The sequence below is a fragment of the Rhipicephalus sanguineus genome, chromosome 4, assembly GCF_013339695.2.
Source record: "Rhipicephalus sanguineus isolate Rsan-2018 chromosome 4, BIME_Rsan_1.4, whole genome shotgun sequence".
NCBI lineage: Eukaryota > Metazoa > Arthropoda > Arachnida > Ixodida > Ixodidae > Rhipicephalus > Rhipicephalus sanguineus.
The window spans coordinates 15,754,316-15,825,397 of record NC_051179.1 but is presented as its reverse complement, the minus strand read 5'-3'; the positions used below and the strand labels follow the sequence as shown (position 1 = coordinate 15,825,397).

Sequence of the window (71,082 nt, the reverse complement as noted above, 5' to 3'; positions counted from 1 at the left end):
CGTCTCTCATAATCATATCGTGGTTTTGGGACATTAAACTCCATCAATTGTTATTATAGGCTGGGTAGTCATGCCCTCCATAAAAGGACATCAAAGATGTTATGTAAGTATTTGCAAGGTTTAACCAGGTACAATACCATTAATCTAATTTTAGTAAATTCTATTGGAGAGACAGGTTATTAATTGCATCCATAATTGGATGATAAATGAAACAGTTGCCTTCGAACAGGTTTATTCTTGGGTAGATATTAACGAGAAGGTTAGTATTGAAAATAGAAAAAGTTCATTCTATGGCTATTGCATAATTTGAAAATGCTGTGTTACACCACATTTTACTGTTGATCTACAGTGAGCTACAGTTGTATATGCTAAGTTCACAGGCTGTGCTTGTTCCAAGCACCTCCATGTGACATAGGATTGAGCCAACCCGACTTCTGAAGAGATCACTATCTTTCTGCTGAAACACACATGCACCTTATAATACGTTGAACAATAGCTAATATTTGACCCCTGTAAAGTAGTAAAATGAATCATGGCAAATCAAAGCCACAGTCTGGCCGTGACACATGCCCTATTGTTGGACACTGCATTATTCCTGACCATAGGTTGGCAGAAAATGTGGAGCTCACTCAGACCCACTCACGAAATGTATCTTGCCCTTAGGGCTCACTCGGACTCAGACTCACCAAACTTTTCGTCAACTGGACTCACTCGGACTCAGCCTCACTATAATTTTTCTCAACCGGACTCACTCGGACTCAGACTCACCAAAATATAATTCACTCGGACTCACTCAGACTCAGACTCACGGCTCGATTTGAGTCTGAGTGAGTCTGAGTGAGTCGACCCATGAGTGTGTTCGCCTATAATTAGCTTTTTCTACCATAGTGTCAATGCTCTTTAACACCAGTATCTTGCATAATCGGTGGTCCACCTTGCGCATTTTGATCTCGTACCTTCAAATGCGACTTATGAGAGGTTGTAATTCAGTAAGGACATTTTCATTAAAAGAGATGACTCACACGAGATATTTTTATCAACAACTTCACATGAAAGAATCTGCGGGGGGAGATCAAGGCACCTCCTGTCCTTCACGCCTCTGATCAATTAGTATCGAGCTGACGTATGAACGGTAGTGCGTAGAAGTATGTGTGAATAGACGTGGGTAGACGTGAGTGTAAACGTGAGCCGACATAAGGCTGATAGTAATGCTGAAGTGTAGGTGATAGGACCATAGGTCGGCAAAAAATGTGGAGCTCACTCAGACTCACTCATGAAATATATCTTGCCCCTAGGGCTCACACGGACTCAGACTCACAAACATTTTCCTCAACCGGACTCACTCGGACTCAGACTCACTATAATTTTTCTCAACCGAACTCACTCGGACTCAGACTCACAAAACATTACTCCCTCGGACTCACTCAGACTCAGACTCACGTCTCGATCTGAGTCTGAGTGAGTCGACTCATGAGTGAGTTTGCCGACCTATGTTCCTGACCAACCGGAGATTCTTTGGTGCACGTTGAACGCTTGCCACATATACTCGGAGACAACTTGTCTTGACTGTGGAGTGAAGGCTACGTAGCAGGGCTTCCGCACATTCGTGTTGCTCCACAAGTAGTACGGCAGCTTGTGGCTAATTTCGGTTTTGCTCGCTTGCATCGTTAACGCATTTAGAAAATTATATACACGAAAAATGGGAATGGGAGAAACATTTCGATTGTTCAGTGTACATTTTAGTGTCATATTATGAGTATATATTTCTTGGAGAAATAAACAGCGTGTTTGCAGCCGCACACTGACCCACTGCGTCATGGAGGCCATGTTTACCTTGGAAAATGGGCGTGCTGAAAAAGTGGTGCTGTCTAAGAAACGGAAAGGAAAGGGAGGCATTCTTGCAAAGTGGGAACAATAACTGTATTGCACCTATGACATTTCGCAACTATTTGAGTTTCAGAATAAATAAAGCAGTATTTACTTCAGCAAGGCAAATGAGAAAATGATCAGTGAACTTCAGTACTACTTTTTGGCATGGTAGCAGGCATGCATTTCGGTTCTGTAGCTTCCACAGTACTGCCAAGCAATGTTGTTGCCGAGGATAGTTTTTCTAGCATTCTGCGTTCATAAGAGTGTGGCCATTGCTGGTAGGAGCTTAACATACATCATGTTCAAGGCAGAGCACCGCAGCTACTGACCTACGATGGAATGTACTGTTTGGATAGCATGATGGTTCTGTATGCTATACACTTGTTCTTTGAGAATCTCCAAGCCTGTTGAGGTTCCTTTTACTGCTCTGCCAGCAGTGAGCACAGGATTAACAAGATCTATCAAAAGGTTCGCACGTACCTATTACATTTCGGCATGATGTAAGAAGGATTGGGCTCTAATAACGGTTGCAATCGACAGACACCCAGGTACAGGTTGCTGCCTTGACTGTGCTGGGTGCAGTGGTGAATGTGACTCCGTGGCCGAAGGAAGTTGCTGTAGCATTGGAGCAGAGCAGCCCCCCTGGTCTGAGAAACAACGGCACAGAGAACACGAATGGCAGCGACAAGACTCCCGGCTCCTGTTGGCTTGTTGCAGCTTGTGCTGACAAGCTGCTCGTGGACATGACCGAGTCTGCTCGGATAGCTACAACAGCTGTACGAGTTGAAGCACTCCAAGTCATGACCAACATGTGCCAGGGATACTTTGCACAACTCATGTAAGTTCTTATAGCAGAGCTCATACTTGTAAGGGGCTAACACATAGGATCTGTCATGTTAGCTTGGTGCACTGTAATAATGAAGTAAAAGGTGCTTTATTCCATTGAGAGCCTAGGTCTTTTGTTGAGAAGGTAATGGTTTCCTTCCTTTGTAAAATGTACAAGCTGATTATGCACGAAGTGATCCCCAAATGTTTATTGCTAGGCTAATTGATCAGAAGATTTCAGTATACTTATTTCAAGCACTTGGCCAGTTTAACAAAGGCTATTTGCAAGTTGTACTGGTGCTGTGGCCTCTGCGTGCATTTGTCACCTATGGTCAGTGTAGAAATGCGATGGCAGGGATTGTTACTATGAAAAAATTATTAATGATATTTAGGCTTGTGCGAATTGTAAATTTTAGGTGCAAAGCAAATTCGAAGCGAATAGTGATTTGGTCAAATAATTTCAAATAGAATTCAAAGAGTACACATCACATATTATAAAGAAAAATGAGCATATTTGTCATGACCCAACTAACCTGCACAATATTTTTTTTTAATTGAAACAAGGTATGTGCAAATGTCATTCTTTTTGGTTGAAAGGGAGTGGAAGCAACTTTGAATAGTAGCAGGTTTTGATTTTCGGTAGAATGCAAGTGATAATCTGTAAAATATGTTAGGTTTTAAAATTTGCTATACTTAGAGCATATAAGCCGATATAAGAAGCTTTTAAACTTAAAAAATGATGCATCGATGTGAGGGTAATATGTTCATTTAACCTTGAACTGGGGCTTTGCGGCAGTGCGGATTTTTTCTGGAAAGGTGTATTCACGGCATAGCACCCCTCCACGTCAGTGAAACCACCTTTACAGCGAGGTTACATGCAGATTAATATACACCTATTCGATCATTTCGAATACTTCGAAATTTCATATAATTTAAATTCTAATCGAAGCGAATTTAAATACTGTAATATTCGTTCGAATATTCGAAGTGCTCGAATGTTTGCACAAGCTTAATGATATTGTATAGTGTGCAAAGCAGTAGAAAAGGTCGCACACTTGTAACTCGTCACCTGCCACGATGGCATAGTGGTTATGGTGCTCAACAGCTGACCCGCAGGTCGTGGGATCGAATCCCGGCCGTTGGAGGCGAAAGTGCGTGTGGCCTGTGAGCTTAGATTTATGTGCATGTTAAAGAACCCTAGTTGGTAGAAATTTCCGGAGCCCTCCACTACGCCCTCTCTCATAATCATATCTTGGTTTTGGGATGTTAAACCCCTGCATTTATTATTATTGTAAGTCGTGTAACTTGTCAGAGAAACTATGTCTGTGCCACTGCTCATTAACGAAACGCATCTTCTTTTCTAGGAGGTCATCAGGCTTTGTGGTGTCAGCAGTAGAAGCATGCCTTCAGGACACCAATTCAACCATCAAAATGCACACGTTGAAAGTGAGTCTGCTAGTAAATTAGGCCATAAAATTGCTATAGTGGTCTGGTTTTCTTTTGCATGAATTTTACGTGAAACAGCATTTGGTCTTAGAAATATTCTTCGAGGCTTCCTTAATTGCTTGCGACATGTATACACAATGCGCATTATTCGTTCATTCAAAAACTGATGTGCACATTCTGAAGTTCAGTTTTAGAAAACTGCATTTTGAATTTAATACGAGTTTCTGTTTTGACTTGTGTCTTTATTTGTTCCATGAAATTAAGTTTTTTAGTGTACTTTAATTTTGTTGTTACTGCATTATGTTTCACAGAATGCCTGCAAGGGCTATACTCGCGGACAACTTTTCTTGGCAACGAAGGAAAGGCTACAGGGGCGGAGCTACTGCATATGTACTGCTCCGTGAAGTGGTCTAGTTCAGCGCGCATTTTGAATTTAGTTTTGCTTTGTGAACCTTCCGTATCTCCTGTGATGGCCGTTTGATTATTCGAGCGGCCGTCACAAGCTTAGACAGTAGGCTTGTGCGAATATTCGAGCACTTCGAATATTCGAACGAATAATACAGTATACGAATTCGCTTCGATTCGAATTTAAATTATTGAAAATTTCGAAGTATTCGAAATGAACGAATAGGTGTATATTAGTCCGCTTGTAACCCCCTGTAAAGGTGGTTTCACTGCAATGAAGGGGTGCTATACCGTGAATACACCTTTCCAAAGAAAATCCGCACTGCCGCGAAGCCCCACTTTAAGGTTAAATGAACACATTACCCTCACATCGATTCATCATTTTTTAAAGTTTAAAAACTTGTTATACCGGCTTCTATGCTTCTATGCTTCGCGAGTAGCTTATATGACTAAAGTAATGAAACCTTGCATCTTTCTTCATACAGCCACTTCAGGCTAATTACAGTGTCCACAGGGAGACACTGTGTTGAAGCTTTGACTACAGTGTGCAATTTGTCGTTGCTTGCAGCTTCTTGGTGCATTCAGTAAGAAACTGACTGAGGCCATCTGCATGAAGCAAGATGAAGATAAAGCTGATGCACAGCGTTTCCTAGATTTGGTAAGTCTCAGTGTTTAACCATGTTCAAACATTACTCATCTTGTAGTATGTGTCTGCAACCTCACTGGACTGGCAGCAGCAGTAAATAACAGTCATGGCTTTAGTTATTTTATGCCTGAGTTGATTCTTGCATTATTACAGCGATCTCCAGAAGATACATACTGTACAACATGCAAAAATAATACTGGGACACCCTGCTGCTCTTTTTGTTTGTTTCACAAGCTTCAAGGTTTCTATGCCGGAACTGCAGTACAAGAGATTTTTAGTATTTCTACTGAATGTTAATATGGTTAGGTTCACGTAACTATGCTAGAAAGGCTGTCAAAGTGAATGCATTGTCTAGCTATAGTGGCAGGTTGTTGATGAGAGTACAGCCACCAAGAATTAGGGCTTAATTTCTTACGTGAGCAACAGTTTTTCAGGCTGTTGCCATAGAAACTGTATTTTGACATCACTCTGATGAGAAGCCAGGTTCACTTAAGATACTTGGTGATAAAGTGGACCAAAAAAATTTGTTTGCAATGTTTGACAGGCACTAAACTCAGTTATTTCTATTCCCTCGAAAAAAACAGCTGCTTCATATTCCTCCATTAAGCCTGCTGTAGCAACCCTGGTGGCTTGGAACAACACTTTAAGAAACGGTTGTGATAATTCAACCATTAATTTAAAATACTAGAAAGCTTATTGTTAGTGCTGGAGGCTGCATAAAGAAAACATGAGTAGATTTTCATCTTTTGCACTGTGATCCAGCCATGTTGTCGTTTATTAAACTGTGAGTGTACATGTCATATACAGTTACAACTGCAATGATATCTAAGCTTTCTTTCGTGTCAGTTTATAAATGTGTGTACAGTCGAACCCGGGTATATCGAACTCGCCAAAAAACGTTTATTAGTTCGATATATGGCATAATTCGATATAGGCCCGCTGTAGGATTTTGACACAAAGGCACATGTAAGAAAAGTACTTTATTAATATGGTGGCTTACTTGCGTGCCCTACTTTGGAACAAAATAGTCCTGGATTTTCTTCTGTGTCAACGACTTCGCTGCCTGCGACAGCACACACGCCTCCACGTTGTCCAACGAGTCGGAGCAGCTGAGGCTGCAACCTTCCACATTCACGCAATAGCGCCGGACCAACGCAAGTGCACTAATCACTTCGGAGGATGTAGGCAATGGGCCATCGTCAATTTCCTTATTGTTGTCGCTTTGGCTCGTGGTCGGCACGACGTCTGCAACGTAGTCCTCATCTTGTAGCTCACCCATGATGGCGACATCATCGTCCGCACTGACGAACTCATCGAATGTCGATCCGTCGATAGCTCCCGGGAACTCTGCCAGCTCGCTCCAAACTTCGGCGGAAACACCTGCGGTGTTTTCAGTGCTGTCATCGGAAATTGGGGTGTCATCACCAGGCATGCGGAAGCCGGCACGCCTAAAGCAGTTCTGGATCGTCTCCTTCGTGACATCTGCCCACAATCTACTCAACATAGAAAGAGCTCCGAGCAAGTCGATCTTAAGCTCCCTGCCGACACGAAGGTTCACAGAGCACCAACAGGCAACACCACCAGCACGGACCACGCTGAATGAGGACTCGAGGAAAACAGGCAGCAGCAGGCACCAGTGGCGGATCCAGGGGGGGGGGCGATTGGGCGATCGCCCCCCCCCAAAGCTATAAGCCAACCCAACCCCCCCCCCCCCGCTTTTCACCTCACCGAAGGCCATTTTTCAGAACGTAGAATTTTTTCAGGTGGTCGCTGTGTCCATCCCAATCCGAGACTAGGGAAGCACCCTTCACACAGCCCAGCGCTTTTGTTAAGAGCGAAACAGGCTTTCTAGAAAAGATTTCTTCTGCGTCCTGCATCTTTCAAATAGGCACCGACGAGCACAAGCCTCAACTATTTTGCTAAAGCAACTGCTGCCTTTATGGAAGCGAGCTAAAGTTTCCTCCCCACTCCCAGGGCCATCAGCTCTTCAGCAAAGCGAGGGGTCTTCAAATTCTCCCATCTTTTTCTCAGAGACAGGAGTCTGTTCTGTGTCATTCAAACTGGCATCTTTCGTCCCACCACGGCCGGGCTAGACTGCACGTGCGCGCTTGAGCGCGCACGTGCAGTCTAGCCCGGCCGTGGTCCCACAAAGCGTGCAGAACAAGTTACCTTTTAGTCAACCTTCAGCGGCTGGTCCAAAAAAAAAAAAAAGAAGGAAGGCAGGCAGTGGTGCTGTGAATTATATTCGCCGAAGTACCGAGCAAGCCTCCGAGAGCACGTGCGCGGGGTATAATCGAGCGCGACTCCGAAAGCTCCGTTTGATCGTCCTTAGGCTGCGGAGATAGAAAGGGCATTTTCTGGCAACACGACCGGCCAGAAAAAAAGGCAATGGGGAGGAGGGGGCGGGGTAACAAAGGGAGGCTTACTCCGAAACTACGTTCAAGGAATACTAGAGCTCGCCGTTGTGGGAATACTCATTTATCGAGCAGGTGGCCTGCCCTTCCCTCTTTCACCCTCCTCTTACCAACAACACTGATACGTGTTCCCCAATGTTTAGCGGAAATATGCGAAATTTTAGATAATGAAATGGCACTGAGCAATGCAACTGAGAACAAAAATAATGAGCATTTGGTTACTAACGTGAAGTTTTAAAGTTGGGCAACGCCCCCCTCCCCCCTCTCCCCCCCCCCCCCAACAACCAACCGCCCCCCCCAAAGCAAGCGCCTGGATCCGCCCCTGGCAGGCACACAAGCATAAAGAAAGAAAAAATGGCGCTCACTTCTACCGCCTCTGTACCTCGGAGAAAGCACGACGGCCTCTGATTGGCTGTAAGCGCTGCGAGCGGGCCAGGATCATTTCTTGCAGGGGGGTGTTCGCCCGTGCGCCCGTGCACAACCGGGTCTAAACCACTTTTTCTAGGGTGGCGCCGGCAGTTTTCCCCGCCACCGCGAGGGAAAGCCAACTTGCTGGGGCACTTTTGAGGCACATGGAGTTTGATGTATCGGTTGTCGTTGCTATTTTCGTTCGATGTAACAGTAACTTTTGCTATATATTCTCAATGTAAATTTACCATGTTTACAAATTGTTCGATATACGGGATAATTTTATATAAACGGGTTCGATATAGTCGGGCTCGACTGTAGTACTTCAGCAAATGTTGTGAACGTTATAGTTTTTTGCACAACTAAGTTTTTTGAGGGAGCTATAATTTGTTCAGGTTAAGATACCATAAGACATTTTTAATGTCATAGCATTACAGGCGAACTTCACCCACATTGAAGGTATCTAACGGAACATTCCAAATGTGGTGCAGTCTAGCACAGCATCTGAAAGTGCCACTTGATGCAAGGGAAGAATGTGAGCAACTGGTGCATCACATACACACCAGCCATTTCAAAGAGCTACATTACTTTAACACGAGAGAAGGGTGCATGATAGTGTCCTAACCGATAGTTAGTCTAATGTATGACAGTTAGGTTGGAGCATTGAGCGGCGTTGTTGGAAGACAGAAGTTTAATCCCACCATTGGTTACTCATTTTTTAAAGCATTGCAGGCTAACTTTGCCAGCAATAAAAGTAATTAACATAAAATGAGCATGTTACTGTCTGCACAAAATCACATGTTTGTGAGAGATGCACAGTTCAGGAATATCATCGTGACAGATGAGAGTGTGCAAGATCACTCATGATGTACTGTCGGCCGCAAAAGCTTGTGGGATCTGCAGCGCATAGCAGAAACCAGAAACGGCATTGCTACACCACCTACTGTCACACGGCGTGGTGTTAAGTCTACCGGCCGTGGCCTCCGCGATTAGCTCCACCAACGCACCACTGTCGGAACTTATCGCGGATGGCATGGCCGATAGCCTCGACGATGTTGTGGAATGGACAGAAGATGCCTTTGTTCATAATGCTGGCATCAGGTGCCTCAACCAACTTTTGCGGCCGACAGTGCATGCACACAGCTGTGGGCATGTCACAATCCTCCCGTTCTATGCATGCATACCTTAAGGATTAGCAGTGCTAAGTTCTTGCCTTGTTTTTTTTATACCTCTGCGATCAACCTTTCTGAAAACTTGGAAGACGCTTGAGCTTCACTTTCAAGAGTAGAACGTGATAGCGTAATCGGATCGTGTTTGTATCGCTTGCCCAATCGCTAGCCTGGCTTCGCTTCTCAGTGGACACCTAAATCGTGCTGTGAGGAAATCCAAAGTGTGGATGCCCTCTGGCTCCTATATTCATGCATGCGGCGCGACGAAACATGGCAGAGCGATGCCACTTAAAAACGCGCCCATGGGTCTTTGCGCCATCTCGTGGGTGATAGTCAAGCCTCTGCCATGCTGAAGAACCTCCAACATGTGCCTACCACCAATGGTAAATGGCGTATGTATATAAATAGCTCGCCGTTACTATGATGTATGTGTGGGGGCTGAGCGGCTAAACACATTGTGCCACAGAGCAAGGGGTCGCAGGTTCGAATCCCCGGTCCCACTCGAACTGAAGATTTTTTATTACTTCTGTATTTGCATCTACTGGGAATTTTCGCTCATGGACAATACTGATTTTTTGCTTACAACCAAAGACGCCATCGCCGACGCCAACACCAGAGTTTCTGCGAAATGAGCTCTTTAATGCTATCACGTTAATATTGCCTCATGCAAGTGCTTAGCATAATGGGTACTTGGTACAGTAACTTCCCACCCTGAATATATGTACATGTGTGTTTTCTTTTTTTTTTTTTCAGGGACGTCATCTTTGGTTGGACTGTCTACTTAATGGAACACTACAGTCTTTTCTTCAAGATCTTTCTGAACCAATGCTACAGACAGAGAGTTGCAATTGCCTCTCCACAATTGGGTCGGTTATGTGGGATTCCTTGCCTGTAAGTGCACTTATTAAAAAGCCTCACAAACATGAAATCTTAAGTGAACTGTGTTGCAGTGTTCTTGTGCCTGTAGAGAAGGAATGGCGAAAAAAACTGAGTAGGTCAAAGCATAGAGTTTCCTACAATACTTACTAGAGGAACTCTGGCGCTAGTGTCTATGAGAGCTGCACCGCATGACGCTTCAGCCAGCATGGGAATGATGGGTAGTACACAAATTTGTCTGAACTTCGTTCTTTCGGCTCCGTTTGGCTCCGCGTCGCCTGCATCTGCTTTGTTGCAAAACAAAGTTCAGCAAAAGTCAGCAGTTCCACTTCACCACGTTAACTTTTTTAGGCTTACCAAATCAAACCTGGTCACGAAGTTCACAATGGTCTATTCTTTTATCCGAAACGAACGCCAAAACACAGCAATAAACAAAGCCACAAGTACGTTTGAAGCCGCAAGCACGAAGACTAGGCAAATTTGTGTACTACCCATCATTCCCATGGTAGCTGAACGAACGGAAACTCTATGGGTCAAAGTGTTAGCTCTAAACTTAGAAGCTGAGTGTCAGCACTTTGTTTTGTGCACACTCACTTTTTGTTCTGTCATTTGGGCTGTATATACATTTTTATGCCTAAGAATGCTCATGAAGCCTCCCTTGAAATGTTCCTTCTAAATTTGTCTGTGTACACTTAAAATGGAGCCTTGTTGTGCGGGGAGCACACTAAACTCTGACAAACTTTAACACGGTTGTCCCTTTTAGAGCACCTTTACCATAGATGATGCAGCTGTCCAGCACATAGTAGAGTTCAGCCAGGTCCTTCAAGTGGATAGAACAGAGCCGTTACACCATCCCTCACCTTTTTGTTCACTCACTGCACTAACATTTCAAACAGACCTTGTAAAAGTGCATGTGCCAATACTTGATGTATAAGTGAATTCAATAGATTTTATCAACTACTTCTTTCTGATTACTCTAATTTTGACTTTTTGTTTCTTTATTACTAATACCTCACAAGATAGTGTAATTGGAGATCATTGGAAGGACCCTTCGTCCTGCACTGGACACAGAATATGATGATGATGATGATGATGATTAGGTGTTTCCTTTAGCAGTGGACTGCACCACTGCACTGTACATAAAAAAAGGTTAGGCTACAGACATTTCTAGCAGAACGCACCTACAATGTTGGTTCAGTGCTTGCTTCCACCAGTAACACATGCACAGATCTAAAGACAACTGCGTGCACTTGCTCTATGCCGTCTTTTATACAGCATGCCCAACAAACACTATGTGTGGCAGTACTACACTCAAACCTCATTATAACGAAGTTACATCTTACACGAAAATAACTTCGTTATATCCGAAAATTCGTTATAACGGTATATTCCTAACACTATATGTATAGCAAGACTATTTTTCATTTACTTCATTATAACTGATATTTCGTTATATCCGTGTTCGTTATATTGAGGTTTCAGTGTACTTCTTGCTGTCTGCAGTAGTGCTTGATAGTCTGCTCCCTTGCACTTTAGTTCTAACTTATGTTGCAGCTTTCTGAATGAATAGGAACAGCAACCCTTCCTTCCCCACACACACATGCATGTCTAAAGCCAATTTTTTGCCATGACTTCCCAGCAGCTGCTGGCATCCTAATTGCACTGTGTACTCCTTTTCACAGGATGACCGCAGAGTGTTGTGCATCACGGTGCTACTTGGCCTTGCGCGGTCACCTGACAGCAATGGAAACGTTGTGGAATGGACAGAAGATGCCTTTGTTCGTAATGCTGCCATCAGGTGCCTCAGCATCTTCTGTATGTACACTTCACTGCGGGAGGTGAGGAGGACACTGTTCATGTTTCACTCATTCACACCAAGCATTCTTATGACTCGGTCACACTACAATGGGCAGTGACATTGCAAATGCCTGGTTATTGGACAGGTTGTATCACTATTGCTCCGTGGTGCCAAGTGGCATCCCTGTGTTTCTGTATGTACTATTGCGCTCAGAATGAGCTACACCACGTGAGCGCGGGGCCGAGCGCTCTGCAAGGTTGTACAGTGGTGCCAATCATGGCATATTTTTCTAGTTATTGGGAGAGAGTTTGGCTGTCCCTGCGAGCGCGCATCGCCTCGGCTTGCTTTTACCCTCGCCCTCGTTTAGCCCTGCGGTGATATCAGCTGCGAAAATGATAACTTCAAGGGTGAAAGCAAGCAAGTGGGGGCGATGCACGCTCGCAGGGACAGCCAAACTCTCTCCCAATAACTCGAAAATATGCCATATTCGGCGCAGCTGTACAACCTTGCAGAGCGCTAAGCCACGCGCTCACGTGATGTAGCTCATACTGAGCTCGATAGTACATCTATCTATGTGCAGCTATTTTAAATAGCACAAGAGAGAATAGTTTGTATTCTGTAGAGCAGGGGTCGGCAACCTTTTGAGGCAGAGGGCCGAGTTACATGAAGCCGACACGGCGGGGGCTGTAAGTAAAATCAGGGGAGGGGGGAGGGCTTGGAGACAGAGAAAAATTCGGTTTCAGAATAATAGTACACAAAACTGGATTAGATTTCATGTTTATTTTCAGTACGCATGTCACAAGGTTGCAATTTATCAACATAGGCTAGAAGCAAAGAAGAAAAAAAAACTTTCAATGCGACTTTTGGTGCTGAACATTCTTAGCCAACTCGCAAATGTCTAGATCGAGGTTGTTCACTGACAGATGCGGAAAGTCCTGGAGGTGTTCATCACTTAGTCGGCAGACCTTCATCGCCTAGCTAAGGGGAGGGTATGATGTTGTGCCAGGGGCCGTAGATTGCCGACCCCTGCTGTAGAGCATGGTGGGGTCTTATCTTCAGCTACCTCTAGCAGTGCTGCTCTCCGGCTTGCCATATCTTCCAGCTTACAAAGTTTCAGTTATTCTTAAATAAAAGTAAAGATCTCTTCAAAGAGGTAACAAAAGGCAATGTCTTCAGCAGTGTATTCATGAGATTCTTGCTAGAGCATAGTTACATCTAAGCTCCGAGCAGCCCATGCAGCCTTATGCAGACCCCTTATGTTAAACCCATAGTTTTTTTTTTAGCGAAATAAAATACAAATAGCTACATATTCTCACTGGCCTTATCCCATTGCCAACTATGTGTGAAACAGAGTTATACAACACACGTGTTTTGCCTTTTTTGCATATTTTGTCTCATGCTCATAGGATCTTTTGTTCCTGATGGACGTTGGTGAGATTGCTGTGGAAGCACTTGAAGATACTAGTGTTCGTATGAATGCATCATGGGCTCTCAGCAATGTGGCTGAAATGCTTTCTCAATTAAGGTAAGCTACACTGCGTGTTCCTGTGTTCATACAGTAGGATGATAGTGTGGGAAAGACACCTTCACAGTATTGTTAGCACTACTGTAAAATGGTTGTGTAAGTATGCTTCAGCAAAGTGACGTTTTAGTATTATGTTTGATATCTAAATATTCCAAATTGCCAGGTAATATTTCTCTGCTATTCATAAATCCGTTCCTTGCCTCGCTGCGTAACATTGCTTGACGTATTGTTTTCCAAGTGCTTGTGCAGCAATTGAGGCATCACGGTACCGGGGATGAAGCTTCAATTTTCTTCGTGAATAGTGATTTCTATTGGCGTAGCTGCTGCTTATTGTTTGTCACTATTTGTCATGAACTTATCAATGATTGCTGTGAAAACTCTCTTTGGATGCTTCTAATCTGTTTGTTTGCTTGCTTGCTTGTTCAAATAGCTGAACCGTCCTATTTTGTTGGGCCTTACTTGAGGTGTGGACAAAAAGGAGATTATGATGAAGTACAGATGTTACATGAAACATATGGCACATACCAGTGAAACATTGGTTATTCATAATTAAAATATTAAGGTACATGATAACAATATGCACAGGATATTGACACATAAAATAATGGGGCATGCATCAAAAGCACGAAGGCTTGTGTTTCCACAAATGTGCAATAAAGTAATGGAGTCAAAGTATATAAACATGTGATCTGCATGCACTGACACTTACAACTCATCCAACTTCTTCCTTCTTACCTTGACCCCCCCCCCCTCGCGTTAGCTTCAACTGCAGTCACAATGGTCACATTTCACTTTGGCCAAATACAAAGACCCTCCATTACAAAACCTCAGAGGGTCTTCCCACTATGGCATGCCTCATAATCAAATCACAGTTTTGGCATATAATACCTTGAAATTTATTTAATTCAATGAATTTTCTTAAGTACCATCTTGACTGACTGTATCATGTGCATCCTGTTGCAGGAAGAGTGGGTCAGAGGTTGCATCCGAAGTGCCAGATACTTTCATCTGTCTTCTTGGGAATGCAGCCATTCGTGTCCGGCCAGATAAAAACCAAATGCAAGCAAACGCAGTGAGGGCACTTGGATGCCTACTACAGTTTATTTCAGCTAAGAATCTAGGTAATTGTTTTTGTCTAAATAGTTTTAATTTCCGCTGTGTAGTGGATTCTCCCGCTATATTATTTCCATCCCTGTTGCACTCTTGGAAGGGAATTTTCAGCTATCTGCAAGTGCCGCATAGAATTTATTTCTTGCAGACTTTTTTTATTTATGTTTCTTGACTTAGTTTGATTGAAATGACTACAGCATCAAAAAGGAAGGGGAGATGGGAGACCTTTCTACAGCTGCAATAAATCTAAAAACTAGAGGCAGAAATGTATAGAAGGACACTGGGTAACACATTTTTAAAAGAGACAGCACAATTCAATGTTTTGTTTATGTTGCTCTAAAAGTAAAGGCCGTTATCCCATCTGTGTGTTTGTGCGGTTGCAAGAACAAACACTTCTCGGTTGGCTCAGTGTGGTGATTTGCTGGGTGCATTCACACTGCTGTTTACACTTTTCTCTCTCCAAAACCTTCCAATTCAGAAAATGAGAACATCAGAAAGCTTGTCATCAGTTCGACGTCATGTTTGATCCAGAGCCTCAGTGCGGGACTGATGAAAGTGCGCTGGAATGCCTGCTACTCTTTGGGCTGTCTATTGGGAAGCACGGATGTTGTGTCTGCAGACTACGTTGACGTGGTACGTAGTGTTGGGAGTTAAACATCCTCAAACAAACTTTCATCTAGGAGAGTGCAGTGGAGAGTTATAACCCATAAAGTTTGATCACTCTTGAGTTATTGTCTACAAAAAATCTCATTGCTTTGGCATTATACCTTATTTACTCAATTGTTACGTACACTTGCTGTAAAAGCAGCACAGCTGGGATGTTAACACAGGCAGAGAAGTACACTGGACAGGTGCTCAGTGTACCCTCGACTGTAAAGCACACCCAATCTTTGTATCAAGAAATAAGAACGCAAGGCCCCTAGTTGTAACGTGCAGCCAGATCTAAATGCATAAAAAAAAATTACACCCAAATACAGTTACTGAAGGTCACGGGATCAGATACTGGCTGCGGTGGCCGCATTTCGCACCTAAATCTAAGCATAACTGCTTAGATTTAGGTGCACGTTAAAAGAGCACTAGATGATAGAAATTTCCGGAGCCCTCCACTACCGCGTCCCTCGTAATCATATCGTGGTTTTGGCACGTAAAACCCTAGCAATTACAGTAGACGCTCGATAATTCAAACTCGAGGGACCGCAGGATTTTGTTTGAATTATCAGTTCTCATAAATATGACTAGGGGCAACATACCAACTAGTTGTGGTGGTTATTGTTTCTCAGTGCTGGAGCGGCATCATAGACAGCTCTGCAAGATTGCCAGTAAAGTTTTAAGCATTAGCGATCATACTGGTACTCGTTGATATACAACGCATGCATTGTGTGTAATCCAAGGGCAAAATGTGTTGTGTCCCGTGACAGCTCGCAGCCCCTTCCCATTAGTAGGATGCTTTCCCGCATGGCACCAGTGTACAGCGGCGAAAGTGACTTTAAGAAGCGTTGGGTACACAATAGACCAAGGCCAGACTGTCTCAGGGTTGTTTTTTTTTTTCTTCCTCAGTCAGCATACGATTGCCGGTGCCCGTGGTTTGGCAAGTTTGGCCGTTTTTCAGGCCTGCAGTCGGCTTTATCTGTGATTTTTAGTGACATAAAAATGCGAATGTGCGGCTAAAAGCAGCAAAGGCAGCAGATATTACGAGGCTTGGTCAAGCAAAAAGTTTGAATTAACCAAATTTGTGCTGTGGGGCAGTTTCAATTAAGCGGCTTTAAAATGCATTGAAAGCATAGTGGGCCAACCAAAAAATTTAAAATTTGTTTGAATTAACTGAAAGTTTAAATTATTGAGAGTCTACTGTATTATTAGCCACATACAGTTTTCTTGTTCATTTGTTATGCAGTTTCTTTCAGTGATAGAGATAGTAATGGTGTATTGTTCTCACTTGGAAAAGGAAAATTTATTGCATCTGAACTACAATAGACTGACGTCAATCATATTCACTTTTGGGCACTTAGCACTAGTGGCTTCAGTACCCTATGAAGTTCAAGATGACGGGTATTATTGCTAGTTGAAGCCTTTTTTTGTTGCTGTATATATCATTTGAAATATACCGCATTTATTTCATGACTGGTACACCACAGCAGCAACTACTGTTAAAACCATGTTAACCAAGGTGAAGTGGGTGCCAAAATTACAATGTTATATAGTATTTATTCACTATGTCCCTTATTACCCTCTACTACTGTATATGGACAGTGAGGAGCACAACAGAAATGCAAACAACACAATGGTTATGCACCCCATTGAACCGATGGAATATTCAAGGAAGTGTGGTTCGAGTGTACATTGGGTTATTTTTGACATTTTTGAGTTCACACTGCGCCATACTTAACTGAAGTAATATGTCTGAATGAGAGCTTGATGGTCAAGCAACATATTTCAAGTTAACAGCACAGAGGAATGGGCCAGTGAGCATCTGTGTTTGCCATTTAATTGTGTTTTATTTTCTTCAAAGATGTGTAAAGTAACACTTGGCACATTTCGAACACTACTGCTTTCAAATTCCTTCAATGACAGTTGCACAGACATTTGGGATGGTCATTAGTTTCTAAATGTCATAATCAAATTCTTGTACAATAGCTGACCAATAATCTTTATTAACCCGATGAGGAATTTCACTAACTCTTTTTATTTGGTTTATAGTAAAGAAACAGTAGTTCAAGCTTGGAATATTTTCCGCCCCACACATCATGTGTCTTCACATGTGGATCACAAACTTAAGGTTTGGCATCGCAGCTCCAGCACAGGTCTTTTTAAATATTCATTTATTTTTCAAAAACCGTGGTCTAGTGGTTATGGCGCTCGGCTGCTGACCCGAAGGTCGCGGGATCAAATCCCGGCCGCGGCGGCTGCATTTTCGATGGAGGCGAAAATGTCTGAGGCCCGTGTACTTAGATTTAGGTGCACGTTAAAGAACCCCAGGTGGTCAAAATTTCCGGAGCCCTCCACTACGGCGTCTCTCATAACCATATCGTGGTTTTGGGATGTTAAACCCCAAATATTATACTATTTTTCAAAAACCATCATGAGTAGAAAAAATTTCCAGCAGGTGTGATGGGCTGCAGGACTGCCGGCTCACCTTACCATGCTTCGTGCCCTGCCTCCCCACTATAACGCCAAGAACGGCAGTGCAGGTAATGTACAAATAAAGAAATAAATAAATAAATAAATAAATAAATAAATAAATAAATAAGCCTCGTAGAATGGAAATTTTTTGTAGCATTTACTGTTTCACTGGGTTCCAAGATGCTGCCTCGGGCTGTTGGCAAATAATGCTGAATCTGTGCACTAGTGTGGAACCCTTTTGTGAGGTAAGAAGAAAAAGTGCATGGTATTTTGCTGCTTGCGTGTTTTTCAGGTGTCTGTCTTTAGTGCTCTACTTTCAAGCCTGAACAGCTGTAGCAACTTCAAGGTACGCATACAAGCGGCAGCTGCCCTGGCAGTGCCGAAAGTACGCAGCACTTATGGGGACCAAATGCAGACTGTGTGGTGCGGCACCCTGACTGCTGTTGAAGGCACAAAGCAGTCGGTCGACTATCGAGAACTGCAGCACCAGGAACAGCTCAGGGAGCAGGTGGGTTCACCTTCACTTTTTGGGGCATAGGTCGCTGATTTGATTTTCAACAGCAGAGCTGCATAAAGTCGAGGTTAATCCCTGTGGAGCATAACGCCACAGAAATTTTGCGAGCCCCACTACTCACCTCTGGTCCACTAAAAAATGAAGAAGCTGACTGTAACTGACTGTAACTAGCCTAGCAGGTATGTTCCACAGAAATTGGGCTAGCTCCACTACTCACCTCCAGTCCACTAAACGTTATAAATGTGAAATTTGAAGTAGCTTCACTGATGTCACGTCGTGAAGACTGGTGAAACGGAGCAGATGATGGCAAAACTACTACATAGCAAAGCTGAGCAATGAAATAGCAGCAATACGATGCCACCAGCTCCGCTGTTTAACCAATCTTTGCGACTTTAGCAGTCAAGCTACTTTAACTTTTTGAACACGCAATTGCTCATACGTCTGGGATCTGACAGCACAATATTTATATAAGTCATGGCGAAAACGCTGTTGACTGGCTTTTTTGGGCATGCCTGACCATTCGGATGCCTTCTTGGCACCACCATGTACCCCATGAAGCCGATGTATAAGAATGTCTGAAATTTCGGATGATGAAACTTTCTGCTGTTCAATTTTTCGAGCTTTCTATTGTGGTTGCAGGTCCAAAAGAGCATTATTTGAAGCCACCACCTCCATCATGTTTGTTAGGTCACAGTTTTGAACCTTGTTCGTTTAGGCACCTAAAAATGTAATCTCTAGTTATAAGCACATATTCACTATATGCTGATTTCTGAAAGAAATATGTTTACTTTGTCGTATGCACTAGTTTGTTATTTGTTGTGTTCAGGTTTGGTCAGCGAGAAATTTTGGTGAAGAGTTTAGAGCGGTCTAAAAGTTAAGACACACTAGAGAGTTTCTGCATAGCCAAAGCAGCAAGCACAAAGATTTTGTTTTAGCACTGCGTCATCTGCACTGTGCGTTCCCACTTATGTAAGTGACGGGGGCTGTTGTGAGCGCAAACCATTTTCGGGATCCGGCATTTAGTGTACGCAAAGGGAGCCTTTCATTGACTGATGTGTCAGCAATCCTCAAAGTAGATGCTGTCTGCTTCAGATCCATCAAGCTGTCATTATGCACTAGTGACTAGTATTTAGGTAGCTAACTTCCCAACTCATTCTAGTATTTTCCTTAAAGGGGTCATGAACCACTTTTCCAAGTAATGATCTAATGACCTCAGATCGGAGTTTACTGCCTCCCAAATCGATTGCCGCAAAAATTTCTCGAATCCGTCAAGAATGAGCGGAGTTACGGGGGTTTGGCGCATGCTCTCAGCGCTTTCTCTCTTTTCTTGTGCCAACAAGCGCACTGGAAGCTAGACAGGGAGGGATGGCACGGGGGTAACAAGTTACGTCAGTGCGCGTCATGAAACGCGATCGCTCTCCCGCTGTGATTCGCGTGCGCGAGTGCGGCTACCGTGTAAAGTTAGCAGACTGAGGAGTGCGGCGCGGACAAGTGGCGGTACCCCGTGGCAAGAAGCGCATCTCATCCGGCTATCGGCCAATAAGCATGCTATGTCTCTTGCGACGTAAACTGGCAGATCCGCAACGTCAACGTGCAGACGCCCCGCCCACCGACGAGAGTGAGAACCGGCCTCTGTTTGAAAAGAGGTCGCCTGAGGAAACGGCAACTTCGCGCTCCGCTTGTGGCCTTTACGTGGCGCGCGTGACTGTAATATTTTGCAGAGCAGTTCATAGCCGTGTCAGCTTTCCGCAGGATGTGTTTTGTCGACAACAAAGTATTACTTTTGTCCTTGATTTTTTTTGCACCTAGACTTAATTGGAGAAGTTGTACATACTTGCTGCAGAGCTTCGAGATTTTGACATTCCAATTAATCAGACTACATTTTTAAAAAGTTTCACAACTCGTCATGTTTGCTGCAGTCTTACTAGCCCTGGATTTTAACGCACATTTTAAATTTATGTTTTTAAAAAAGGGAACTTGATTCATACACTTCCTCTATAGCGTTAACACACAGGCTGTTACAGATGCCCTCTTTTCTGTGTGTCTCTCTCTCTTATTTTATTTATTCTGTCTGGAGCTTTTCAGTGTTTTTTTTTTTAAGGCAAGCATTAGATGATTGTAATTACTTGGTCATTATCATGTGCATGCCTTCACCGATGTCTCATTACTTTGTCCTTTCCAGTTGTGTGCCACAATATGTCATCTCCTGTCACTGGCAAAACCTGAAGACTTGCCCGGCATGGCACGAGCTGCATTGGAACACGAGTGCAATATATCTGGTGCCTTTAAGAGGACTCAAGGAAAGCTATCACTTATAGGTATGCTTCTTGTGACTGCACTAATACTACACGCAGGTCAAAGGCAGTCACAGTTAAGGTGGAACACCAACACTCCTCAAAGCAGTCATGATGTCTGTTGGACTGTATTGCCTCGCGAGTCTGCTGCCACAAAAGTACAATAATAGTTGGCTCATTTGTTCTTTGGAGCCATGACTAGTGACTACTGATCAGCAATATTTTCTTACTATGTTCAAAAAGTGTTGCAGGATGTTTTTTAAAGAAATACCTACTTTAGCCTCTTGGGCTGCTTTGTGTATTTTCCTGGAGGAAGTGGCTTCATCAGCAAAGAAAACTTCATTTGAAATCTAAACTTTTCGTTCATTATTTCTCTCTCTGACAAACCATAGCACAAATGAAGTCAGTGTGATTTCACAGATCTTGTCCTTGTTTTTATTGTGCTCAGGTATTTATGCTTGAAAAGACTGCATAGGTCGTGAGACCGAAATGTATTTGTTTTCAATTGCAGTGATAACTACTTCTTTGACAGTTGTCTATTCTCACTAGGTAACTGTTCCAGCGTATTTTTCATCGTTTTTTTAAATCACTCAAGTGCCTGTACTTTGTAAAAATGACAAATGCACTGTTAAGTGTAATCTGCTAAACCAGCTTGACTAAGTGTTCATCTAGTGCCCTATAAAAGAGCCTTTGAAGGAATTCTGATTAATCTATGAAATGGCTTCGATATATTACGATATAATCTGTGTCGCTTTAAAAAATGTATGCATTTTTATTGAAAACTGATCAAAGTAATAGTTCATTAGATCGGCATGAATTATATGGAACAAGGTGATATTGTGGTAAGCACTTCTACTTTCCTTAATGGTGTTTAGCAGTTACTACAGCTGAACATATCTTGCAAACAGCTGTACCTCGTCCAATCATTAGGTTCCATCTCATTTGTTGCTCTTTTTTTTTTCCAGAACTGTTAAACAAATCTCGAGAGAACGTTAGAAGAATATACCAGGAGTCCTCAGATAGCTCAACTGCCAAAGTGCTAAAGCTGCTGGACAGCCTGCTCAAGGACAAAGAATTTACTGATCTGTTGTCACTGAAGGGGCTAGACATTCATTAGCTCTTTATTGTTGATATTTTATGCTAGCATTTTTTCCCAGTTAGAGAATATTTTTTAGTGGATTCTTGATGCATTTTTACTTCAAGGAACCAAGAGCAGATTCACCGAGTTGGCCATATTGGTCAGGACTCTCGATAACAGCTAGCTAAGTTTGTTGTATAAAATCATGCGCCACAATTGTTGAGTGAGCAGAGGCTTCTTTTGGGGCCATTTTTTTCTACATTTAAGTGCTCTATTGCACATCTTGCAATGCATGAATAAACCATTTTCATATGTACATACTTTTCTTGATATCTATGTGCTCTTCTCTTTTGATAAGCAAGCCAGCATCTATTGCGACGGCTTGTGTGGACTGCATGAATTTTTAGCAGGGGACAGCAACTAATTAGCCCACAGGATAGATACATAACTAATTTGATGATGACCACCATGCTGTGATAGCAGGTTTTGACATCACAAACAGCAGCGTATCATCAACAATGCGCAGATCAACTGCTGATGTGACACAGACACCAATGATCAGTCATTTTATGGACACACATTGATGCAGAAGTGCGAGCAGAAATTTCAGTTTCAGTTTCAGTAGGGGAGACTAACTGCCTTAGCATTTTTGTGCGCACGAACATTTGGTCATTCTGGTCAGGAGCCATTTCAGACATTTTGGATGTCCAGCAGGAAAACACTTGAATGAACAAACATCAAAATTGCTTGTCTGTGCCTTAGTGGCAGCTTCTTTGTGCAGCATGGCTACAAGCGTCATTGCTAAGCATATGGTAGCATGTGGAAAACACATGTGCAACTCTGGCTTCCTCTGAGAGCTACCCTCAACTGGAGACATAATAAAGTTGACGAAGCTTCTAAGAGGTGATGGCTGCAACCTAATTAACTAGTGAATGTGAGCATGCGCACATGTTGAGCATGTCCCAGCAGCTGCCCTGAAAGAATATTTTTGTTGTGGCAGGAGGAGCCTAGCACGTGACCCCAAAGGGTTGAGCCATCACATGCGGCTGATGATATTGTTCTGGAAACTCTCAAATCTCGCCATCTTGCCTCTAATTGAATTACAGATAGAATGTGTCAGATTTCAGCAGAATCCTGGGCAAAACATAGAGTTCTACAAGTTTTAACAGTAATGTAAAAGAAACAGAATGTTGCACTTCAGCTGCCCTGAGCATCAGTTAAAACCTCAGCCTACTTATAATATGCATAGTACAGAGCTTAAGCGTTAAAATGAAAGCCTTGTGCTAGTATCAACCCTGCCGCCTCCACCAAATAAAATGGGAGTCTACTTTAACATTAAGATGCCTCAGACTTTGCTGCAACTGGCACCCAAGATGCAGCTTCACTAGCTTTTGCCAGGTGCGAGATGAGGTGGTGAATGAATACTCACACACATGTATATATAAAGTTCACTTTCCTTGGATCTGGTGATTAATAAGTAATGTGATGTACAGGCACACATAGAAAAACAAAAAAGTTACATTTATTAGACGGTTCGACCGGAGACCCAATCTTTTTCAAGAGTGGAGTTGACAGGTACAGTCTTTGAATTTATACACATTCACTCATAGAGAGTTGTGAGGAAAGAGTTCTGTTACAATGGCAAGAAAATGGCCACGGCACCCACAGTAAAAAACATGCTCACTTGCAACAAGGGGTGGGGCAAGCACTTGTGCAATAGCAAGAAAAGAAGTCACAGTTTCGCCGCAAAGGCGAAGCAATGGATGCGATAGCAAGAAAAGCGAGCAGACAGCGGAAGGGCAAGGTTCTCCCTGCGCAAATATTAGAAGATGCGAGCGAGCTGGCCAACGACTTTTAAATGCGCCCGTTGCGCTTCTCGCGCCATCTCGCTGGTATTGAAGAAACATTTACAAGTGGCCTGCAGTCTCCGAGTCCTGCCAGCGGTAAAGGGTGTGTATATAACGCTCGACATTATCTACCTGAAAGATCTGCGCTTTGTGGTGTAGTGGTTAGCGCCATGCATTGTGGACCGAGAGGTCGCTGGTTCGATTCCGCGCCTCGGAAGCAGTTTTCTGGTTTATTTTAGATGCGAAGCATCACTTGCTCGGGGGTATATCCCGCAGCCTGGTAGTCCGCACTCACACAACGCACGCGCAACTCTCCTCCTTCCCTCTCTCCAACAGCTGCGCGTTACTCTCTCCACTTCTCTACCAGCGCCTGCTTGCACTTCTCCTGCGTTCTCGCTTCTGCTCTCGCGGCGCATGCGCTACTCTCCTCCCTGTCTCCTTTCCTTCAAGTGGTAGAGCGCTGCGCGCGTTCAGTCCAGTGCTTGCTTCGGTTGACTCCTCTGAAATGCGGGCTCGACATGCCAAAATTCTCTCCTGCGCAGCGCCGCAATGAGCGCATGCGCGTTCCCTCCCCCTCTCTCTCCTCTCCTACACTGCCTCCCTCTCGCGCGCCTGTCGACCGCGTTCGAAATTCTCTCCTGCGCAGCGCCACGATGAGCGCCAGCGCATGCGCGTCCCCTCCCCCTCTCTCCTCTCCTGCGCTGCCTCCCTCTCGCGCGCCTGTCGACCGCGTTCCCCGCTCGCCCTGTGAGAATTTACGGCCAGGCTAGAGCAAAGACACGACGCGCGTAGTGTTCCTCTTCACGTTCCACGACGCGAGGTTGGTAGCATGCCCGAGGTCGGTAGTATGCCCAACGAACGCCAACGGAACGCGATCGTGCAAGTGCTCCGGCTTCGCATCGCCTCATGGTCCCCTTTAGTGGGAGATAGTGTAATTTTTTTCTTTGGAACGTTTATATATATATATACACATATACGGTGCATGACGGCGGCGGCAAAAACCAGCTGAGACTGTCCATATAATTGCTATCGCAATAAGAACGAAAAACAACGGCAGTAAAAAGACAGTGCATAGTATTATTGATTCTTTGCTAATTTTTTACTGTATTTTTGCAGTCAATAATGTGGTTTGTCAGTACCCCCAAAACCACCCTGATCAGGCCGCTCTGTCTTATAGTGTGAAAAATGTCCAAAATCCTGAGACATCAGGGAAAAGCGATATTCGCTGGCTGCCTTCATAATTGCTTTTTCTGTAGCGGCAGACACGTCTTATGAAAAAGGTATATATCACTTGTGGCAGTAATTAAAGATATTAATTTATAATTTAATTAGCTGGGACAGGTGGTAGGGTCAAATGGGAGAATTAAAGCCCTTCCTGCAAAGAGCCTATTGCCGCTTTCAGATTTCCAAAAGAATGGCCGCTGGTAATTTCTGCAGAGTAATGAAATCCGACCGATTTCGCTGGCAAACCCGAAACCACACGCGGAAGAGCGCGAGTGCCACTCTTCTGAGACTTCCAGAATGAGTGAGCGTCGCTATATAAACCGTCGATTTACTTCGTTTCGTGGATGTGAGGGTTGCGTTTGCCATTTTGGTACGCATCGTGCACATAGATTAGCAAGTGCAGAACTAACACCACTGTAATCGCTGTCTGAAACAATGACGTCATCGCAGTCGTCTGCTAGTTGCGCTCATCGGCGCTTCGGTTTCGGTTTCGCCGGTGAATTTCATCAAACTTCATTCATTCCGCAATAATTACCAGACGCTGCTTTTTGGGAATGTCAAAGTGGCAATCGGCTCTTCGTAGAAAGGACTGCAATTCTCTCGTTTGACCCGACCGAGTGTCTCATCTCAATAAATGGTTAATTAACGTTGTAAGTATTTTCTCTCGTCAGCTTAGCCAGTACAGAAAATGTAATTATGAAAGCACCGAGCGAATATCGCATTTCCCTTGTTTTTGAGGATTTTCGGACACATTTCTTGACACACTCTGCATATGTGAATGTTACCCTTCCCCCCACCCCCCGCATGCCTAACGCAAATGAAATCATGAGTGCTCCTCTGTGACGGAACATCGAATTCGTGTTTAATCAGAGATTATTTGTAATGTACCGATGTGAATGTGACGTTCATGATGGTGAAGCGCTAAAAAGAGAGACTTGAAGAACACATTCCGAATGCCTTTCCGTTTGAGCATTTATAGTGCCAATGGCACTATAAATGCTCAAACGGAAAGGCATTCGCGCTTGCAAAATGTAATTTCAGTGTTCTCTCTCATACTGTTGACGACTGTACATGTATTAGCGCAACGTATTTAACTTGTTGCGAAATGTGGATGTCACGTGTATCTGTTTGACCTTTATTTTAATTTTTTTTTCAGTTCTTCCTCCCCTTCCCCAGAGAGTTTCACCCCGATCCCTTTATTCCTTGTTTTATTTTCCTGCTCTTATCGTTTACACAGTTACAGAAATAATAACTATAATTTTCCTTGTGATTTTCTTGCCACCATTTCTGTTTTAAAAAACAAAAGATCGACCCCCCCCCCCGCGGGCAGTGGGCATCACCCAACACATATGCGTTGTTCCTGCGGCCATCGTATTCAACCTGTCGCAATCGCTTGAATACAAGGCGCGGGTAAGGATATATATTTTGCAGCGCGTTATCCTTTGCGAAAGCTTACTCTCCCAGCAGTGTAATGATCACCGTGACTAAGGGCGTGTACTAAATATGTATACAGTGCATGTACACAGTTCGCATGACTCCGCGCTAACAAGCGGGGAAGCAGAGCTAATTAAGTGAACTGAATTCTGTAAGAGTCCACTTCAGCGCGCGCTGATTGGTTGGAACTAGCCTATCGAATATCGGCGGTGGTGTGATTGGCGCCTGATGGCCGCGCGCTGAATTAGTCCCTGTATAAGGGGTGCCTTATTGTGACATCGACACTCAAATACTGCCCCTGCGAAAGAGTGGCCGTTGTTACGAAGTGTTATTTGTCTTACTGTGTCTGTAAAGTAGTTTTGATAGCCTAGCTACCTAGTACCCGCACAACTTTTCAAATCATCCCGCCTTAGCTCATGCATGGTGTCCGATATGAAATGTGTGGGTGCTTGGTGCAAAGATTTTCTACCATATCATTTGGGGCCCAGTGGTTTGAGCAAAGGTAGAAAGGGAAATAAGGAGGGAGAGACAAATAGCTTCTGACAGCTTGCGCGTTATATACACATCATTATGTGCAAACGGGCAAAATTATTTCTGGAGCTTTTTTTTTTTTTTTTTTTTTTGCTCAGTTTATGACGTAGACCTGAAACAAGCAATCCCGTGTTCTGCGAGGGTGCTTGGCGGTATCTGACGTAAAAGAAGAGCACAGTTAAACGATAAGCGTCGGCACTTCTAACGTGTGCATATTCTATGAGAAATCGTGACATCTATGACAAAGGTTAAAGTTTCTGAACAGTCTCGGCGGTATGGTGTGACGCAGACTTTCGCGTGATTATTCATGTGCGAGGATAATACGTGCAGGGCCCCAATTTAAAGGTTTTCAGATTATGCTTACGCAGGCAATCTCAGCGACAATCTCAGTAGCGCGAGACACATCGGGCAGGCTTATAAATCATCAATCCATGACGCACATGGCTGCCTGGCCTGTACATTTTGCATTTGCAGTTTACATTTTGCCAACACACAAGCCTATTCTAGAAGGGGGAGGGGGGGGGGGGGGCTCTCAGGCCCCTTTTCAATATTGGTGGGGGCTCTGAGACCCCCCTCTCCCCCTCTCCAAGACCCCACTGAAGCACCCCGCGGGCTTGGTGAACAAAGAAAACATATTCTACGAACAGCAAACCCTAACAGCCAAATTTCGTAGTCTCAATTGCGGCACGTAGAGTGAACAAGCGGAGCGTTGCCGCTTTCTCGAGTGCCTTCTCTTCATACAGAGGCCCCGTCGTCACTCACGCTGGTGGGCGGTACGCTAGCGGTATGTCGTCAAACAGCAGATTTCTGCACTGGCTGATAGTTGACATAAACCAGGAGCGGCGTTTGGATCAGATGCACTTCTTGCCACGTGCCGGCGCCGCGTTCTATAGTGCGCCAGAAATGCAGTAGCAACACTAGCGCGCACAGAAATCAACGGGAGAGAGCGAGCTCGTTTCATGACGGACGACGCGCGCTGACGTACTTCTTTCACCCGTGTCATCACTCCCTGTGTAGCTTCCAGCGCGCTCGTCGAGACGGGAGAAGTGTAAAAAAACAAAAACAAAAAAAAGAACCTGCAACAAATTACTCCGCACGTTTTGACGGATTCTAGATATTTTTGAGACAGTCGATCGATTCGACTCCGATACTGAGGTCGTTCTAGGATTACTTAGAAAAGTGGTCTCTGGCAAAAGGTTCCTCATATTGAGAGCCAGGGGTGTAGCTAGGGTTCTGTTTAAAAGGGAGAGAGTTTTTCGACACCTTCGTGTTCACACAATAATTAAAAAAAAAAAATCTGTACCCCAACCCCCCCTCTCCTACTAATACGTGCGGTCTCCTTGGCCTACTGAGGTATAACCCATGCATTTTTGCGTTCTAATGCTGGCCGTCAATTTCCGAACTTTATTAGCATCGCAACACACTACCACTTATAAGAAAAAAAAAGCGCTGAACGCACTATGAAAATTTTCGCGTTTTAAACCCCATGTTTACCGGCGCCCGCGTGCCGTTTTGGCACGCCGCTTATCCGGCGCCATGAACGTACGGCCACTCGATGAAAAGGAAGTCGTTTCCATCGAGCGGCCTTGGTCGTAGCCTCCGGGTGAGAGATATTCTCCGGAAGCGCAGCAGTTCCATACTAACTGTACAGCGACGAAGGAAGCAAAGAACAGGACGGCTACAACGGCAACATCAGTAACTTAATTTATATCTTGTGGACAACTGCTAAAAAATGGCAAAAATAATAATAAATAAAAAAAAGCGCTCTGGTGCACGATCATACTCTAAATTTAATTCAAATCGTCTTTATGAGCTGCGCGAACTTTTCCCGAGCTCCTGAGAGCAGTAACCAGCCAAAAGCAGCACGACACTTTGATGTCGGTGACAACCGCATGATATTCCTTTGAGTTAAAGAATTGACCTGCTGCCACAAGAAAATTCTTGGCTGCTTGGAGTATTACAGACACAGTTAGGGTGGCTAGAAGGTTAAGGGCCTTCTAGCCACCCTAACACAGTCTACTGGTATTTGCCTGTGCATCATGAAGGCAGGGCGTCGTGTCAGGCGTCACGGAGCTCATTGCCTTTCGACTTGTCGTGCATTCCGACCTCGTTTCTGCGAAAATCTCGTTTTAGCGAATCAAGTGTGAGTAAGGGTGAAATACGAATGGAGGAACGTTTATTACACTGAGATCGGGTTGGAATAACGACATGTAAAAGCAGTCGTCCTCTATTGCTCAGTTTAGACTTAATAATAAACCTTATCGTGCGAAGGCGAAACACGCGTGACTGTAGCTGCACGCACTCCTTCCGGAGCTGGCAGGTGCACGGTCGTGTCCTGGGCGGTCCCAGCGACAGCAGCAGCAGCAGCGTCGCCAGTGGCGAAGAAAATAAAGACGAAGTGGGCCGAAGCTGGTGGCTCGGCGTAGATTCCTGCGGTGGGTCTACCGTGGGCGCTCGCCGCGGGGTTACCGCCGGACGCAGCCGCCGCCGCGGCGACCACAACCCGTCGGCCTCCTCAGGTGGCGCAAGCAGCGCAATGACGTCACAGGATAAACACGGTATGGAACGATGAGCTGTAAGGAGGCCTGTGTTAGGCCCAGCGCTGTTTCTCAATTTATACTCCTATCACAGTCTTCTGTTTCTTAACACATTCTCTAAGGACGTGAACATGGATTCGGAAGACGACAACATGTACAATACGGATTCCGGGAACGAATCTAGTGGCGAGGAAGACGACGGACTGTCTATTGGTTTGGAACCAGAACCGACGACGGCCAAAGAGAAGATGGAAATTGAAGACTTTCCTTTCGAAGTTCTCACAACCGAGGATATTGTGCAGCACATGGTTAACTGTATTAGTGACGTTAACAATATTGTCGAGGTGAGTGTGTCACGGCCGTGGCAGGTGCGGGTGGTGTCTATGTGGTGTTTAAGCCTAACTGCTTGCTTCGCATCTGCCTGGGCGTCGGGAAAAACGCAACGGCGCTGTTCTTCTCTGGTCGCTCGCCAGTTCGGAGAAAGCATCGCCCAGAAGGCCAGTACCAGCAGTGCCTTTGAGATGCAGAGCATGCCTGGCGCGTTACGGACGCAGCCCTGGGCAGCATCGTTCACAACGGCGCCTGTCACACCGGACGTCCTCTATGGCACGAATTATGCATCGATGGTGCTGAGTGCATGCCTATGCGGGCGGCGGCAGTTTTGTGCTGATCGTGTGCACCGTTTCAGGAACGAGAAAAAAATGAGGAAGAAAAGTTGAGGATTTCGTTTATCTAGGCGTGTGTGTGACAGGAGTTGGCTGTGCCGGGGCTGTCGTCTGCTGCAGGTGTCGACGAGCGCGCTTGTTTAGGGGTCACGAGCCGATACGCGCAGGTGCCCGCGCGCGATGCGCGTGAGTGGTACTCATCGATGTTGCCCGCAGTGCCAACGACGCGATTCCTGTGTGGCTGTTCGACGCACAGATTTACGGAATGAGTGTGTTTCGACACTCAAGAAATTGAAGCCGAGTGGTTATAAATAGGTTTAAACGCAACCGTTGCTACGGGCAGCGGTTTGGAGTGTGAAAGTAATCTAAGTTATTTTTTTTTTTCGGTGCCAGCGTAGAGAGAGTGCGAATGGGTTGGCAAATGAGCAGCTAAACTGATAACGAGGAGCGATTCTTAATTTTCGTAAGAGACGTTTGAGAAACGTTACAATGCAATCTTGCTCGGGCTCGCATTGTTGGCGGCCATTAATGACCTTTCTGTTTATAATGCTTGTCGATTATATACATTATAGATAGCGCAGTATCAGGATCGCATCTCAATTTTTTTGTTGTTTGAACATTCATCAGTGTGACATCGCTAGGCCTTAGCTATAGTTTATTTCTAAGCAAACTCCAAACTCTGCAAAGTGCTGCATGCAGAGTTGAGCAGTGCAAAATGCTTCATGTCATCGTCAACTAACCAGCCCTTTGGTAGGACGTAATGTTGCCACTGTTGACATTACGGACACTGTTGATCGTGGTATTGGCTTCTTAGATTATTATGCAATATTTTATGAGCTTCTTGAGTTCTCAACAGGCAAATAGCATCCTGGCAGACATCCATTTTCGTTAAATATCTGTAACCATTACATCATAGCACTAAACCAAACACACAAGGGATTTTTGATATTTGCTTTTTTACGAAACAATTAGGCCCTAATAATGGGTTGAATACTTATGTCTGATGTCTCACCACACCCGACCTAACCATGCTGCCAAAGTAATTTGTTCTTGGAGTGGAATTTATTGCATTTCATTTTGGGATGGAGGGCTTCTGAATGTATCAGCAGTATTGATTGGCAGTGTGAGGGGCTGTTATTTTATGTGACTGCCGGGAGCTTCATTCCCATTCGCTTAGCAAGATTTTGCGCTATCTGCATGTACCCCATTAGGTAATCATTGTAACTGAGGAAAGCTATGAACTACGAAATGGGACAGCTTTTATTAAATGTTGGCAATAAGCAGTCTTGGTCTGGCACTGATTGAGGGAACAGTGTCGTAGCACCTGTGTTTCTGACTAGGAATATGGTTTGTGCTAGTGATTGTAAAGATGGTAAGGGTAATGAAAGTACTGGTTCAGTGCTTGTTTAACATTTAATGGTTGGTCCACATGGTAGTGGCATGCAATTCTCCATGCGTAGGGTCATAAAGTTAAATTTATGCAAGTGGTCCCCGGAATGCTCAGACACAAACGGGAAGTTTGGCATTTTCTGCTATATGGGCTTGGTTTCCAACCACGGCACCCACATTTCAATGGGGAATCGCTAAAGCACTTGTGTATCTTATCTAGGTGTAACGCAAAATAACCCCAGGTGGTACAAATATTTTGGGAGTCCCTCTAGTATGGCGTGCACTTTCATAATGTTATAGAATACTGTCATAATGTTTCATAATGTTTCATAATGCCTCATAATTGTATAATGTTGGCGTGCAAGACTCCAGAATTTTTCTGATCAAATCTGAAACTTGGCTTTTAGAAATTCAGTACATCAACACTAAACTATATGGCATAGGATAAATGAAGACAGTTGTCAAACTTTTGTGATCATAAAATGGCAAAGCATGGAAATGGTACCTATTTGACAGGAAATTTGCATCTATTTAGTATGACCAATAATATATATAACTAAATTTTGCTAATTAGTTGTATACAGTAGAACCCCTCTGTTTTTTATGGGACTGCGGGAAAAAAACACAGTGGCCGGGAAACGTATAACGGGAACATGCGGTTAAAATCAGGAAAAAGTGCTGCTAAATAATATAACAGACCCGTTGCGCACAGCTTCACCCAAGAAGAATTTATTCATCAGTTTAAGCCTTAAAGAAGTCCTTGATGGAAGTCTGGCATTTCTTTCGCACCTCTGCCGGAACCAAACTTATTTGAGCACTTGGATGGCCTTGTGGCAGTCCACATTGCCAAACTCGATGTACCTGCTCAGTACATCCATTGCAGTGTCAATTCACAATATACTGGGCAGGAATATTATGGGAATGACATGTGAAAAGGGGGATCCTAATACATAGATGTCGGTATATGCTTTGCTAGGACCAGACTCCAGAAAGGTATTACGTTGAAAAACGTATAGGTGACGAACGTATAAGCGGGGTTCTATTGTATATCGATTTAGATCCGAATGAAAATGCGCTTTTGGTTGCGTTCATAAACAGTACCAATACATTTAAGTGCATTACTCTGTATATTTCCATGTCAAACCCTAATTTCTAGATTTTATCAGTTCTATAATGCATAGGCCAGCCATTGCACATTATTCTTACAGGAAATACCCTTGCAATTGCTGTAAATGATAGTGTTAGACTAAATTGGCATATAAGAATGACGTATGCTATTTGCGAAAATGGCACAGAAAAAATGAATTGGCAAGCTTTTAGCTTCATCATTTTGTAACGTTGCCAAAAATTAAAAAAAAACTTAAAAGCTCAGTATTAAAAGGGCCATGACACCCAGTTTTCTATCATAATCTGCATTATGTGGGTTAATCATTGTGCGTTCACATACAAGCTGGCGAAATTTTAGCACATTTGATCGAGCACTTAGTTTGTAATTGAATATTTTTATGAAGATGTGAGCGGCCTGAGAGTCGGGCAACACTGGTGCACTCGCGAACTGCGACGTAACAAGCTGCTTGCTGTGCGAGTGTCTGCATTCCAGTGAACAATATTGTTCCTCGGTAAGCTGCACGTGCAGTCGAGCTGTTTCAGCCTTCTTCAGCTGGCCATTGAAATCGATCGATTTGCAGTGGCTGAAACTTTGATAGAAGACAGTGGTTCCGCTCCATGCAGCACGTGATGTAACACACGCCATGGCAAAATGGCAGTCGCCAGCGGTGGGCAGGGTTGATAGCCGGCGGCCTTTAAGGCTTATTTTGTACTCGAATATTCTTGTGCAGCCCCTTTTTTGTATATGTACACATACAATAGATCCTCTACTTCTATTTTTAGCTGAAAACCGCAAATTGTCGGGTGACCATGTCACAGCCCCCTTAAGATGAATGTTGGTAAAGGCGTGCAGCATTTTTGAAAGCTAATGTTGAATCCTTGAAATAAACATCCAAGGAGTGGGTTTTTTTTTTGTAACTGTTGCATTTTTATTGAAATGCTCTCCCTTGCTTTTCTTGCAAATGCAGCCAAGCTTGCTAAAACATTTTCTTAAATCACTGCTGCCATTGTGTTACTTTGTTGCCGATTACTTGAAAGCTGATATATATATACACACTTGCTAACAGAAAAACATCATCTGGCTCTGCTCATTGTTTTGTGAAAGAGGCACTGTGATACGCAGGCATAGGAGGATTGCATGTTTTGATGCAAGGCAGTGTAACTTAAAGGGGTCATGAAGCACCCCTTGGGCTGATTGAAAAAACACATCCTGCGGAAAGCTGGCACGGCTATGAACTGCTCTGCCAAATATTACAGTCGTGCGCGCCGCGTAATGGCCACAAGCGGAGCGCGAAGTTGCCGTTTCCCCAGGCACCCTCTTTTCAAACAGAGGCCGGTTCTCACTCTCGTCGGTGGGCGGGGCGTCTGTCCGCTGTACGTCGCAAGAGACATAGCATGCTTATTGGCCGATAGCCGACGTAAATCGAGAGCGGCGTTCGGATCAGATGCGCTTCTTGCCGCGGGGTGCCGCCACTTGCCGGCGCCGCACTCCTCAGTACACGGTAGCCGCACTCGCGCAAGCGAATCACAGCGGGAGAGCGATCGCGTTTCATGACGCGCGCTGGCATAACTTCTTTCCCCCATGCCATCCCTCCCTGTCTAGCTTCCAGTGCGCTCGCCGGCACGAGAAAAGAGAGAAAGCGCTGGGAGCGTGCGCCAAACCCCCGTAACTCCGCTGATTCTTGACGGATTCGAGAAATTTTTGCGGCAATCAATTCGGGAGGCAGTACACTCCGATACTGAGGCCATTAGATCATTACTTGGAAAAGTGGTTCATGACCCCTTTAATGCAACCTAGCTTGGCTTTTTGTCAGCTTGACTGTGTTTTTGTTTAAGCTCATTTTCTTGGGATTCTAATGCTCTTTGAGTAAGGCAACATCGGGTATGCTGTTTCATCCTGCTTATATTATATCCGTCGATAGCACTTCGTGGTTGGTTGAAATCTACAGGGTCGTGCCCACTTGACTTTTTTGTCAAGGTATGCAATGAAAGTAGCAAAAACACCCAATCGCATTAATATGCAACTTATAGCTGCAAAGTACTCCGTTCCGAATAGAAGGGGAGATGGTTGGCTGAAGATTGTTCTGGGCACTGGGTAGTTGTGGCTGACTGTGAGAGTGAATTTATTTGTATGTAATTATATTTTGCATTGCCATATAATGACTGTTGAGCAGTTTCTTTACTTTAATAACAGAATTTGCCTCTTTTCTGTAACTGAACGGGGCACTTGCTGGCTATGCCGCACATTTTCAGGTTTTTCCCGGCATAATTTGACGTAATCTCTGCGTACTTGTCTTTCGGACAGCATAGGTTTTTTTATCATTTCCAGTCTCTGCTTGCTTGACAGCCAAAATGGATGTGGCCTGAAATTTTTTGAGTGATCGGGGAGGAATAATGGTGAATTCTTAAAAAAGAAAGATGAAGTAGAGTCGTTATTACTGGATATGGCCTAGTGTGGTGTGTGTATTCCTTTCGTTCAATTCTATTCCTTCTTGACTACAACTCTTACCGTTTTGGTGATAACAAGCAATGGGCCACTTAACAGATAAAAATTGCAAAAAGTAGTAGTATTGGAATATAATTGTAACACCTTGCCGGAGCTTTTGTCTATTTAAAAATTCTTTCACGGAGTACTTCTAACTGCACTTGGTGTCTGTTGCTAAGTTGTTGTGAGGCAGCAGATTGATTTTTTACATACGTGTAGCCATAGCCCTGACATAATTAATTGGGGTGTTAGTTTGCCCACAAGATTCGCACATTCAACCTGACTCATGGCGTGTTCATTGAGGCTGTATGTTTTATGCAACATGTTGGCAACAGCATTTTGTTGCCCGTCTACCACCCCAACTACATCTGGGAGCTCCCAAATATAACAAAATAGGTTAGGCAGTTCATTTCCTTTGACAAATGGGTATCTTGTTGGTGGCAGGTATTCAAGTGAGAGGTTTTTCAATAGTTTTATTTTTGGCTGCATCTGATTAATTTCCTCAGATTTCTGGCAAGAAATCTACGGAGCACAATTCTATGGCCACTCTCCTAATTTTTTATCAGAGCCCACTTAATGGCACTATATTTGCTGCCATTTCTTTCGAATGCTCATTCTTATTTTTCGAACACATGTCGTACATGTCTTAATACAGGGCATATGGTAGGGGCCTTATATTGGATCTCATTGCTGTTATTTGGGTTTTGCTGCAGCAGTGATCTGTGCTTTCCACTTTAACATACATGGGGCCTCTCATGGTGTCAGTCGAGCTGTTGTTATCACCAACCATAACACATCAGGATGCAGCTCCTAGCATAAAACCTCTTTTGAGGGTAATGTGCTTATGTAAAATTTTGAAAATGCCAAGCTTTACTTTTGACAAGTTTTTATTTTTGTGCACAATTTTGTGTATTGAATTCTGACTGAAGCTGAGGAATAATTCATGGATGTCAAATTTGGTCTTGGCAGAAAAACACGGGTTGCAGCGTAAAAAAAATTCTATATGCGATAGATTGTCTGAGAGACCAAAGCTTCATGTAGTTAGTATGCATCAGCTGTCTAAAAATATGCTGTAGAGAGGCTCTGGGGTACGTTGAGGGCTTTTTTTTTTAATTTCGCTATCCACTCTACTACATAATGCTTACCTCGATAAAAGGGGTGACTATTAGTATGACAGCACAAAGTTTACTTTGTCTCTCCGTTCATTCTGTTTGTTGTCATGCTACTTGTATCATGATGTCACTATTATCATGTAGTGTCATTGTCATTCCACTCCGTCTATGTTTACCTTACGTAAAAAAGATATTTACCTATGACCACTGTCGCCAGGGGAAATTGGTCATGCCACTGTGGCAACATGCTGACCACAGAGTTATAGCACTGCATTGCTTGATGTGATTGTATACTGCTCACGAGGATAGCACAGCTAATTACATGCCACACTCAGAAAAATGTGTGTGTAATTTAAAGGGGACGAAAAGCTTTCATCACTTCACTGTGAAGCTTCACTTGCACACACGAAATGGGGGGTGTAAGGACAAAGTTCTTCTGCAGCTGCACTGGCCAGGGCGTGGACCATGCCATACTAAGGTTATGAGGTTAGTATGGTTTAGTTATGTGAGAAGGGTGTAATTGCACATCTACCATAGTGTGCCCATTAACAAGCTTGTCTTTGTGGTAACACTGACAAAGAACATTACGGAGAAGCAGCTCACGGGATCTGGACCGGACTTGTAGTAACAGTTTGGGGCTGTGCTGGCACGATTTGTGTGCAGATCCCGCCCACGACAACTCGGATCCTCCTGAACCATTTCAATTGGGACCAGGAAAAGTTGTATGAAAGGTGAGCAAGGTGCAGTTGTTGACTAATCACTGCATTGCATTGTTTATAGAGTTTGTTAAAGCAGCTTAATGTTTTGAGTAGTTGGGCATTCCAGCCATGGTATTTAGGATAATTGGAGAAGTTGAATAACACTAATATTGTCAGTGCTAACTGCTGGAGTTAACTGAACCTTTATTGTCACAAAAAGCCTTGTTGGCTTAAGTACAAAGGAGAAACCTCCCCAAATAGATTGCTGCATTCTGTCATTTATGTGACTCTTATTACCCATGAATATTGAAAGCAGTCAATTGCTGCCAGTAATGCACTACGCACGTGTTACAGAGGTATCTTTGAAGGATTGGAAACCTGACATTTTCTCGGTTGCTGTCTCAGATCATTTCTGCTCGCATTGGGAAGCACGAATACTGGAGTATGTCTCGTTTTTTATTGCTCAGGCAAGCTGCTGACATGTATTTGTTCCTTGAGATGTACAGCAGCAAGCTCTTCTCGGATGTGTGCAAGTTTTCTGCTTTGGCTATTTGTGCAGGTACTACGATGGTGATCAAGAGAGCCTTTTTAAAGAAGCACATGTTGTAAATCCATACAAGAAGCCTGCGAAATCACAGAAGGTGAGAGCTTGTATTTTGGAAAAGTTGTGGTGATTCATAGACATAGAAATAGAAAGCTGACAGATTTTTACATGGATTTTTGTCATTCTTGTATCTCTCCTTGCCGGCAACCATTTCTTCTTCGCAATGTTGAGTTTGGCTTCTTTTGTGAGGGATAGTTGTGGTGGGATTGGAAAATAAAGCGTATTGTTTTGTTACCATGTTTCCCCACCTGCCTCAGAAGAGACCAGTTTCTTTGGCAGCTCATGGCATGGAAGAGTGTGAAATTTGTCTACGTGACCTTCCAAGCAAGGTGAGTTGCCACGAGTACTGTTCACTCAAGAGATAGAGCTTACAACAGTAAGCACATGCTTGATGAGTTCATGCTTCACCTGTATCCTATGACATATCCAAATTAGTGATTAATGATATTGTAATACACTGTATATTGAAAGTGTTTGGAACTGGGGGTTTTTACGGGTAGAAAAAAGCTTTTGGCAGACAGCCTAGTCATCGCCCAACACACATTGTTCACTGTACAGAAATGCTGGTGTGTTGGGGTTAGTAAAGATGAAATGTCTTGTGGTCATTGCACTGTCGTAAATATTTCTGGCTTTTTTCGTCCGTGAAAGATGCAATTTAAATGTGCTGGGCTTTCCTTTTCTGGAAATAATGGCACGAAGTTGCCAGCTTGTCTGTTTTCCTTACTTTGAAAAATTGTGCTCTTGTATTGTAACATTTAGTAGTTGTTTATCGCAGTTAAAAAAGTTTTGAAGCTGCAGCTAAAGATGATAAGGGCCCCAGCTTGTACTGATATGATGTTGTCAGCAACAGCTTTTGGTACATTATTTGTGCTCAACGATGATGTAGATTTATGAATAGGAACATCAGTTCAGCTTATTTCAATGTGGGTTGTGCTGGGATAACCCAGCATGTCTGATACCGATAGTGTGGTACCTGCGGAATGTTCAGAGGGTGCTGCAGTGCGATATATGTCGTGCACAGATGATGACCGGGTTAGCCTGTGACCACCGGTTCTGCACCGAGTGTTGGAACTTCTACCTGACCACCAAGATCATGGAGGAGGGCATGGGCCAGACGATCTCTTGCGCCGCCCACGGCTGCGATATCCTCGTTGACGACGAGACGGTTATGAAGTTGCTGGCAGATCCCAAGGTGAAGCTCAAGTACCAGCACCTCATCACGAACAGCTTTGTTGAGGTAAGTTTTTAATTGCGAGGCACAGAATGACGAGCTTTAGGTGAGCATTTGTGGTTTGTTCTTCTGAAAGCAGTGCATCCTAACGGATTGCACACAGCCAACCCTGCTAGAGATTTCGCACGTATATTCTCAGTGCTTATGCTACCAGGGGAAGGTAGAATACTACCATTGCTTGGCTACGGTGCTTGTTAAATGAAGCTGGATGGTATGGTCATTATCTTTTTGTCATTTTGCAGTCGAACTGACTGCTTTGCCATTGAAAAAACGAGAAATTTGCACATTTCTCTGCAGTGCCTTAGTACGTGAGAAATGAGTGTAGCAGAGCATGAGCGATTCTTTGCTAGAACTGTCTAATAGCATTACAACGGATTGTGTTGCACCCTTTAACAATAGAAAATCGTTGCGTGCCACAAACGCAAAAGAGCACCAGTCTAAAATCTCATGAAAGTGAAACAAAAGCCTGAATTCTTCAGTTCAGTTCTGCAGAATCCGGCAAGTCACTTGACTCGCACTTGTCACTTGACACACTTTTACCATGAAAATGCTAAATCTGCTCTTGACACAAGGCATGGGCGAAGTAGACTACTGAACTACGTTGGTTGCACAGTGTGCGATGCGGTGTGCTAGTGTGCGATGCAGTGTGCTAGTGTGCTTAGCTCACGTACATGCTCATCGTCCCTTTGCTTCGGAGTCGAGAAGGAATACATCAAGGTTCTCCCTTAACCCCGATCCGCTGCTGGAAAAGGTCTTGCATTGCTTCGGTGGCTGCTCTCTGTCGTGTGGCGTGAGATTTGAAGAATGCATTGAGGAGAGAGCAGTAGGCGATTCAACCATTTGACCATTGGCAAAAGCAAAAGTTTCAATTTATTGCCTCTGTCCTGCTTTGTGGCAATGGTGAAACTTTGTTATATCGAAATTGCAGATTAACACACTTTGTTATATTAAAAGTAAAATATATTGTGTGCCATGGATGTAAAGTTACTGTGAACAAGCATAGATACTAAATGTCCAACTCTTCCTGTGCAGTGTAACCGGTTGTTGCGGTGGTGTCCTCAACCAGAGTGCAACAATGCCATCAAGGTGCAGTATGTGGATACGCAACCAGTCACATGCTCGTGTGGCCACACCTTTTGGTGAGTCGTGTCCACAACAGATCTTATCACAACGTTCTCCTTGGGGGTTGTTGTATGGCACGCCTGTTTGTGTGCTTATGGTGTGAGGCAACGCTGTACTAATTACCACGAACTGGTTGCACCTGCAACCTTCTTACAACTGCAACTCCTTATGTGTTTTCAAGCTGTGTAAGATACATTTTTCTGCGTAAAGTGGCCCTGGCTTAAACATAATGTTGGTACCAGATTCTACATCAAGCTTGCTCTTGCCAGTTGCCTCCAACTCAATTCTTAGATTGCTATTTATGTGCAGTCAGGTTGCCATGGCATATCATTGCTCTGAGGTAAAGCAGCTGCATCCACTATGGGAGGTAGATTTTTGTATTGCTTTTCCTAAAGTGCCTCAAAGAAAGCTACTATTTAAACTTTTATTGGGCTTCCACTGGGAATTGAGAAATCTGTTCATACATGCCTAACACAAAGATAAATTTGTTGAGGTTTGCAACATCACGAAGATATATTGGCACTTTTATATCTAGGGAGGATTTAGGAAAATAAGAATACATAGATGTCGATTATTCTCTTGCTACCTATCGCCACGAAATTTACCACTTTTTGAAGGCCATGGGCGTGAATAGTGTCCTTACTAACCAGGTGTGCTTCTGCAGCTTTGCATGCGGTGAGAACTGGCACGATCCTGTCAAGTGCCACCTGCTCAAGAAGTGGCAGAAGAAGTGTGATGATGACAGTGAAACATCCAACTGGATAGCAGCAAACACCAAGGCAAGTAGCTGGTCGTCACCATTGTCGTTTCCTAGTTTTCCCATAGACCACTTGGGCAGCCGGCTGCGCATTCTAATCCTGGAGAAATTGACAAGTTTGATAAAAATGTATTCTGGAGGAGATGTTTTTGTCTAAAACACATTAGTATCTCTTTTGTTAAATGTGCATGGTCAGGGCAGCAGAGCCAGCTTAGATGGCTGGCATGGCTCATCTGAACTCTTGAGCTTTTATATTACCTTGTATTTTGAGCCCATTTCTTTCGCTAGTTTCATTGGAGAATATAGTTCAAGGCTTATGTAGCTTTTTTGTGTATTTTTATCCCTTGGAGTCGGGGTTGTTAAACTGGGCTCTGCTAAGGGTGTTTTAGGGTTCCGGGCATAGTTACAATGAATGCAATTAATTCCATTTTGCCCTCATTAAAATGAAGTTCGTTGATGTAGAGAAGGATATTTGCACTGCGTTTTGGAATTGGTGAAATTATCGCTCACTGCATCCGCACACCAGAAATCAGAGCAACGAGATACCCACGTGACATCAAAGGAAAACTATTGATTTTATTTATTGTTTCTCGGGGCCACAGCAATGTCATAGACAGTGCTGATCTTTTATATGTCAGAGACCATACTGGTACTTTTCATCATACGGCACCTGCACGCGTGTGTAGTTAAAGGACAAAATGTGTTAGCTGAAAGCCCTTTCCCAGTCCTAGTATGGTTTTCCACATGATGCCAGTGTACTGTGGCATAGATGACTGAAGCGCTCCACACTTTAATAGATCAAGGCCAGACTGTCGTTTTCTTTTTTTTCTCTATTCCTCAATATGCCATTGTTGGGGTGTGTGGTTTGTCTAGTTTGACTACTTTGACGCATGTAGGCAGGCCACTGGCCTTATTTGCGACTGTTAGTGGCATAAGAATGCAAATTTTCAGCCAGAAGTGACAAAAGCAGCAGATATATTCTGGCACTAACGAGCAAAAAGGATAAATTAACCAATTTAATACAGAGTAGCAGTGTGAATTAAGTGGCTTTAAATTAAAATACATTGAAAACACAGTGGGCCAACCAAAATATTTTAGTAGAGCTGTGTGAATAGCAAAATTTTGGGTGCGAAGCGAATTTTAGTATTGAAGTGTGAGTGTGAATCGAATCGAATATTTTTCGAATACTTTTCGAATATTTTTTTAATACTTCGAAGCAAAATTGGAGAAAAAAAAAGAGAGGATTCCTAAGCATATTCTTATGAGATAGCAACATGAAAGTGTTTCTTTTCGCTAGGTTGATGAAGCACTGGCGGGGTGGTGTTTCATAGTTGTCTTATCAAGAATGAAGCAATGTAGAGGCTGAATTCTATTATGTACACGATTTGGTGCAACCAAAGTGTTGCCGACAGCTCTTTACACGTGATAGGCAAAAATGACATTTCCTCAGCCTCTCCTCCTCTTTCAACTTCTGTGGAAGCCCAACTGATGTGGCGGACAAAGGTGTGCTCCCTTCAAGTCCGAAGTTCCAAATCTGCCTCGTAGACGTTGATATATAAGAACATCTGAAATTTTGGATGCTAAAAAGCTTCAGCGTTCGATTTTTCGGACTTCCTGCCCAAATTTCAGGCCCAAAACAGCATTAATTGAGCCTCCAACTCTGCCACATCTTTCATCTCCATGTTGGAACCAGCGTTTTCTTTAGTTAATACATTTGCGGCCGTAGCGGAGCTTGAAAGGCAGCTTTGCCGCAATACGGTGGTGCGATGAGGTGAAGCACATTGAAAATCTAGGGACCACTTCCAATCGGACGTTGACTGTGTCTTGGCAAAGTTCGACCGTAACGGAGCTTGAAAGGCAGCTTTGCCGCAATACCGGGGTGTGATGGGGTGAAGCATATTGAAAATCTAGGGACCACTTCTAATCGGACGTTGACTGTGTCTTGGCAAAGTTCGACCGTAACGGAGCTTGAAAGGCAGCTTTGCCGCAATATCGGGGTGTGATGAGGTGAAGCATATTGAAAATCTGAAGGGGTCACTTTCAATCGGACGTTGACTGTATTTGTTTTTGGGAAGTTTAAATAGTAAAATTCCAGTGCAAATCGAATCGAATAGCGTACATTATTAGAAAAATATTCGGAATTTCGAATATTCGCACACCCCTATATTTTAGATGTCTTTGAATTGATGAAAAGTTTTAATTATCGCAAGGCTACTGTATGTATCAGCTGTTTAGACGGTATTTTGCGACACACATGGCAGTTGAGCATGATAACACGTTTTCCTGGAATGCAGGAGTGCCCACGGTGCAATGTGACGATCGAGAAGGACGGTGGCTGCAACCACATGGTATGCAAGAACCAAAATTGCAAGGCCGATTTCTGCTGGGTCTGTCTGGGTTCCTGGGAGCCGCACGGTTCGTCGTGGTACAACTGCAACCGCTACGACGAAGAGGAGGCACGGGCGGCGCGGGATGCACAGGAGCGGTCACGTGCGGCGCTACAGCGCTACCTCTTCTACTGCAACCGCTACCTGAACCACATGCAGAGCCTCAAGTTTGAGCACAAGCTGTACGCTGCCGTCAAGGAGAAGATGGAGGAGATGCAGCAGCACAACATGTCCTGGATCGAGGTGCAGTTCCTCAAGAAGGCCGTGGATGTGCTGTGCCAGTGCCGTCAGACACTCATGTACACCTACGTGTTCGCATACTACTTGCGCAAGAACAACCAGTCAGTCATATTTGAGGTGAGTCTGTCTTCCTCTGCAGATTTAGTGGCTCCCAAATACACTTGAACCTCATTGTAACTAAGTTGCATTTGACATGAAAATAACTTCGCTATGTCCAAAAATTCGTTATAAGCATATATTTGAACCACTGTATATATTACCAAGGCTATTCTTCATTTGCTTCGTTATAACTAGAGCTGTGCGAATAGCAAAATTTTGGGTGCGAAGCGAATTCGAATAATAAAGATTGGGTGCGAATCGAATCGAATAATTTCGAATATTTTTCGAATATTTCTCAAACATTTTTCGAATAATTCGAAGTGAAATTACAGAAAAAGTTGCAGAGAATCCCTAAGTATGTTCTTGTGAGATAGCAACATGAAGGTGTTTCTTTTCGCTAGGTTGATGAAGCGCTGGTGGGGTCATATTTCATAGTTGTCTTTCTTATCAAGAATGAGGCAATGTAGACGCCGAATTGTATTTATGTACATGATTTGGTGCAACCAAAGTGTTGCCGACAACACTTTACACGTGATAGGCAGAGGTGCCATTTCCTCAGCCTCTCCTCCTCTTTCAACCTCTGTGGAAGCCCAACTGATGTGGCAGACAAGAGTGTGCTCCCTTCAAGTCCGGAGTTCCAAATCTGCCTCGTAGACTTTGATATCTAAGAGCATCTGAATTTTTGGATGCTAAAAAGCTTCGGCGTCCTATTTTTCGAACTTGCCCAAATTTCAAGTCCAAAACTGCATTAATTGAGCCCCCAACTCTGCCACATCTTTCACCTTCATGTTGGAATCAGCATTTACTTGAGTTAATACATTTGCGACCGTAGCGGAGCTTCAAAGGCAGCTTTGCCGCAATACGGGGGTGTGACGAGGTGAAGCATACTGAAACTCTAGGGACCACTTCTAAACGGACGTTGACTGTCTCTTGGCTAAGTTCGACCGTAACGGACCTTGAAAGGCAGCTTTGCCGCAATACGAGGGTGTGAGGAGGTGAAGAATATTGAAAATCTAGGGACCACTTCCAATCGGACGTTGACTGTCTCTTGCCTAAGTTCGACGTAACGGAGCTTGAAAGGCAGCTTTGCCGCAATACGGGGGTGTGATGAGGTGAAGCATATTGAAAAATCTAGGGACCACTTCCAACCGGACTTTGTCTCTTGGCTAAGTTCGACCGTAACGGAGCTTGAAAGGCAGCTTTGCCGCAATACGAGAGTGTAATGAGGTGAAGCATATTGAAAATCTGAAGGGGCCACTTTTAACCGGACGTTGACTGCATTTGTCTTTGGGAAGTTCGAATAGTTCGAATAGTAAAATTTCAGTGCGAATCGAATCGAATAGCAAACACTATTCGAAAAATATTCGAAATTTCGAATATTCGCACACCCCTAGTTATAACCAATAATTTTTTTTATCTGTGTTCGTTATATCGAGGTTTGAGTGCACAGAATTGTGAAACAAAAATTTCCGTCACCATGGAACTACTGTACTAGCGAAGCTGCCGGTATTTACTATGTACCGTAAAATCTCAAGCAAGAGGCCCCCTGCCGTGAAAGATAATCGAACAAGTTTTGGAGGGAGGGCCCTTGCTCGGTCACGCACCAAAATTCAAGATGGCGGTGGAATAGCCTCTAAGAACACTTTCATCTTAGCCTCTAAGAAGAATGCACACCTGTGCTTCTAATCAAGTACTTTATTGAATACTCGTGCATTTACTGCTTTTATTGAACCAGAGGGAATTCTCGTGTGAATTTTCATGTGTTATCGCAAGAGGGAAAGACATTCTTCAAATGTTCCGACCATAGAGTTTCTTGCAATAACCTAGAGAGGAAACTGGCGCTGCGATCGTTCAACCACCATGGGAATGATGGGAAGTGCAGGCTTCGGATTGGATAGCGTTAGCTAGCGAACTGTCTACGGATCTTTTCTTACAGTTTCAGTTTCGTTCTCACGAGGCGTGGCAGTGGGGTGCGTTTCAAAGCACTCAAGCAGCGCCTTTGTTGTTCAAAGAGGCTGAAGACCGCTAGATCTCTTGATTTGCTGTTTCGTTGCAGCTTTACAGGTTGTGTATGACAGTTCTAGTAAAGCGTCGTGCACTCACCGTTGCGCATAGATGTAGCGTCTCATGCCAGTGCAGGATATTGCATAGAGTTCACGTTTTTATATAAGCGCGTCTTGCCAAAACTCGTTCAAATCGGCTGCAAAACGACGGCGAAGCTAAGTAGACGCACCGTCACGCTCCTCTGACTCGACTTCACAACGAAATGAGAGATGCGTTGGAGGCAGACCACTTGGACCGACGCACCTGGCATCGCAGCAGACGATACGTTAAGTGTTTCTCACTCAATACAGCACTGTTATTTCCATAAATAGATAGTGCGTACTTTCGAGGAAAAAACAAGCGTGTTTGTTTTCAAGTGTTGTAAAAAAATAATTCATTATTTGGTGATGCCAAATCTGGAACACAATCGCAGAGCAATGCATACCCTGGTGGTTGAATTTGTCCAGTTTTCACTTCCATCTCACGGTCACGCAAACTTTTTGTAATAAGTTTTACGTACAAAAGAATGAAACAAGTTTTAATTGGAGATAATGTCATATCACTTTGTTTTACACTCGACCAACAAGCGTCGCGAGTCTTAAGAACCTAATCCATCCGAAGCAGATCCAAAGCCTGTACTTCCCATCATTCCCATGGTGGTTGAAGTGCCACTCAAGGAGCCCGCGTAGACACTAGCGCCAGATTCCCCTCTAGGTATTATAGTGAGAAACTCTATGGGTTTTGACAATTTGTAACAACTCGGAATGCAACCCCGAGGCACCACGTTGTAAAAGTACTTAGAAATCGTGCACTTATCTAAAGACTCTCAGAACTTGGGTTCCTAGTAACCTCTGCTGCAGGATTCTGTAGCAGAGAACAGGTTGGAAAAAAATGACGGTAAGGGAGGGGGGGACTCTTGCTCGGTCATTGGCGCATATCTTAAATCTCCCGAAAAAGGGCAAGGGGTCGCTTAGTCAGGATTTTACGGTATATATATATATATATATATATATATGACGAAGAAAGACACCGGGCTTCGGGCGCGCGGGGGGTTGATGGAAGTAGACAAAGAAGAGGCAGATTAGAACAGCTTGCCCGAGAAACGGGTGTTGTCTCTGTCTGAGTTCATCACAATATATATATATATATATTTGTGTATGTACGCACACACAAACACATGCTATATACAAGGTACGGGAAAATTTCACGGTGGGTTTGAACCCCCGAACCCTCCCCTCAGCTATGCCACTGGCCAAGTAATGTGTAGGTAGCCTAGACAAACAGTGGTTAGAGCAGAATGGATACCAATGTATGGGCAATGCAGCTGAGGATGGCATCGAGTTAAACGGAGTGACGAAATGTAAAGTTGGCAGGCATAAAACAGCTGACACAAGATAGGGTAAACTGGAGATTATTGGGAGAGGTCTTCCTCCTGCAGTGGACATAAATTGACCAATAATAATGATTTGATCACTTGGCTGTTGATTATGACCTAAATGAAAAAAAAAGGAACTAAGATCGTTCTGCGAGTGTTCTCACAAGTGATTGGTTTGTCCAGGACAATCAGCGGGACCTGGAGAGTGCCACTGAAAAATTGTCTGAGTACCTTGAGCGGGACATAACTCAGGCTAACCTCCTTGACATCAAGCAGAAAGTACAGGACAAGTACAGGTGTGTGTGTTTTCCATTTCCCAACATTTGCGATTGTTATGTACCTGTGGCATTTGACTGCTGGCTGTATCATTACGGTATGCTTACCTTTGCCACATGGCTCATTGACCCAGTCTGCTATGTGTTAGGGAGCATGTGTTATACAGCACAACGCAGGCTTGCTTGAAAGCAAGCCTGTGTTATGTGCAGCCTGTGCTCTGGATAAGGCTTGAGGGAACAGTGCGTGGCATGTGCTTCATGTAAAGCCTTTCGTAACAAATATTTTTGAATAGGCCAGCTAACTGCTGTACTGGAGGTCACTGATGGGGACTCCCTGGAGGAAATGTACTAGATTAGTAGCTATTCCCAGTTTAGCAGCTGCAGTATGGGGTGGCGATGGTATCAGCCATGACAAAAGTAGGGCAACTACCCACTTGCTGGGAAATGTGGGTGTTGTAGTGGTGGGAAGTTGTCACATGTGCTGTTTAAAAGAGGTTGGCCCATGGCATTGCACTGATAAGCACAAGGTTGCAGGTTTGATACGTGGATGAATTTTGATGCAGGCAAAATGCACTCACATTACTGTGCGTTGGATCAGTGTAAACCTCAGGTAGTTTTAAAAGATGCTAAAAATAACAATTTCACTTGCATTTGTAAACTAACCTTCTGCAATACCAAGAGCACCACTCTTGCCTGTGAGAAGACTCCTGGTTAGCCAGAAAGCACACAAAAAGAAAATGCAGGTAGTGACGCCATCTTCGAAATTCCTGCAAGAACGTAGATTTTGATGGCGTCTGCCAGGGCCTTGCATAATGCTTAAAGGTAAATGCAAATTGCATTGTGGTCTAGGGATTCAGATATTTAATATTGCAAGTTTCAAGAAATTTTATTCAGCCCACTGTAGCCAAAATATGGAAGAAAAGTTTGAAGTCTGCATGCAACATAACACTTTATGTGCATCGGTTAATAGATAACATTCAACAATGAGATATTGACGTTCATTTTCACCGTGCCAGTAGTGAACCTTTGATACAAAAATTAATGACAGTAGCATTCTCAGAGAATTACCTCACTGTGCAGATTCCAAATGCTCAATTGCACCATTAATACCAATAAGGGCTAGCGAGGAAGAGGGATGCTTCAATACAATGTAAGGTTCTTAAATGTAAGCATTTTTGACAGAGATCTGCCTGGCTAGGTGGAAGAATTGATAATGCTGAACTGGCAGCAGCCACAGTTAAGATGGGCGTGACATATTGGGACCCATTCGGTTCCTTGATCAGGTGTCGTAAAACTATGCAACTTTTTCGACAGATACAGTCAACCCCTGAGGACGGGACTGAAGAGGTCCCGAAACATCGGGACCTTTTTAAACTGTGGCTGGCACTGAGAAACTGAGGTTCTCACTTGCACTCTTGCAGGAACGAACATTTGTACTCTCGTTAGGTGTTCTCCTTCCTACTGATGTAGCGTGTACATCAATTTTAAATGGCGGCTCTGTGACTCACAAAGCCCTGTTAACCTTGCTGCTTTTCACGCACTCACTGTGATGGTTTGAAGTGGATAGATAATAAAAGCACGAGATCGTTGATGTTGTGGTTGGTGCAGGTACTGCGAGAGCCGGCGGCGGGTCCTGCTGGATCATGTGCACGAGGGTTACGAGCGGGACTGGTGGGAGTACACAGAGTGACGCCACTGTGTGTGACGACGGCAGACGCTGTTTCTTCTGTGCCGATGCCCATTAAACGAGAGACAGTGCTCGCGCTGTGCCGAGCAACATTTCCGTGGCTGAGGCAGGACGCCACCTTGGGCCAAGCCCTGGGCAGGGGTGGCCGTCAAGCAAACTGCTTGTGCCCAGATGTGATGCAAGGGGGTTATAAAAGAGCAGTTTTCAGATAAAATTGTGCGCACGAGGACTTCACTGAGTCTCGATGCCTCTTGGCCTTGTATGGCATCCCGTTTTTGTGGTTACACTGGCGATGCTAGGTAGCGTCGCTTCTGCTTTTTCAATGCTCGCGTGCCGGAGGATGGTCTCAGTGGGCATTTCTCGGAAACGACTGCTGCCTTGTGAGCACTTGCTTCTGTCAGAGCCAGTGTCTTTGCAAAAGAACTTGGGCCTCTCTTTTGGCAAGTGTCGCTAGTGCTATAAACTCTACACCTTGCGATGCAAGTCGCTCGTCAAGTAATGAAGCCACTGTGAAGACATTTTTGGAATGTTCTCCATTGTGAATAAAACGTCGTGCAGCTGGCAATGCAAGCTGCTGTCTGACCCAGTGCTCGCTACTTGTCCATGCGAAAAGCCTAACGTGTCAAATAATGACATCGGCTAAGATTAAAATGCCTGGTTTTACTTGATACAGTGCTCATGTAGAATGGTTGAGCAGATGCAGTTTTATTTATTGTAATAAACTTCAATGCCACTTTTACAGATGAGTTATGCATCTCTTTTTTGTGACTTATGCTTATGTTTGTACCAAAAAGTTCACACGACTCCTGCCACCGATAAAAGCTGTCAAGCTACACAGCTACATTCTTCTCAAGATCTACATCAGACAGTTAAATGCAAGATAGCACATTACAATTTTTTTACTAACCTTTGAAAGAAATGCACTACTATATGGATGTTTGCTGGAGCTATGGCGCAATTCTTTTTATTTGGTAGTGAAAATAAAAACCCTTTCTACCACCCATGTCTTTCTAAAGCTCTTGCATGTGTGAAGGTAAACGCACTTGCAATACTGAACAAGAAGGGGTGGAAGAACTGAAGAGTCCGGATTTTTCTTCACGATATTAAATGAACACCTGTGGTGTCAATAGTGTTGATTCTTGCAAGGCCATGCTCATATGGTGCTGTGTCAAGACTATGTTCATGCAGATCAAATGAACCTTTGTGGTATCCCCTTTCATCGTCAAATTTAAAGCCTGTAAACTGTTCCTTCATGAAAGTGTACAAAAGAAACGAAGGCGAGTGTAGAGGTGTTGCCGTTTTGTTTTCCTTTTTGGCCCAAGGTGTCTGCTAAGTGAAAGGAGGTGTGTTGCTTAAACTGGGAAAGTAGTCATTCCATATTTCTATAGCGAGTCTTGGCCAACCTCTATTCTTGGGTGTCATATTTAAAAGGCAACAACTACCAGTGGTTCTTTGTTTTCTGTAAACAGGTACATAATAGTTTCTGGCTGCTTGTTCACGATAGTACAAACTTGATTACCTTGGCTGTGAAATGCAATCGGACAAACTCTATTTTGTTGTGCCAGGACGTCCAATCATAATTCACTGGATGGAAAAGTGATTCAGCAGGGCCGCTGAGATAACCTAGAGCAGGGAGCCAATATTTTTTTTCTATTACAGAGCTTTGATCTTCACTTTTGGCAAACAGAAAGAATACCTGTGTCAATGGAATTGGAGGCAGAGAAGCTGTTTGAGAGCAAGTGTTCTTTACGCTGCTATAGCAAGCTGTGAAGATCAAAAGAAGCGAGTGACGCAGCCATTAAAATAAGCATTTCACTAAAATGGCTGAGTGAGAACATGTACCACCCCCCCCCCCCCAAAAAAAAAAAAAAATGTTAATAACTGGTGAAAATTAGATGAGATTACACATATCTTTGCTTTTGTCTAACAGTAAGGCTGAGAAATATTGGCACTGTGAAAAATAAGTTAGTTTAGTGTAGGAGCTGATAACACCTTTGAAACCATCAATAGAAAAGCACAGTGTGTTGGAGGTAAAATGTGATGGCAGTTCAAAACATTACTGTACATCACATTTATGTTCTTATGGTTACCTAAATGGAATAACAGTTGGTACACCAAGTCTAGTTATGCTGCAAGTGTAAACAGCACAGAATGCACCATACAAGCATAAAACAGCACCTCTGTGACCTAGTGTCTCTGTAGTCAACTCATCGTGTTTGTATTACAGCCATATACATCACAATTGAAACCACCAGTTTCCAAACTGATTTATCAATTTTTCAAGGGCTGTCAAGCAGTTCACTAGTCATCGTGGCTGGCAAAAGAATGCCAATAAAAGATTGTTTTACCTCAGCATCGAATGCAAGTACTACAGGCACACTTTTCCTGTACACCCTGTTCCGAAACCAAGAAAGAATGCTAATGACAGAGTTACCCTAAAGGTGGAAAAATGGAAGGTAACAAGGCTCCGACATCTTTCACTCTTGTGCTTTTATTTACTACACTTTATTCAGGCATGTATCACGGAGTGCAAAGAAGTATTTTGTTTATTTTATAATATATTGAGAAAAGGGTAGCAACCACCTGCAAGTGGCAGTAGCAACTCTTTCGCGTATAACTGCTGAGTTTAACTTTTCAAGCAGATTTGACCCCTAGAAAGGTACTTTTGCTGAAGAACGACTTCTGAAAGTTGCAATGTATTTCAGTAGTGCTCTGCAAATGAAGTGGGCAATGAACGAGTACAAGTTAGTGACCAGAGCTGACAGCTAAAATCTTGGTGACTTGGAACTGACAATACAATGGGGTTTGAAACGGTAATGGATCATAGAAGTCGCACTTTCGCCAAACAGAGCTGTTTTCTAAGGCGTAAAAAAAAAAAAAGAAATCGATGCACCCTGTAAATCTACACGATTATTTTACAACTCAAACGCTACTAACTCTAAAGGCCAGCACCACGCCAGCGCAGTTGTGTCGAGTAAGAAACCCCGAGCAGTGCAATGACCGCTAAATAACAGGAGCGAAAAAAAAAAAGAAAAAAGTTCGTGCGCAATATGACGTACTCGTTGCGAGCTCGGGGCTAATGACCACGTGGTGGTGGTGGCATGCCGAAAGGCTCTCGCTTCGATACCACCGTCGCTGCTCACCCGGGAATTGAGGCGTTCGTGCGAGCAACACAACCGACAGACACAGAATTCGCATCAAAACGACACGCAGTCTTTCCAATCGCGGCCCTACGCGCAAGTCCCTATTTACTGAGCAGAAAGGCCGATCGGAGGTCCAGTATAGGCCGAAGATTCGCACCAGAAATCGCGCGGCGGCGACACACTACGCAGGCGCACGTTGGCTTCTCCCACAGGCGACGAAGTCACGTTGTAGTAGTGGCAGTCACGGGTGACGCTGTCGTACGGCGGTGCCAGGACGTCGAGGAAGGCAAGTGGCCCGTCCAGCGCCCGGATCTCGTGGAAATTGCGTTCGGTCGGCGTCAAGCAGCAGGGTGCACTGTCCGGGCCCACAGTGAGATCCGGGTGGCGCTGCGCTTCGATCACGTCTTTGTCACTGCCGGGCGGCATCAGCGCGCTGTAGCTGCGTATAGTTCCGGAACCGTACAGCACTTTGAGGACACCAAACATCCCGGGGTGATCGTGCAGCGGTATACGCTCCCCGCGGCGTATGATAAAGATACTCATGCTAAATACCACGCTGTCGTAGAGGGATATATACGTGATGGGCGCTGCGTTGCCACCGTTGGTGGTCTTCGATAGCGAGTGCAGCAGATCTAAGTCCAAGTTAACGTCCTTGTACGTGACCTGACCGATTATCCTCTGCAGTCGAGCGAGGCAATCACGGAACGCTTCATCAGCGAAAAAGCCACGGCCAAAAGTTAACTGAGCTTGGCGAGCGACTACCTGGATGAGCGCAGCCATGTTGACGCCGCTGGTCGCGCCGCCCTGCGACGCCTACTTGCTTACGGTAACTCGCAACAAAACGCATTAATTCACAATAAAAACTGCACAAAAAGCAAATTATTGTGCTGTTTAGCATTTTTTAGTGATGTATAATATTGTCAGAAATATAATGAAAGAGCAGGTGGCGCTGATGCTCACACCACTTCAATGAAAACAGGCACATATCATCATCATCATTATTATTATTACCACTGTCATTCCGAGGCGGCGTCGGAAGGAACGTGTTAGAACGATTTCAGTGATTTCGCCGTGTTAGGACACCTTTGTTCGCCTGACATCAAAGAAACATGTCGAGTTGGGCGCAGGACGCCGACGAGCAAGAGAAATTAGTCTCGAGTCTCACAAACAAGGTAAGGAGAACGTTTTAAGTAGCGGTAGTGTTCGCTGACAAACTGTTTCTTCAGGTGTCCGGAGTTAGCATTGACGGGTCTGGCGACGCCGGTTCGAGCAATGACGGCGAAAAGAACAGCGACGCTGGCAGCGAATCGGCGCCTGCAGAAAACGATGAGCCCGGTAAGTATGGCGAAGAGCGGCTTTACGAGAGCGAGACGACTACGTGGTTTACCCACTGTTGCGTTATCGTTTCAGCGGTCACCCCGGCGGAGACGTCACTTATGCAGAAAATCATTCGTTCGCGTCTCGTGGTCTCGACGCACGACGTAGAAGTCCAGCGCAGGGACCCAAAGTCGCCGCTGTACTCAATCAAAACTTTCGAAGAGCTGAAACTGCGCCCCGAATTGCTGAAAGGCGTGTACGCCAGCGGATTCGACCTGCCGTCCAAGATCCAGGAGACGGCGTTGCCGACGTTGTTGGCGGACCCTCCGCAGAACATGATCGCCCAGTCACAGAGCGGCACGGGAAAGACAGCGGCCTTTATTTTGGCCAGCTTAAGTCGAGTGGACGAGGAGCAGCGGTACCCACAGGTGCTCATCCTGTCTCCCACCTACGAACTGGCCATACAGACGGGAGTGGTGGCCAAGAAGATGGCGCAGTTCTGCAACCGCATCACCTTCTGCTACGCAGTCCGTGGAGTCACCTGTGAGGTTCTTGCTGTTGATTGTCGACTTTTGCATGCCATGTTGACCCTGTGGCGCTGCATGGTGCTGTGTGTACACTTTACTGCTGCCACTTTATATATTTTAGATATTATATTCAGAGGTACTGTCAGCCTCTATCCAACATTACGCCATAAGCAGGGGAAGTAAGAACAAACGACAGTTACTGCAAAACAATACAACCAAGAGCACTCGCTGTCAACAGGCTATAAAAATAGCGCCTTTTTACTGTCTTAAAGGGATACTGACACGAAAATTTTCACTTGTTTTCTTGCGTCAATTCAAAGGCCTTGAAAATGTACTTGGTAAGCAAGCTTGAGTGTGCACTGAAATATTAAAGACCACATCTTTTCAAAAGCTAGTTTTGGTTCCTAGTGCACCCTGACTTCACGACGTGGTATGAGCTTGTTGTCACATGCTAGCACAAGATATTGTGATGTTTATACACAAGATATTGTGTATAGCTAGTGAGGCTGATGCGTCTGTGGCAAAATTCGTTGAATTGGTAGCATGAGTGAAAGTTTGGTCATTGTCTTGCTACCATTAGGAAGTGACTGGTCACATTTGTAAAAAGACCTTTTTGTATCAAAAGGTATCATAGTGCTAGCAGACAGGGACGAGGAAGACAAAACGGGACAAGCGCTAACGTTCAACTGAATGTTTATTTTCAGAAGTAACAGTATATGTAGATCCGTACAGAGAAGAAGGCCCAATCACCGCACATGGGAAACATTGGGCCTTCTGTGTATAAATCTACATATACAGTTACTTCTGAAAATAAACATTCAGTTGAAAGTTGGTGCTGATACCTTTTGATGCAGTTAACCAACTGGCTCAAAAAGCCACACTGACAGACCTTTATGTGTTCACAAAAGAGCAATTTGAGGTGGTTATACGAGTGAGCCAAAGTTGGAGACAGTCAGTACACCTTGAAGGTGGTGTACAAGGCTTGTAGATTTTTCTTTGTTGAAATGTTGGCATTTTTGATGAATATTTTATTTTAGTTTTATATCATGGTTTGAGGACGTACTTTCAGTTTATAAAGATGCTTTTCACAATTCCAGCTTGAAAATTTTTGGTGGTGATGGAAACACAGTTTGCTTCTCATGAAAAGCTTCACCTAAAAAATTGTTACTGGGGCCTTTTTGTTAAAGGAAAGTGGCTTACAAGTGGACCGTTTTCGTGGGTTCTTTTCAATAACAAGCTGGTCTTTCTTGTGCAAATAAGTAGTCTGAATGATAAAGCAGACAAAGTGCTTAACATTTTCAGTCTTTTGAGGGAAGTAGTAGTGCTCTGACCACAAATGCCTTCTACATGTTTGTTGATCCTTAGTGTATTTTGGGACGTGAAACCCCAGATCTTGTTATTATTATTATCCTTAGTGTATATTTAGAATATAGGCATAAAGCGTATCGCTCATCAGGCAGTTGTACCACATGCAACGACACTCCTGTTGTCCACTCTTTACAAGGTTTGTGTTTTCGTGCATTTCAGTCTCACACGGAGAGAAGATTGAAGACCAAGTAATCCTGGGCACACCGGGAAAGATCATTGACTGGGCCTTTAAGTTCAAGTTCTTTGACCTGTCGCGCATCAAAGTCTTTGTCCTCGATGAAGCAGACATCATGATTGCCCAGCAGGGACATCACGACCAGTCCATACGCATTCACAAGTGAGTACCTTCTGAGCATAAGCAGCGGCTCATTATGGCTGTGTAGCATTTGCTTTGCCATGTTTCACATTTTCAGAAGGCATGGTACAGCTTAGCTGACATGGCCTGCTGTGTATAATTGCAACACGTGATCTTTCGCAAAGATCACTGTCACATAAGATCGTTTTGTTTCATGCAACTATAAATAAATATATATATGATATGGGTATTATTAAACTGTGATGTTCAGCGTGGCTGTCCTTAAAGGCGAGGAAAAATTAAAAACGGAAACAAAGAGGACTGAGCGCAAGAAATGGTGTTTGTTATTCTTTTGTCATGGTTTTTAACTAAGATGTGAACATTCTAGGTGCTCGTTCACACAGGCGTCAAACCACACGTCGCGTCACGGTCACGTAAAAAAAACGTACAGCAGACGCGACGTAGCAGTGTACGAACAGACAACGGCGGTTGCAGCGTCGACAGCAGCACGTTTTTGTGCAGTGTTGACCGACTGATGCACCAAAATAGGAATTGTCCACACAGCTCAAATGCTTCGCTGGCGCTCTCCCGACTCCGCTGGGCGCTCCTCCTCGCACCACAAACACACACACGCACACACAAAAGCAATCACTTGTCCCCCCGTTTTATGGCCCATTCAGTCAGGCGCGTGTTCAGTGTTTCAAGGCCACGGACCCGGGGGCCGTATGCTAGACGCGTGGCTCTTCTCAGAACTCGGAACTCCAAACTTAAACTTCTGATTGGTCCGTTTTCTAGGGGCGGGGCTCCGTCCCCGTGCCGGCGACGGAAACGTAGAGCACTGCTCTACGACGCCGTCAACCGTTTTTTCTGGAGAAAACGTCTCGGAAACCCTCTCCTCTGACGGAAATCGACGCCGTGACGTTGACGTGACGGAGCGTTTGACAGCTGTGTGAACTAGCCCTAGATCTCTGCCGGGCTGGACACCGCTCTGCTTTGGCTGTTCATCTCTCAAATACAGTTAGGACGGCACGGCCTTATCGGCCACTGTTGCATTTTTTTGCCACAATGTCTGCTCAGTAGTTCAGCGCTCACAATGTGATGTGTCCCGTGTATTTGCAGGCGACTTTCTCCAAACTGCCAGATGATGCTGTTTTCAGCCACATATGACAAGGATGTCATGGAGTTTGCTGAGATGATCATCTCCAATCCTGTGGTGATTCGGTTGCGCAAGGAGGAGGAAAGCCTTGAGAACATCAGGCAGTACTATGTGGTGTGTTCCAGCAAAGAAGAGAAGTTCTCGGCCATTTCCAATATCTACGGTGTGCTGGCCATCGGGCAGACCATCATCTTCTGCCACACACGACAGGCGGCTGTCTGGCTGGCTGGAGAAATGACCAAGGAGGGTCACGCTGTGTCCCTGCTCTCCGGCGAGCTCACCATTGAGCAGCGTGTCGCTGTGCTCGAGCGCTTCCGAAAGGGTCTCGAGCGTGTCCTCATCACCACAAATGTCTGTGCCAGGGGTAAGGGTTGCTGTGGCTTCTTCTTTGATACATCCTTATTGTCTGCACTGGCCGCCTTGCTGTTTCCACTGCCTTTGTCAGTAGCAAAGGGCAGAAGTGTAGTGAGGAATTTAGCACTTTGTTTGGGGGGGGGGGGGGGGCTGTCATGTTCATGCATGTGTTATGTGTACAGGGTGTTTTTTTTTAGACAATACATATTTTTTATGAATATGCTACTACAGTCAGGCCGCTGTCATCTTCGCAAACAAACTCTACAATGAGGCAGAAAAACTTAGCTGCACCTAAACTTACATTCAAATGAGTAATTAACAAAAACTCATTAACTTTTTAATTATTAACTTTAGGGCCGTTGTTTGTATGAAAGGGTTGTAGGGCGTGACATTTTATGGCATGCCCCTTTTTTAAAAATCGCAAGAAAGGCTCGTAATTGGAGGTAATAATAGTCAAAATTCAAGGCCCTGATCAAGGCGATACCGAAACTGAGTGCAGCGGGCGTGCAGGAAATCCGTTATCTGTGTTATGTCAGACCGGAAGCTCACATGACAAACTTAAAAAAAAAGGTGCGTCGCAGCAGGACATGGTCGGGAATAACGGCAAGCTGTCTCAAATACACAATTGGACCACTTATTCTTCGCATTTGGTGTGTAGTGCTTATCTGTTTTTCTTAAACTCGAAAGAAGTGCAGAGGACGCATTCGCTTGTCTACGAGAAGTAGCACCGCATTGGCTGCCACCTATTTTTGGCTGCACAGTGAAAGAAAAGGTTGAAACTGCGGTTTTCTTGTGTACATCACGAAAGAAATAGATAAGCACTACACACCAAACGCAAAGAATAAGTGGTCGATTCTGAGAAACATCTGCTGCCTTTGTTGCTTATAGTTGAACATTCGCATTTTTATGTCACTAACAGTTGCAAATGAAGCAGATTCCCTGCCTACACAATGGCCAGGCTATCCAAACCACATGCACCAACAATTGCATGCTCACCGAGGAAGGGGAAAAAAAAAAACTAAGACAGTCCGGCCTTTTGTATAACGTGCCAAACGCTTCTTGAAGCCACATTCGTCACAGTGCACTAACCTCGTGCGGAAAAGCGTCCTACAACAAGTCTACAACGAACACGTAGCCACAAGAATTTTTCGAAACACTGCTATACTAGCGGAGTCCTACGCGTTTGATGATCGAAGCGTGGCCTTCGCTCATTTTGCTCTTTCCTTCGCTACGCTCAGTTTGTCGGCTCTTCTATCCTTCTCTCTGAGTGCTCCTCCGCACACCGTGAGGAAGAGTAGGGAGCGCGTGTATTTGCTAGCATATGAACAGGTTCTTGTGATGTCACCACCAGCGCAGGCACGTAGGCAAGGGGGGGCCATTGGGGCCTGCCTGCCCCCCCCCCCCTTCGGAATTTGTCCAGCCTTCCATATTCCTGGGCAACATTTTTTTTTGTTTTTGCCATGGAAAGACTTTCTTTTGAACAATTAGGCCTTGGCCCCCCCGAAAAAAAAAATCCTGGCACCAGCGTCTTCTACAGGTGATGTCACGACCAGTGCTGGCGATACCGGTAAGACATGAAGAGGAGCACGAGATTGTTTTTTGATTTTGTGGTGTGCCCGTAGTGCTGTCTTGTTTTGTCATTGTTGATCATGGTGGCATTCTGAACTTGATGTGTGTGTTTACTCGAAATGTTCAGAAAATATCAGAAGTGGTTCATGGGCCCTTTAACAATCTTCTTGTTGAATTGTCTGGCTCAGCTTCGTGAATCATCTGTTGCCAAATACGTGAATTTGGGACTTGCTTACTTTCAGGCATCGATGTGGAGCAGGTGACTGTGGTTGTAAACTTTGACCTTCCTGTTGACATGAAGGGGCGGGCCGATTGTGAAACATACCTGCATCGCATTGGGCGCACGGGCCGTTTTGGAAAGTCGGGCATTGCTGTCAACTTGGTTGAGGGCAACCGTGGTGTGCAAGTCATCAAGCAGATCGAGGAGCACTTTGGTGAGTGTGCCATTCTAAGAATGCTTTGTGTGGTGGGTGCTGCAACACAAAAGTGATATACAGTATAACCTCATTACAACAGACTTTCATAGGGAAGAAGATTTTGGTCTCTTGTAAAGAGAGTATGTAAAATCCAAGTACTGTTACAACAGACTTTTATGTAAACGCTGAATGGGTCTGTTATAACCGGAGAGAATTACGAGTCACAAACATAATCAAAGAACGGAAACTACATAGAAGTGCTGTGAAAAATCTGTTGCGCCTGCCAAGGTGGCAAAAATTAATTCGGAAATCGCAAGAAAAAAAAAGAAAACAGCGTTTTTCAAAAAATTATAGCTCCGCAACAGGGCAACCGGGCGCCGCCATTCTGGGCTCGTTGGAAAGAGCATTTCTCTGTATTCAAATTTGTCTCTTCAGCTAGCTCCTCCATTCAGAAACAAGTGTACAAAAAGCAAATGTTTGACGTTCGTTTCGAGGCCTCCGATTGGCTGCTTCTGCCATGTTGCTCCAGCACATCTCACCATTGGACCGATGCTCGCTCTGGGAGATTGTCGTCTGCTGCTTGTGCGTTGCGAGGTCACGGCTGTCGAAAATCGCGTTACTTAAGGGGTATTCAGACGGGGGAGAAATGCTCGGGTGATAAAGGTGGAGCCTAGTGACGTCAGCTCGCGAGGAGAAGTTTCCACAAATGCCCCCCACTCACACGGACGAGGCGAACGGAGGGGGAGACCAGTGTTACTGGACTACTATGGTGGCTTGCACCACCCGTTTGACGAGCTGCTGACGACAAGCTGCAGACGACCATGCAGCTGCAGACTGTACACCCGCTGCCGCTCTCTGCAGCAGCAAGTGCAACAATGTGGCCAAACAAGAGCCCGAAATTCTGCCATATCCCCCACCGCTGGGGGATTGTTTGTCCTTTTGGGGAAAAGGTTGCTAATCCGTGACGACGTGGTCACGTGATCCGCAATCCCCCCGCCTCCCCCGAGCATTTCTCCTCCATCTGAATACCCCTTTAGTGACACGTTCATACTCGTTCTGTGTTCACGGGTCGATGATCGTATAGAATATAATTACGCTTTACTTTGGCAGCTTCAAGCGGTAGCTCAATCGTCAAATTACGATATCCTGCTGCACTCGTCACTAACATCGCAGTCGCGCGTCTCGGACTCGTCGCACCCGCGGTTAGGGATTCTGCTCATCAGCACTTCGTACCTCGTGACGAAGACCATCCAGGGACTACTCTTTGTACTTGCGATCGAGCATAACGTAATTTGAAACATCGGGCACCGCAGCCACGCACAACGCAACCGAGCTTTCTGCTCGAAGTCGTGGCTAGGCCTAACTACGCTCACGGCGCCCATGTTCGAGACGAATCCGAACTTTGCGGACAAGAACAGTGAAGAAGCCGCAGTGTGCTCCCTCACAAGCAACGAATCACATCGCCTGCTGGCTCCTCGGAACCGCGGTTAGTCATTTACTGTATATTGTCGATTATAAGTGGACGTTTTTTTCATAAAATGACCTTTCAAAGTTCGGGGGTCGACCTATACGCGGAATCACAGTAGACTTATCTGTGGGGTCCAACGAAAAGTTGTTGTCCTCGAATTTCCTGCTATTCGACGCATCGATAACATCAGCCGCAGAGGCAGCGGAGTCGCGGCAACAGCTATCTCCCAAAGTGCGCGCGCCGCTTCTGGAGTCGGACGTTTTTGTGATCTGCCACGACGATCCCGAAACTATAGCGAAACCACGCGAGGCGAAACTACAAAGCGTGTTTAAAAATCACTGCCGCGCGGCATTAATTCGAACTGCTCGGGAAATGGGAAACACGGTCTCGAAAGCAGCATTTCAAACCTTTGATAGAGGGCGAACAATGCTCTATGAATAAAGAGGAATTTATCTTGCGACGCGCCCTGCAGTTTTGTTTTCATACAATAGAAACGATTCGTTGACAAACCATCGACGTTCCACAGAAAAGCTGGCAGCGCCGTGTGGGCTGGTGGTAGGGAAATAATGAAGGAAAGAATACAATTTTAAGATTTAAAGCAAACTGTATTAAAACAAAAGGTTACATGTCGTTCTTCTGGCTGCCCCGCGGTCCGTCCCAGTTCGTGCCTCGAAGCTAATTTGCCTTGCCAGGCCGTTCCGGCCTGTCTGCTCAGTCAAGTAGGGCTTTTGTCCCCACGGGGACCACATCACTGCAGGCAGCGCGCAACGCAGAATTCGTGGTATTCACTCGTAGAAAGCCGTGAGTTCGAACGTCTCGAATTTCAGCCGCGCGTTGCACAGGAAACGTAAACACTGCCCCACGCAGGGCTCGAAGAGGAGAGGAGGTACACACGGAGCGGCAGTGCTCTGACCTGACGTGATCTCCATTTTAGTTGGAGCTGTCCTCAGCTCCACGCCCCAACTGAAGGCCGATGCTGGTGTCCGCAAGTTCAGCGGCGGCATCACCTAGTTCGTGGTACACATGCAGCTGTTCGATGTTGACGGCCCTGTCGGCGTCGCTCCCCGACGTCGCAGCTTGTCGAATGAGGGCGATGTTCTTTCCTTGGAAACCAACAATCACATACGGTCCCTCGAAGTGGGGGTCCAAAGTCGAGCGGCGAGCCCCGATGGCGCACAGCACCTTGTTGCCAACGTTGAATTTGGGAACGTTTCACCTCACATCGTAGCGGAGAGTCGAGTAGTGCTCGCTCGTTTTCAACTTTTCTTTGCGCGCTACTGCTAGTCCATGCAATCGTTCGTACTCTTCGATATTGCTACATGCATATTGCCAGCCCCGAACCATGCGTGTGTGCGCCGGACGAAGAGAAGAAAGATCTCTCTCTCCACTCTGGCTCTGAGCTGAACGGTCAGCGCTGCAACTGCTACTGTAAATATATCGTGTAAATAGTCTACGGACTACAGTCTACCGAGTCATCATTCACGGAACATATTTGGTGGAGGTGGAACGTACCCTGTCCTCACCACGAAGCTTCGCAGCGGCCTCACCGTCCAGTCTTCGGCCATGGCTACCATTGACAGCAGCCCGTCTCCGTCTACAGCTGCGGCGCCAACCACAACGTACCGTATTTACTCGATTCTACCGCGCCCTCGATTGTAACGCGCACCCGTTTTCCGCGACCAAAAAAAAAAAAAAGTAATACATCGATTGTAACGCGCACCCATTTTTGTGAGAGAAAAGAACAAAAAAAGTCCGTAGGAGTCAAACTTCGCACATTCGGAAGAACAAGTATTTGGGTTTTAAAGAACTAAAGTTTCAAAAAAGTAAAACACAGTCAAAAAGCGGGCCTTGCCGCTAAAACTGTCACCACTACGGCGGCGATACGAGTCGCGTAATGGATCAGTCCTCGTCGCTGTCGGACAACTCCTTGTCGCTGTCAACGCTCCTCGATTTCGGGAAACCGGCCCTGCTTTGGTCCACTGAAACCTTTTCGTGAAGCTTTGCTGTAAAAAATCTGCTTCTGTTTGCGCCAGTCTCGCACGCACGTTTCGGGAACTTCGAACTATATCCGAACGACCGCGATGCGGTACGATTTCCGTCCGTCTCCCTGCACATGTAATAGCTATGCTTTTAAATGCGGCATCGTGGTACACTCGTCGAGTACTTGGAGTCGGCACTTCCATGCCGTCGATGCGAACGCAGAACGGGATGACAATCTCCTCAGCACAGTGCACACGTACGAACTGAAAAAATGGCAGAAATCGTAGGAGGCGGCCATTTTGAAATGTCGATGGCAATACGATAACCGAATTTTTTTTTTTCGGTACTCGATTCTAACACGCATGCGATTTTTGGACTCGTTTTTCCGGAAAAAAGGTGCGCGTTAGATTCGAGTAAATACGGTACCTTACGGTGTCCCACCCCCGCGACCTCGGTACATTTTCCACCCAAGCTGGTCTTGACGTTGACTACTGGCTCAGCGTGTACGAGCGTGTTAGCCATACTCACTGATGGGACCCTACCATGATGCTTGCCAACATAATCTTCTACTTGGGAGGCACATCGTGTGTCTGGTTCGAGACTCATGAGACCGAGCTCACCAGCTAAGACATTTTCAAGGTGCGACTACGCGACATCTTTGGGGACCCGTCCGGTCGCAAAATGGCAGCATGAAAAGAACAGGCCACCCGTGTCCAGTCATCGACGGAGTCGTACGTCTTGTACATTCAGGACGTACTCGCACTGTGCCGAAAAGTGGACGAGCAAATGTCCGAGGTTGACAAGGTGGGCCACGTACTCAAAGGCATCGCGGACGACGCTTTCAATTTGCTGGTGTACACAAATGTGTCGACCATCGACCTCATCATTAAGGAATTCCGCCGCTTCGAAAGGGCCAAAAGCCACCGTGTTGTGCCTCAATTCGCTCGGCTACTGAACACGGCTGTCATGTCAACGTGTTCCGATCTCGACGCCACACCACCCTTTGAGGAGAATGTGACGCGCATCGTTCGATGGGAGCTTGAAACGGCAAGTCCAGCGCCCTTCCACACACCTCCCTTCAACCAAGCCGCTGTCCAAGCACCCCCACGGTCTCTGTTATTCAGGTCGTCGTGCAGCAAGAAATCGCCAATCTCGGTTTCCCTGTCGCCTGCTCAGTCTCTTGACCCGAATACCGACCGACACCAATGAGTCCACCCCGCAATGACTCCTATTTTCCTCCAAGATCCCGCAACCCATCGGAATGGAGAACTCCCAATGACAAACCCATCTGCTTCCGCTGCCACCGGGTGGGTCATGTCTCCCGCCACTGCCGCACCACCTGGACGCCGCCGTATTGGGGCCAATTCTCGTCGCCTTCTCGCCCACACGCTGCACCTCGCCAGTGTTCACCCAGCCGTACGTACGCTGCCTCTGACGCACCCAACAGCCGCCCTACTGCTCAGTCACCGTCACCCCAACGCCGTCGTTCCCCGTCGCCTCAACCACGCCGCTATTCCTCGCCGCCCAACTACGTCTCGTCCCGGATGGAAAACTAGATCATGCAGCTCCTGGAGGTAGTGCTGCATCATTTTCGTCTGAACCAAATCCTCCGTTGACGCTTCCTACGAACACGAACTTAATTGATCTGCAAGTGGACGGTATTTCTATGACGGCGTTAATTGATACTGGAGCTCGGGCGTCTGTCATCTGTGCACATCTCTGCCGTTGACTTAGGAAAGTCGCTACAATTAAAGCCGTACGCATCGCCGATGGCGAAACTGTTGCCGTCACGGGAATGTGTACCGCTCAAATAAGCATTGCCGGCCGCCACATTCCCGTCCTCTTTACCGTGCTCAGCAGTTGCCCTCACGACCTCATCTTAGGGATGGACTTCCTCTCGACGCATTCTGCCCTGATCGACTGTTCTGCCGGTACTCTTTGCTTGGCTGGGAACTTCCTCTTCTGCCAGATACTAGCCCCAAACTCCAGAACAGCCTCTGTACCACAGACTTTATCCGCATGCTGCCTAAAGCCCTAACATTTGTTGAATTAGCAACGTCTTCACCGGTGCTTGACGGGGACTACGTCGTCACGCCTATTGCTGATGTCCTTCTAGCGCGCAACATCACTGTACCACACTGCGTTGTCATGGTAGCCACTAACCGGATATATCTCCCTGTTGTAAATTTCGGCTTCACGAAGCAAGTGCTACTCCAAGGCATCTCAGTCGCCACGCTCCGATCCTTATCAGATGACCATGTCACTATTTTTGCTGCCGACGTGTGCTCAGATGTTCCTTGTTGCCCGTCGGATACCACATGCCTCGACTTGGCATTACGTCACATGATCGCTCCGGACCTCGAACTTGAGCAATCAGCCGCTCTAAGCCACCTTTTGGCTTCTTACGGCGACATCTTCGACTTCGGTAATCGACCACTAGGCCAGACTTCTCTTGTAAAGCACCGCATAAACACTGGTGATTCTCTTCCCATTCACCGCCGACCATATCGGGTGTCTGCTGCAGGGCGTAAGGTCATTCAACAAGAAGTGAACAAAACGCAAGGCCAAGCACGCTGCGCGCTGATTTTTTGTTGCCGCGGCAGGGCATAACTGATCATTGACAGACCGGAGATCGGTGGCCTTTGTTCTTAAATCGGTACGACGATATCCGGCGTGCTGATCCCGTCCCGAAAGTATGCCAAGCGATGTTTGAAGTCGGGAGTTAATTCATTTGGAATGTCCGTGGTCGAAAAATCCGCTGTAAAAGGGTTCTGACCACCTTGCTGGCCTCACATTTTAGTCAATTATATCCGAGCGTCCGTTGTACCAGAATCCGTTGTAAACGTAGCTCAATCAATGGAACAGATAGGGAAGTTCGCATAACGCCGCAAATTGGTCAATAGTATCCAAATGTCTGTTGTAAGCAGACCTGCTGTAACGAGGTTATACTGAATGGGCTTTTGAAAACCTTTCATTTTTTTCATTAGAAAATCAGCAGAACAAGTACAGTTACATTGAGATCGATCCAACTATTAGCTTAAATTGTCCTTCCTGGCAGGAGCGAGTGTTCCTTCCTGCCACGATGGACCACTCATTCTGCAAGTCTGTTCATCGCCATTACGCTCATGCAACAAAGAACTGCTGAAATCTTGGTGATGTTAATTTTGTCTCAGAGTATTGCTATACCATTCATCCATTTCCTTAGACTTCTTTTGTGTAGCCAATTAAAGCCTAAATGAAATATTCCAATCTAAAAAGCCAAATCTAAGTTTTACTCCTGAATGCCAACGATAGTAGGCTATATAGATTTAAACTGCAATATAGGGTTGAGGTATTTTGTTGATATGAACACACTGGCAAAGGTTGTTTGGGCAGGTTCGACTATATTGTCAGTAGTAAACAACTGCATTTTTCTCAGTTCCGCTTACAGTGGACTTGGCTCATTTAGAAAAAAAAAAGTAAAAAAAAGCCTCACTTTTTAACTTTTTATGGGCTCAACATATTTCTGCAAATCATGCTCCATGCAAGCACTTGCTTACTGCATAGCCCCACTGTGATTGTGAGCACAGTGTGGTACAAGATTAACTCATTTTGATTTTGCACCTGGTAGCAGAAAAGGGAAGTGAATGCACTTAAAAGATTTATATTGCTCTTATGTACAAAATATCTGCTAGAAATACATAGATGAGCTCCTAGTACGAACTATTCTAACTATTGAGAGTTAAAAAAAAGTCTATCTAGTCAGATATTGATTAGTAAATCGCGGTCAGTGACGAAATCAGACAAGCGTTTCACGTTTTAGAACCGTGTGCAGATTTCTTGCTTACTGAGGTGGACAAGGCGTTGCTTTTACTTACGTATGCAACACGTGACATAAGGAGTGTGCATATGTAAGCTGTGACAGCTTGTCCTCAGTGAACAAGAACAGTCTGTATGCGATTTTGAAACATCTCTTTCACATACTTGGTCAATGCCTGTGATTAACTAGGTAACTATGATAATGAATGAAACATACTTGGCACTCTGCTTAGAAGTAGCATGCAAATCCGTGCCTATGGTAGTGCTTGACACTCTCTTGCTTAGTCATTGTAAATGCCAGGCATAGCAGAGTTCTTGTTTTCACAAGATTGTCATGTAGTTTGCATTACCTTGACCATGCGTTTTCTAGTAGATTTGTTGCATGATGTAACTTGTAAAAGGAGACTTGCGTGGCAGCTTATTATTTAACTATTCTTAAATGGGGGCCCGACTTGTGGTCCGTATATCTCATGTGGCTTGATCATGCTCACAGTCAGGCCTAAAACAAAGCTGGCAATGCTCGAAACCGGGTTAAATTAAATGAACAAGGTCTAAAATAGTATAGTTAACAGAAATAACCAAAAAGTAATCGCAACAATTAACTCAATATCGCTAAAAGCACTTTGGAAACATGCGGCTGACACTTGCACTGCGCAAGAGAGGATACCACCGCCTCGCCAATTTCGCAGTTGCTCTTCCCACCAGCGCTTCTCCGTCGCTTCGTAACTACATCTGAAGGGGGAAACAACCTAACGGAACTCGCTGCAGATGACACATCTCTCAGCTGCCGTAACAAGCAGGAAGTCTATAAAGCACAGCAAAAAGCAGTGAACATGTCGCACACAGAGTGCAACTCTCGCTAACAAGATTCTACTCGTGCCAGGGGAAACTACCTGCTTACCTCAAACATTGACGTCATAGTCGGTCTGGTAAACGCAGCAGTGGAAACTCTACGAACAGGAATCGCTGGGTGCCCGTGCTACGCACTTCCTCAGGTTTCACAGTAGTGGAGCTTCATTTAACGCAGGATTTAGAATTACACCAATCGCTACATTCTTTTTTTCTTCTTGGCAGCACGACCCATTCAGAAATTGGATGCAGAAGACTTGGAACAATTGGAGAAGATGCAGAAGTGAGCAAGAAACTGTACAAATTTCTGCCAGAAGATTCTCATTGCAACAGTGCTTGGGACATCATCAGTTCAACATTAATTTACACATTGGCCACATATGAAGCCATGGACTTGCTGCAAAGATTGTGCAAGCCAGTGTTTATGGGACTGCACCTCCACCAGTGTGCTCACAAAGGACAGTAAAAAAGTGTTTTTTAGCCATTAGTATAAACATTTGCAAGATGTCTAAGTTGACTGCTGTATTTCTTATGTGCTCTGCAAAAGCTGCTGCACATAGGCGTTGTGTATGTTATGATGAATGTGGGCGCATTTGTGGACGAAGGGACTATTGGTTACTTTTGGGAAGCAACGCAGGGTATTGATTGCGGAGTGTGTGATATCAGGCTGTGAAATTAAAAGCAAACTGAACTATAGCTTGTTTTACTGGGTGCTGCCAATAGGTGCACAAGTTAATGCAGTGATTGTAATGCAAAGTGGTGTTGCATCTGCAGGCACTTAATGTTTATTTGCTGAATTTTTCATCAAGGTAATTTTATATGCCTATATTCATGAACGTAGTGTTGTTTTTTTTAGCAGGTGCTACTTAAGAGTGAAGTTGTTTTGATTTCTTCATTTGTTTTAATTTATTCATTATGTTGTCCTTTATGCTCTTGTGGATTTGCCCCAAGTAAAAATAAATGACAGCCTGGGCTCACTAGTGGTCAACCTGCATTTACTGGCGAGCCTAACAAAAGCTGCCTCTGTACACCAAAATCGGTACTGCAGGTGATGGTCAGACACTTTTTGCCCACAAATGTTGCAAGGTAATGAACACTGTTGAAAAAGTTGTGCCAAAGGGACCTGGAATAAAATGAATTGGTTAATGTGCACTGAGCATTACAGTTGCACAAAGCTTACCTGTGTTGAGATTATTCCTTTTTTCTACAATGTATCTGTATCGTAAATAGTTTCTACTTCATAGGGACAATTGGAGACAGTAGGATTGGCATATCTAGTGTGAGGGCATGTACAGTCCTCGATTTATGGACACATGTGGAAAAATCAGGTTTGTTTCAGATATTTGGTTGAATACTGGCATATTACTCTGTGTGTGTGTGCATGGATTCCAGACATCCATGAATATTCTTCAACTTGAAAAGTCTATTCTTATGCCTCTTGGATGTTCTATACTTTACACTACGGTGTAGTAGTTAACTGATTGAGGCAGTCTGATAATGGTATTGAATGAACGCAGAAAAGAGTACTTCAGTGAGAATAGTCCTGCTGCTGAAATTTAGTATCTGAACCAACAAACCAGCTTAGCGTCGGCCACTTATTTCCTGATGCGCAAGTTTTAGGCATGTGTGAATATTCAAACGAATATTACAGTATTCGAATTCGCTTCGCTTCAAATTTAAATTTTTTGAAATTTCGAAGTATTCGAAATGAACGAATAGGTGTATATTAGTCCGCATGTAACCTTTTTGTAAATGTTGTTTCACTGCAGTAGAGGGTTGCTGTACCGTGAATACACCTTTCCAGGGAAAATCCGCACTGCCGCGAAGCCCACTTCAAGATTAAATGAGCATATTACCCTCGCATCGATTCATCATTTTATAAGTTTGAAAGCTTGTTATACCGGCTCTAATGCTCTAAGTATAGTAAATTTTAAAACTTAACAAATTTTGCAGGTTATCACTTCCATTCAACCGAAAGTCAAATCCTGCTACTATTCTAAGGTGCTTCCACTTCCTTTGAACCAAAAAGAATGACGCTTGCACATGCCTTGTTTCAATTAAAAAAATATATATATTGTGCAGGTTAGTTGGTCATGACAAGTACGCTCATTTTTCTTTGCAATATGTGATATATACTATTCGAATTCGATTCAAGATTATTCGACCAAATCACTATTAGCTTCGAACCTAAAATTTACTATTCGCACAAGCATAGCAAGTTTCTAATGCACTTAGTTCTCCGTTGTGTGACGTCCACTTGTTTTGGGAAACTATGCGTTGCGGCTTTTCCATTGCAATAACACGCACTTGTTGCACACAACAAAAGTGCTTGTATATAGCTTTCTTTTTCGGTCTTGTACGTGGCAGCATGGCAACAATTGAAGAACTATGCTGCAGCTTCTGAGTGCTGCAGTGTGAGAACGTTGTTCGCTTCAAGGCAGTCTGGATCTGCTACCTCCAGGTGATAGGCGGTGAGCACTCAGTTGGAGTGGTTAGGGCGCTTGAGGGCTGCCTGCCACGAAGGGCACAACCACAAATCATCATCATCGGAGAGAGAGAGATTGAAAAAAAAAAAAAAAACTTCTACTTGAAACGAGGTGAATGGTCTACCTCATATTAGTTCAGGACCCCATTGGCTCAACGGGCACGTGCCCGCTGGATCAGTTAGAATCGCGAAATGACTAGTGGCCAGTTGCGTGCGGCGCGTCACCCACTCGGCTCGCGCCGTCGCTGCCGTGCCGCATTCTGTACCGTACGTGCGTGCCTGGCCTGAGAGTGTCATGTTGTGCAGCGAGGTTTCTCGGTGCCCGCGCCGCCCAACTCGCTGTTTCCGTTTCTAGAAAGCGACACGCGCACTTGAAGGCGGTCTCTCACAACGAGGTATCATCGAACGGCAGTGCGGCGCGCTTAGGCTGCTTAGGCTGTCGCCCATCTAAACCGTACAGCCAACTTCGAATAGTGCTACGCCGCACGCGCTGCCAAATCCTATTGTGATAGTGTTATCGGCGTTGATGGCGTTGCATGGTCGAGCACGTGGTCGCCGGTTCGATTCAATCCCCGGCAGCTGCATTCCAATGGGCGGCGTGCAATAATCCTAATATATCGTGCATCCAAGGAGACTATAATAAAGCTTCTGGAGTGGCGAGTGAAGCCGGCGAAAGCGGCCCACGGCCATCTTTCGAGGGGCAAGACTCTCTGCCTCCTTGCGTGCATCGTATGCGCATTGGGCACGCTCATAAATCGTCCAGAGGAGCTGTTAAAGCCGGGCATAATGTGTAATCCGTGGGCTGGATAAACCAGTTGGCGGCTGTCCGTCAGGAATTTGGCAAGCCCCACTACACGGTACTACACGCATTTATGGGAACCATATTAATGCGTTGCTGGTGGAAAAGGGAAGTTATGGTGAGGAGGAAGGAAAGAGGGTATAGCATAGCCATGTCTGGAAGAGGGTAAAGCTTAGCACATCCGTGTATGTGCTAAGCAAGGGGTGGGAAAGGGAAGTGAGCATGAGGGGAGAGGGTGCAGCATGTGTTAACCCAAGGTTAACCTTGTATAGTACAGTATAGCAAGGGGGTGGGGAGAGGAATTGAGGGTGAAGGGGACCGGTGTGAGGGTTAGGAGGAGGGAAAAAGGAAGGGGAATGCCACCAGCTACGCTGTTTCCTCACTCCTCGCACCACTAGTGCGTAGCTGCACAGTTGTTCTTTAGAGCGCAGCTCTGGCGCCCGTTCCTGCGTTGAGCGGCGTCGTCGTAACAAGCAGAGCGAACGAGGACGAAAGAGAGCGAACGCTGAGCACAGCGGAGGATGAAAAACTGCGATAGCGAGGAGCGCGCGACACTGGCGGGACGCCAGCTTCCGCTGCGCCACAGTAGTGCGCGTCGTCGTGCTGTCGCCGATGACTTTAAGGTATGCGGCGAGGGCGTCCACCGATACCATATACGGAAATAAAGCGCTGCATGAACGGAGGCCTTTCTGCGGCGGCTGTTGTGGAACGCGCCCACGCGCTGCCTTCCGAGTTATCCCGGTTAGCGAGGCAGTCGCGCTACGCTCCGTATGCGGCGGTTGATGTGAAATGGGCTGCACGAAATTGTCCGCGCCAGTCACGCGGCTCACGGCGTTCTCTTTCTAATGTAAACCGTGTACCTATATACAAAATGGCATGCGTCTGAACAAACGAGCAAGGAACGTGCAAGTGGTATGCAACTGTAGATATATACATGTCTCTCTCAAATTGTTTATCTCAGCTGTGGGAATTATTGCAAAATCAAGACACCTATGCAGCTGCGCTCAGAATTCGCATTAGGCAGTATCGTAATCGTCGGTGAAGTTTTTTTTTTTTTATAAATTCCGGTAGTTTCTCCCTGCTGAAATGCAATAATGTGTTTTAATATTGTTACGCCCACAGTAAGGGTTTGGGGTTTATTGACAGAAGGCTTGGATGGCAAGACCGCACAGGACAAAGCTGCCGAGAGATCTTTCAACATCCACACACACT

The 71,082-nt window shown here is 44.9% G+C and overlaps 4 protein-coding genes across 5 annotated transcripts in view; 3 read left to right on the top strand and 1 right to left on the bottom strand.

Annotated features, from left to right (window-relative positions):
- The window catches only part of LOC119389481 (HEAT repeat-containing protein 6-like), a 40,306-nt gene extending 18,495 nt beyond the window's left edge, over window positions 1–21,811 (top strand). Inside the window, 11 exon segments of the mRNA XM_037656766.2 lie at window positions 2,410–2,707; window positions 4,059–4,140; window positions 5,114–5,203; window positions 9,936–10,073; window positions 11,741–11,896; window positions 13,263–13,381; window positions 14,345–14,502; window positions 14,970–15,124; window positions 17,904–18,119; window positions 20,308–20,443; window positions 21,385–21,811. Coding sequence (XP_037512694.1) covers window positions 2,410–2,707; window positions 4,059–4,140; window positions 5,114–5,203; window positions 9,936–10,073; window positions 11,741–11,896; window positions 13,263–13,381; window positions 14,345–14,502; window positions 14,970–15,124; window positions 17,904–18,119; window positions 20,308–20,443; window positions 21,385–21,536 — 1,700 coding nt within the window. The 3' untranslated portion in view covers window positions 21,537–21,811.
- Window positions 21,812–28,895: 7,084 nt separating this feature from the next.
- On the top strand, window positions 28,896–49,090 carry LOC119389478 (E3 ubiquitin-protein ligase arih1l). Of its 2 annotated transcripts, XM_037656763.2 has the most exons (11): window positions 28,896–29,091; window positions 29,193–29,414; window positions 36,492–36,559; window positions 37,086–37,167; window positions 37,388–37,459; window positions 38,152–38,367; window positions 39,394–39,500; window positions 40,148–40,262; window positions 42,535–42,984; window positions 46,568–46,680; window positions 48,268–49,090. In XM_037656763.2, the coding sequence occupies exons 2-11, from the start codon at window positions 29,202–29,204 to the stop codon at window positions 48,347–48,349; spliced, it is 1,518 nt and encodes a 505-aa protein (XP_037512691.1). In that variant the 5' UTR covers window positions 28,896–29,091; window positions 29,193–29,201; the 3' UTR covers window positions 48,350–49,090. The 2 variants fall into 2 exon arrangements, with proteins under 2 accessions (XP_037512691.1, XP_037512690.1); XM_037656762.2 differs by lacking the exon at window positions 28,896–29,091 and having other exon boundaries at window positions 29,098–29,414.
- A 1,130-nt stretch (window positions 49,091–50,220) lies between these two features.
- Window positions 50,221–52,274, bottom strand: LOC119389480 (2-aminoethanethiol dioxygenase). Its single transcript, XM_037656765.2, has one exon. It carries the CDS (start codon window positions 52,267–52,269, stop codon window positions 51,595–51,597), a length of 675 nt encoding a protein of 224 aa, XP_037512693.1. The 5' UTR covers window positions 52,270–52,274; the 3' UTR covers window positions 50,221–51,594.
- A 230-nt stretch (window positions 52,275–52,504) lies between these two features.
- LOC119389479 (DEAD-box helicase Dbp80) lies at window positions 52,505–66,960 on the top strand. Its single transcript, XM_037656764.2, has 7 exons — window positions 52,505–52,661; window positions 52,716–52,824; window positions 52,900–53,349; window positions 54,861–55,038; window positions 56,116–56,516; window positions 58,318–58,509; window positions 66,812–66,960. The coding sequence occupies exons 1-7, from the start codon at window positions 52,599–52,601 to the stop codon at window positions 66,871–66,873; spliced, it is 1,455 nt and encodes a 484-aa protein (XP_037512692.1). The 5' UTR covers window positions 52,505–52,598; the 3' UTR covers window positions 66,874–66,960.
- Window positions 66,961–71,082: the final 4,122 nt, after the last annotated feature.

Coding starts and splice junctions, on each gene's coding strand:
- LOC119389478 (XM_037656763.2), top strand. CDS start 29,202: ATGGATTCGGAAGACGACAACATGTACAATACGGATTCCGGGAACGAA. Junction 29,415..36,491: donor ACGTTAACAATATTGTCGAG/GTGAGTGTGTCA, acceptor ATTTGTGTGCAG/ATCCCGCCCACGACAACTCG. Junction 42,985..46,567: donor ACCAGTCAGTCATATTTGAG/GTGAGTCTGTCT, acceptor TGGTTTGTCCAG/GACAATCAGCGGGACCTGGA.
- LOC119389480 (XM_037656765.2), bottom strand. CDS start 52,269: ATGGCTGCGCTCATCCAGGTAGTCGCTCGCCAAGCTCAGTTAACTTTT.
- LOC119389479 (XM_037656764.2), top strand. CDS start 52,599: ATGTCGAGTTGGGCGCAGGACGCCGACGAGCAAGAGAAATTAGTCTCG. Junction 52,825..52,899: donor TGCAGAAAACGATGAGCCCG/GTAAGTATGGCG, acceptor TTATCGTTTCAG/CGGTCACCCCGGCGGAGACG. Junction 58,510..66,811: donor GCAGATCGAGGAGCACTTTG/GTGAGTGTGCCA, acceptor TCTTCTTGGCAG/CACGACCCATTCAGAAATTG.